The sequence below is a fragment of the Blastomyces dermatitidis genome, assembly GCF_000003525.1.
Source record: "Blastomyces dermatitidis ER-3 genomic scaffold supercont1.1, whole genome shotgun sequence".
In the NCBI taxonomy this organism is placed as follows: Eukaryota; Fungi; Ascomycota; class Eurotiomycetes; order Onygenales; family Ajellomycetaceae; genus Blastomyces; species Blastomyces dermatitidis.
Window position 1 is genome coordinate 10126839 of NW_025544774.1, and position 62987 is coordinate 10189825.

Genomic DNA, 62987 nt, shown 5'->3' on the forward strand with positions numbered 1-62987 from the left:
GAGTTCAGAGTGTTTCTCTATCATAGATATATAGAATGATGTTCTGTGAGTAATTAATAAGTTCTCTAAAACTTCTTTTACAGAAGTTATTCATGATTTATATAACTACTTCTAAGTATCTGCAGTAGAGTTTGCAGAGATTGAAGAATAGAAGTTTCTAGTTCTTTCAGTTATAATAAGTGATTACTGATTAACAGAGCTTGAAATATAAGAATAAGTGCTTATAGACAATTATTCAGATGTTTGCAGCTTGATATAATATATACTAATAACTACTAGAAGTATTTACAGTAGAAAGATAAATATATAGATTAAATGTATAATAGAATTCAAGCTGAGTTATGAATAGTATTCATGAACTTCAGTCTCTATACTTATGTGTAGTTATGAGTCACTAACTCTATTGAGTATACAAGAGATAGAAATAGAGGTAAACAATTTGTGAGAAGCGGGATTTCTTACAAAAATCTTGAAATGCTCAGTTGATATACTTCTGAAATATACTCAGAGTGATAGTCAATCTGAAAGATGTAACTACTTATTCAAAGGAATTATTTTATGTTTCAAATGCTGTAAGCTATTTATCACCTTCTATGATATAAATTTTATAAAAATCAGTGATAATATCTAGCTTTGTAAATCATTTAGCTTGTCTGATATATGGTAAAGTTTCATTAATAAGAGATAAAGAGTAATAGTCTTTCTTAATTAATTTATTCAGTTCTTGATAGTCTACACAGTATTGAAGTTCTTGATTAGATTTCTTTGCAAAGAGAATAGAAGCTGCAACAGAAGAGTTACAAATATATATAAATCTCTTATTCAACAGATTATTGACAGTCTTATAAAGAAGTAGAAGTTTATCTCAGAACATATTATAAAGAGACTTTTATAATAACTCAGAATTCTTATTATTCTTCTTTTCTAGTTTGATACTGTAATCTATCTCTAACTCTTGTAGAGAAAGTAGATTTGTAACCTTGTCTTGTTAAAAGATATCTAGATATTTGTGATATTATTAAGAGAGCTTTGTACAGAAATCTGATAATATAATATAAAATAACTTTTCTGAAGCTCTCTTAATATTAGCTAGACTAACAGAGTAGATTATTGTATAATTCTGCTATCAGTGACTTCGTCAGCAGCTTTTTCAGCGCATTTCATAAGCATTAGCAGAGATCTATACAAGCTTCATAGCTATATAAATGTGGCGGGCTGCGCCCGATCAATCATATAGACTATTCCGTTACACTCCACAGATTCCACGTACGCTCCGATCCTCGGCCATTCTCCATCGCCGATCCTCAGCCGCCACGAACGCGTACGCTCCGATTCTCGCCCATTCTCAATCGCCGATCCTCGGCTGCTACGAACGCGTGTATATTCTTCCGCCCTGAAGCTCCACCGCGTACACCACCACATACATGTATAAATATGCATCTCAATTACTGATTCTCACACTTTCTCTTTCTTTCCTTCTTTAACATTTTTATCTTTGTTATATAAGACCTATAATATTATACTGATCTATTCAGTGTAGGTCTCTTATACTATAAAAATATTCATCCTCTTCTTATTAGAAAATGATTATTCATGCATTGTCTTCTCATTAGAAATGATTATTTATTGAGAGATATCTGAATATATAATGACACATAAGAAATAGAGAAACAGTTAAACAGTTAAGTGAATACTGAGTTCTCAGATAGAAGCTGACTCATCAGTCATTCTGACTCTGCAATAAAATCTTATAAAGAGAATGTCAGTGAAAGATCTGAGAGTGCTGACACTCAGATATATAAGAATAGAATTAATTACATCTCTTCAGATTTCACAGATATCATATATCTGACAATCAATATAACTATGTCTAATGATAATATAAAACTCTTGAACATGAGTATAGACATAGTGTCACAGTGACTCTGAGCAATGTTGAAACTATAATAATAATAAATAGCTGATATGCATGCAACTCAATAACATCAATATGAAGAGATTCAATGATTATCACAATAAGAAACTCATACAATTTCAATATCTACAGAATTAAATATAAAAGCATTGAAAGAATGCTTAAGTGCTTCTGTATATTTCAATACTTCTGATCTCACTCTCTACTTATCATGAAGAATGAAAATGCTTATAAAACTGAGTGTAGATGAAGATTTCATCAGTTCATTAATCAATCAAGATTGATATATTAATGAATAATTGAAGAATCACATAAAATAGAAGTTTCATTTATAAATAAAAGCATGTAAACCAGTGTTGTGAATATCTGATAATATCATGAAATATCTTGATATTCTGTTTCAAGACACTGCTATGTAATAGAAAGTATTAGATTGATTACAGAGTCTCTGACAGAGAAATACTTCTCTTACAATATTCATCTCTGACTTCAACATCAAGATTCTAGAAGCAGATAATCAATCTTGAGAGAATTAAATAAAGATTAGCATGCTCAAGAAGACATTAACTTTCAAACTCTTACAGACTCTTATAAGTGCAGATGAAGACCAGACTTATAAAGACTTCTGTATACAGCTTCAAACAAAGAATGATTATCTTATCAATCTCAAGAATATACAGAACAGTGACAGAAGATATTATATCTGAGCAACTTGTACACTCATACTGAGAAATAACAATAATGTAGATGCTATGAATTGAATAGACTTAAAGATCTATATATAAGCAAGAATCTTCATTATCTGAACAGGCTTTCAAGTCTCTGAGATTACTTGTGAAGAAGTCACTGATCAATATCAATATGAAGTGTGTATTAACTGTAATCAATCAGAACACATTGCTTTCAACTGTCAATCAATCTATGTATCTTTATATTTAAGAGAAAGATCAGTGTCTTCTCATTTGAAGAATGAATCAGCATCTGTTCATGTCAATCACATTATATTAGAGAAAGATTCAGAGAATAACTATAAGAATGTCTCAGTGAAACAGGAAAAAGATTAGCTTCTATTTAAATTTATAAACAGAAGCTTGAAGAGATCAGACAATAATAATTTAAAGAGAAGATGATAATGAATGCAATTCTTGTATCTACTGTAGTTAATAACATGTATAATATGAAGATCATAGTAGACAGTAATCTATATCACTATGTAATAATAAAATCTTCAGTCATAAGATATTATAATCTTCAGTATATCTCTCTATCAAAACCTCAACTTCTCACAGAATTTGATAATTCAAAAGAAATTTATACCTGTTATATAATGAAGCTGATCATAGATGTAGAAGAATATCAACATGAAGATGTCTATATATATGAAGTTGATAATCTTGATTATAATCTTATATTAGAACTTGTCTGACTATCTGAACAAGGCATCTTATTAAACACTTGAAACAGAAGCTTGATATTCTCTAACAATAATAGAGTTCATGAAGATAATATTCACAAGATCATAAACCTGACACAGATCTCTGTCAATATATATAAAATACTCTGAAAAAGAAGTTATCATCAAAATCACTGATAGAGTCACTGATAGCAGAATCATGTATCAATCTATTTCATCAGTCTAGCTAATATCAAAAAGACTGTAGAAAAGTTATTCTGTGTTATAATAACAGATTCTTGTACAAAACTCTCTCAATAATATCATGAATATCTAGATATCTTTCAATAAGATAATATTATAAATATACTCTTCTTACAAGGTTCTGGAGTGAATCACAGTATTAAGTTAGAGAAAAAGAATGATAAGAACTCTGAATTATCATGAGACTCTCTTTATAACATGTTTCAAGATGAACTTCTTCTTCTTCAAAAGACACTCAATGATCTGTTGAATAAAGAATTTATATATATTAATAACTCTTTCACTGCAGCCTCTATTCTCTTTGTAAAGAAATCAGGTGAAGAACTCTGATTCTGCATGAACTACTGAGGTCTGAATAGATTGACAAAGAAAGATTAATATCTCTTATCTCTTATCAATGAAATCCTAGCACAGATCAGATAAGCTTAATAGTTTATAAAACTAGATATTATCACTGCATTTCATAAGATTCATATCATTAAAGAAGATGAATGACTTACAGTATTTCAAACACATTATAATCTCTTTGAATGAATAGTCACACTCTTTGAACTGACTAACACTCTCAGTATATTTCAGAAGTATATTAACTGAGTACTTCAAGATTTTCTTAATAAGTTTGTATCTGCTTATCTAGATGACATCCTCATCTTCATCAATGAATTCAGAAAAGAATATTAAGAATATGTATAAAAGATATTACAACAGCTACAAGAAGCAGAACTATCAATAGATATTGATAAGTATGATTTTGAAGTCAAGAGTATCAAGTATCTGAGTTTTATTATAGAAGCTGATAAGAGAATTCAAATGAATTCTGAGAAAGTCTTCATTATTCTTGAATGAGAAGCTTCATATACTGTGAAAGATGAATAAAGCTTCATTGAATTTGCTAACTTCTATCAGCAATTTATATGAAACTTCTCAGATATCATGAGATTACTTACAGATCTTACTAAGAAAGACTCAGTATTTCAATGATCAGCAGACATCAAAGCTGCATTTACACAGATGAAGAAGATGTTTATTAATATCTCTCTACTGATAATCTTTAATTCTGATTATGAGATAGTTGTTGAAGCTGATTTCTCTGACTGTATAATAGAGAAAGTGATATTATAATATGATGATGAAGATGTTCTATAATTATATACCTTCATGTCTAAGAAACTGAGTTTTATTAAATGCAATTATGAGATCTATAATAAGAAACTTCTCACAATTATACACTGTTTAGAAGAATGAGACTCTGAACTTCAAAGTATCTCTGAGTTTGAGATGATCACAGATCATAAGAATCTCAAATACTTCACAATTACTTATAAACTTATCAAATAACAGATACAATGATCTGAGTTCTTAAGTCACTTTTATTTTACAATACACTACTGTTCTGGCGGAGCATTCAAATCATCTCCTATTAAAGCAATGGAAATTGAAGCTTCAATTCCTCCTCCTGCTATTAGGTTTGAAAAGGCCTGTATGAACTATGCTCTGAGAGTTGTAAAGATGAGCTCAAATCATATAATCAGAGAAAGAGTCTCTTCTTCATTTCCATCAATTAACTCTGGAAATGAACTGGATTGAAATAGATTTCTTAATTGAAATGAAAATAATTCTTCAAAGAAAATGCCTTCTCAACTGTACAGACTATATTCTCTGATTAAAAATCAATTTTCTTCTTTAAATGTTGAAAAAGTTGATCATGAGAAGTTATCTCCCTGGAGAGAAAAGCTTGAATCTCTTATAGACTTATGAATAAGTGAACTATCAAAAGAGAAAGAATATGAACAGCATTTGAAGAGAATTTCTACAATCAATATAAAAGACTCTATTCTGATTTATTCAGATGACTCAAAAAATGAGAACTTGAATAGATTAGGCGCAGGCATTGCTTATACTGAAGATAATATCAATTTTATCTCAGATTTCTGGAATCTAGGCTCTGAATGTGAAGTCTTTGATGCTGAACTATTTGTGATAGTGAAAGCTTTCAAACTCATTGAAATAAAATCTCATAAAAGAGGAAATTGTTTGAAAGAGACATGGATATTCTCTGATAGTCAAGCTGCTTTAAAAAGACTTAGAAATAGTCAGATTCATAATGATCAAATGAATCTTGAACTGATCTTAAACTCTATTTTGAAAATTCAAAAGAGAAGAACATCAAAGCTGATAATTCATCTGCACTGAGTTCCTGCTCATATGAATATTCATGGCAATGAATTGGCTGATTCAGCTGCAAAAAAGGGTGCAGAATTAAGCAGATCTATTCAAAAAATTATGTCCTGATCTTTTATAAAGAGAAAAATAAAAGAATCTTGTTTAGACAAGTGAAATGAAAGCTGACAGAAACAAAAGAAGAGTATACATTATTCAAGATTTGAAACAAAACTCAAGTGGAAATCTTGTTCAATTAAATGTAAAAAGAAAATATTCTCATCTATAATACAGCTGAAACTAGGACATGGCTATTTCAAATCTTATATACAAAGATTTAATGATAGATTTGACTCAATAGAATGCTCATTCTGTAATACAAATGAGAATCCTGAGCATATTGTAATGCACTGTGCATTATACAATAGTCTCAGAGCCAGATTGAAAGAGAAGTATAATCTAAATCAATTAAATATGAGATTCTTATTCTCAACTGAGACAGGAATTAAATACTTAATAGACTTTCTATCAGAAACTCAAGCAGCTACAAGAAAATGGCTAAATTCAGAATTATCTGAATATGAAGAGGAGGAAATTAACCAGATATAGTCTGTTAAAACAGCTATATACTATCTTTTAATAATTTGTTTTGTTACAGTCTTTCTTTATTTTATCTTTTTCTTTCAATTTCTTTCTGTCTATCTATTTAATGTGTCTATCTTTAAGACTGTGTTCTCTTTTCCTTTGTCATGATATTGTCAAATGATTTCAAAGTATGAGATGATGTTAAAACACTGCAATTTGTAAACAGTTTTTGTATTCTGGGCTGGAATTTTCTGATTTTGCATATCTGAAATTGATGAATGTATAATAGTTAACTTTACAGATATAGGAAAAACCCTGAGAACTAAAAGTTCTCAGGTAGATGTCATAGTCTCTGACTGCATACATCTATAATTGAAGAATAATAATAATAATAATAACTACTGTTCTGGCAGTCAGAACTTGATGACAGATACCCTCTCATAACAAGAGTAAGATATATCATTCAATGTAACAGATACTCACTGAATGAATCAAGAGCACCAGCTCTTGAATCTGAAGATACTAGTTAATCAAGATGAAACAGCTCACAGCACTATATATACTTCTTCAATTAGAACTATCACTGATATCTTAACTTCTTTCAAACCTACATTAGATGAGCTATAACATACAGCAGCTCAAATCAATGAACTTCTTCAAGTACTCACTGAAGCAGTATAATAAGAAGCATCTCAATTTTCTTCAGAATTATAAGTAAGAATCAACATCTCAGAATATTCAATCAATAATAATAACACTCTATAATTTCATAAACAACACTGAGTCTCTCACTCTGAATCCTTACACACTTGAATAATACAAGAGATGCATGATTTGTATATAACTGATTATTCAGGTCATGAATAACTGTATAGAATAATCTTCAAAGAGTTCTATTAATCTGAGATATTAAATAGTATCAGACACTTCATTTAAAACTATAATCACTGTTCTTTCATTATCTTATGTAAGAACTGTAGAAAAGATCTACTGAAATCACTTAATATTTCTGATAGAATCTGATGAGATATAGTAATTGACTTTGCTGTCAATCTATCTGAGAGTAAGAATTGTAGAAACATTCTAATCATTATGAATCAATTGAGTAAAGAGGTAATATTGAAATCTTATAATAAGATGAATACTGAATAAGTCACTGAACTCTTTCTACAGAGTCTGTTCTATCAGATATATGAATTACTGAGATTCATATTATCAGATCAGAGCTGTCAATTTATAAGCACTCTCTGAACTAGAATCTGTCAAGTTCTCAAGATTATATATTATCTGTCAACTGTCTATCATTCTGAGACTGATGATGTATCAGAACAGATAATTCAGATTATAAAGAATTATCTTTATAAGTTCTGCAATTACTTATAAGATGATTGACATGATCTTCTTCTACATACAGAGATTGCTATTAATGATTGAGATGTTATTTCAACAGATATAAGTCTGTTCTTTCTTATACACAGATATCACATGAAAGTGTTGAATCTTCTAGAGATTACACAGTTCATATCAAACTCTCACAGTTCAATTCAGATTGCTGATAATATAGTAATAAAGCTTTGAGATATCTGTGATTAAGCAGAGGTCTTCATGACAACTGTGAAACAAGATTAAGAGAATTAAATCAATGTTTATCAAGACTCTGCTGAACTATATAAGATAGAAGATCTGATATAATTAAATCTTAAGAATATACAAATTTCATATTCATTCTGTACACTAGATTATCATCATGTCAGATATAAAGTAATAGAAGTTCTAGATAGTCACAACTACTATCTTGACATATTATCAGAGATTTATAATATATTTCACACAAGCTTATTTCACTGCACTATTATCAATTCATTCTCTTCTCAACTGACTTCTGACTGACAATCACCAGAGATCATAGAAGAAGATAATAAACTTGAGTAAGAGATTGAAGAAATTCTCAATAAGAGATCACACAGTCACAGCTGATAATATCTTATGAAATGAGTCAGCTATAATCAACTGATCTGAACTCTGAGTTTCACATTATTCAAAACAGCAGCTCTTGATCAATGACAACTGCTTCTGAAAAGAGGGAATTAATGTGGCAGGCTGTGCCTGATCAATTATATAGACTATTTCATTACACTTCACAGATTTCATGTACACTTCAATTCTCAGTCATTCTCAATCATCAATTCTTAGCTGCTATGAACATATACACTCTGATTCTCAGTCATTCTCAATCACCGATTCTCAGCTGCTATGAACGCGTGTATATTCTTCCGCCCCGAAGCTCCACTGCGTACACTATCATATACACATATAAATATCCATCTCAATCACTGATTCTTGTACTTTCTCTTTCTTTCCATCTTTAACATTTTTATCTTTGTTATATAAGACCTATAATATTATACCAATCTATTCGGCGTAGGCCTCTTACAATAAACATCATTCTCATGAACTTGATCATTATTAGAGAATACTAAACTTCAGTTTCAGATATTTAATAAGATGTCTTATTTAGATAGTCAGATGAGTTCTAGCATAAGATTTTAGTCAAGATTATTGACTTTATATACATAAGTATGTTCATGTTAATGTTCTCGAACATTGATATCTAGTTTTATCAGGTAATGAGTGCAGACATCTCTTGAGTTATTAAATTCTATGAGAAGTCAGAGCTTCAGTAAGAGAATACACTCAAGATTATAATGTCTTATGACTGAAGATTTAATCATTGCATAGTAACATAGACTGCTGTGTATCATGGCATATGTATTATATGTATTATATATCACAGTAGATAAAAAAATCACATTCTTTATTATTTTCTCTTTAAATTGTTATTATTTGACTTCTTTAAGCTTCTGATTATGAATTTGAGCAGAAGCTAATCTTTTCTCTGTTTCATCAGAGTATTCTCATATCTAATATCTGAATCTTTCTCTAATGTAATATGATTGACATGAACTGTCAGCACTGATCTTTTCTTCAGATAAGAAGATATATAGACTGATCAGTAGTTGAAAGTAATATATTCTGATTAATTACAGTTAATATATATTTCTTGTTAATATTGATCAGCTGCTTCTTTAGAGGTGATCTCAGAGACTTTGAAGTCTGTTCAGACAGCAGAGACTCTTGCTTATATATAGATATTAAAGTTTACTTAATTCATAGAATCTGCATTATTCTTTAATACAGATATATAAGTGACTGAGATGTAATATCTCTTACTGTCATTCTGTATACTCTTAAGCTTGATAAAATGATTATTTAATATTTGAACTTATATACAGAAGACTTTATAAGTTGAAGCTTTATCAATACTTATAAGAACTTATAACAGTTTAAAAGTCAGTATCTTCTTCAGCATGCTAATCTTCATTCAATTCTCTCAAGATTAATCACCTGCTTCTAGAATCTTGATGTTGAAGTTTGGAATAAATGTTGTAAGAGAAGTATTTCTCTGTCAGATAGTCTGTAATTAATCTAATATCTTTTACTGTATAGCAGTATCTCTGAACAGAATATCAATATATTTAATAATGATATTAATTGTATATAACACTGATGCACATGCTTTTATTTATAAGTGAAACTTCTGCTTTACACAATTTTTCAATCAGCTGTAGATATATTAACTCTGATTAGTTAATAAATCAATAACATCTGTGTCTACACTTAGTTTCATCAGCATGTTCAATCTTCATAATAAGTAGAGAGTGAGATTAAAAGCAGTAAAAGATGCAGAGACATCTAGATATTTCTTTAGTATTTATATTATTTCTAATTCAGTTAATGTTGAAATCATCTGTAAAGAGGTTTCTTATTATGTTAATTATTGAATTTCTTCATACTGATATTACTGATTTATATACATATCAGCTATCTGCTACTGCTGTAATTTCAACATTATTAAGAGTTACTGTATCATTGTGTCTATACTTATATTCAAAAGTTCTCTTATATTATCAGTAGATATTGCTATATTATTCATTGAATGTGCAGTATTTGTGTTTGAGAATTCTTCAGAATTGAAAGAAGTATATATATAAATATTTCATATATCTAAGATGTCAAAACTCTCAGATCTTTTACTGACACTTTCTTCATAAGATTCTGTTACAGAGTCAGAGTGACTGATGAGTAGGCTTCTATCTATCTAGTCAGAACTCATTGTTTGCTTAGCTAGTTATTTTCTTCTTATTATCATGTATTGTTATGTGTTCAAATATCTTTTTAATAAGTAATTGTTTCTAATAAGAAGATGATGAATGATTTCTAAGTATAATAAGCCTCTGCTGAAAAGATCAGCATTAGATATACAACTTACATAATAAAAATAGTAAACGGTAGAGAAGGAAAAGAGAGAAGATATAAGAGTATCTCAATAGAAGTAGATATTTATACACATACAAGATAAAAAGCTGAGACAGAAGTATAAAAGCTCTGACATGAGTTTTCAGCTGAGAATTGAAGTCTTCGGCAGGAATTTATGAAGTGGCAGCTGACAATCAGATCATTTAGCAGGAATTCATGAAGTGTAGTGAAATAATCTATCAATCAAGCGTAGCCCGCTATTATTATTATTATTATTATTCAATTATAGATGTATGCAGTCAGAGACTATGACATCTACCTGAGAACTTTTAGTTCTCAGAGTTGTTCCTATATCTATAAAGTCAACTATTATACATTTATCAATTTCAGATATGCAAAATCAGGAAATTCCAGCCCAGAATACAAAAACTGTTTATAAATTGCAGTATTTTATCACCTTCTGATACATTGAAACTATTTGACAATGTCATGACAAAAGAAAAGAGAACACAGTCTTAAAGATAGACATATTAAATAGATAGATAGAACAGAATAGAAAGAAAAAAGTAAAGTAAAGAGAGACTTTAACAAAACAAATTATTAAAAGATAGTATATAGCTGTTTTGACAGACTATATCTGATCAATTTTCTTCTCTTCATATTTAGATATTTCTGAATTTAGTCATTTTCTTATAGCTGCTTGAGTTTCTAATAGAAAGTCTCTTAAGTATTTAATTCCTCTCTCAGTTGAGAATAAGAATCTCATATTTAATTAATTTAGATCATACTTCATTTTCAATCTGACTCTGAGACTATTGTATAATACACAGTGTATTATAATATACTCAGCATTTTATTTTGCATTGCAGAATGAGTATTCTATTGAATTAAATCTAGCATCAAATCTTTGTATATAAGATTTGAAGTAGTTATATCCTAGTTTCAGCTGAATTATAGATGAGAATATTTTCTTTTTATATTTAATTGAACAAGATTTTCAGTTGAGTTTTATTTGAAGTCTTGAATAATGTATACTCTTCTTTTCTTTCTATCAGCTTTTATTTTACTTCTCTAAATAAAATTCTTTCATCTTTCTCTTTATAAAAGATTAGAACACTATTTTTTAAATAGATCTGATTAATTCTGAACTCTTCTTTACAGCTGAATCAGCTAATTCATTGTTATGAATATTCATATAAGTAGAAACTCAGTACAGATAAATCATCTGTTTTAATATTCTTCTCTATTGAATTTTCAAAACAGAGTGTAAAATCAGTTCAAGATTCATTTGATCATTACAAATTTCACTATTTCTAAGTCTTTTTAAAGCAGCTTGATTATCAGAGAATATTCATATCTCTTTTAAACTATTTTCTCTTTTATAAGATTTTAATTCAATGAGTTTGAAAGCTTTCACTATTATAAATAGTTCAGCATTAAAGACTTCAGATTCACAGCCTAAATTTCAGAAATGTACATTAAAATTGATGTTATCTTGAGTATAAGCAATATCTGTATCTAATCTATTCAAATTCTCATTTTTTAAGTTATCTGAGTAAATCAGAATAGAGTATTTTATATTAATTATAACAATTCTCTTCAAATTCTGTTCATATTCACTCTCTTTACATAGTTGACTCATTTGTAAGTTTATAAGAGATTCAAGCTTTTTTCTTCAGAGAGATATGTTCTCATGATCAACTTTTTCAATATTTAATGAAGAAAATTGATTTTTAATCAGTGAGTACAGTCTGTGTAGTTGAGAGAGCATTTTCTTTGAAGAATTATTGTCAATTCACTCAAGAAATCTATTTCAATTCAGTTCATTTTCACAGTTAATTAATAAAAATGAAGAAGAGACTCTTTCTCTGATTATATAATTTAAGCTCATCTTTATAATTTTCAGAGTATAGTTTATACAGATCTTTTCAAATCTAATAGTAGAAGAAAGAATTGAAGATTCAATTGTCATTACTTTAATAGAAGATAATTTGAATACTTTTAGAATTCTTCTCAAAGATCTGTTTTACAGACTTTGAAAGAGTTCAGTGAAATTTCCTTAATTATGTTATCAAACTTAAACTTTATAATCAGCTACTGAGGTGATACAGGTAATATATAACTGTCTTATAGTGTGGAAGAATAGATCTCTCTCTGTATTTAATAGTCTGATTATGCTATTTAATAGTCATTCTGTCTTAATAGTTCTTTGTTGAATATGATATTTAAAATTCAACTTGAACTTTAATCATACTTCTAATCATTTAACATTCAAACTGGGTTTGATCTCTCTATTTAAAACAGTTAGATATAGTTTTTTCTCATTAAATTTAGAAAAGAAGTGAATTAACTTAGTTTTATTTATATTAAAGTAAATTTAATTAATATCTACTCTATTAAATATTTTCTTTACTGCTTTTTCAATCACTTCTAAATTCTCTTTGATTATTTTTGAACAGTAGACTAGATCAATATCATTCATATAACTTGAAGATCTCACTATTTTCATATCTCTATTCTTGAATAGATATGAAGTGTATATTGCAAATAATATGAGTGAGATTGAAGATTCTTACAGTACTTCTATTTTTATCTCAGTCTTATCTTATTTCATTCTATTAAAGAATAGTTGTATGATTCTTTTAAATATAAAATAGTTAACTCATTTTATTAGAGAAAGTGACATTTTTAATATCTTCAAAGTCTGAATTAATTTTGAGTTTGAAACATCATTAAATGTATCTTTTATATCAATACAAACTGCAGTTGAGACCAGATCTGCATACTTTACTATTTGAATATTATAAAAAACTGTGAGAACAGTGTCAATTGTAGAGCATTGTTTTCTATGTCTCATTTATTCATTAAATAGAAAAGAATCATTAATAGAGTTTATAAAAGATTCTTGAGTATCTATTATCTTTTCTAAAAGCTTTTCTAGACAGTTCAATATATATATTACTCTATATAACTTAGAAATTGAAGCTTTTCTATGAGATTTTACAAGAATGACTTCAGTCACTTCTCTTCAGTATTCAGAATGATACTCATTTTTCAAGAGATTTAAAAAGAGCTCAAAATATTCATTCTTCAAGTAGAAATATATATTTTGAATAATCAAGTGATTGATTGAATCAGAGTCTGCAGCAGTTTTAATTGAACTTCAGAAGATATCTGACTCTAATTCATCTTATATAAGTTCAGATCATGCTTAGTTATTTTCATCAATATAGTTATAAAGTGATATATTCTCTTTCTTTGAATCTGAATCTGATGAGTTTTGAAAGAGAATTCTTATAAAAGCTTGACATTTGTTCTCAAAAGAATTTACTGTATATAATTCATTCTGAAACTTATATTGTAATGCTTGTAAACAGTTTTTATATTCTGGGCTGGAATTTTCTGATTTTGCATATCTGAAATTGATAAATGTATAATAGTTGACTTTATAGATATAGGAAAAACTCTGAGAACTAAAGATTCTCAGGTAGATGTTATAGTCTCTGACTGCATACATCTATAATTGAAGAATAATAATAATAAATAATATTCATATTCTAATGCTGGAAGTTTTGCTACACTTCTTGTTTTAGTATAGTTGAAAGCTTTAAAAACTTTCTTTTCTTATATTTCTTCAAGAAATTTGTTTTAGCAGTCTGTTTTAGCTCTTTTAATATCTGAAAAATATTCGTTTCTGACAGCTTTGAACTCTTTATCGGATATTACATCATTCATTCAATCTGTTCTAGTAGTAGCTAATTGTTTTCTTTTAGATGTAATATTCTCATTTTATCAAGATTTGAAATACTCAGAAGACTTTTTCTTTGAAATATTTTCTCTAACACTTGTTAGAATAATAGATGTAATTAGACTGGCTAGCAGAATCATGAATTTCACATTTGATCTCATTTGATCTGGTCTTATACATTTCTTAATGTGAGTTTCACCAGAACCAAGCATTAAAAAAATCTGAAAATGAACTATTTCTGAGAGAAATGATATGAAAAATGATCAGATTTAATGTAAGAGCAGTGAAATGAGAGTAATTTCTCAGAATAAACTGTGAAAGATGATTATTCTTTCAAAATCAGAATGAGACTGAGACTGAAGATTAAATTCAGTTCTATTTAATTCATTCAGTGATTGCTTATATAATCAGAATTTGGTAATAATTATTGATAACACTTATAAAACAACTAAATACATTCTTGTGTAAGTTTATTCTTCACTTTCTCATAAAAACTACACTTCTCTGATATACTGTGATCAGAGGTATTAAACTATCTGATAATTTTATATTTTATAATCATGAGTTTCTTGATTGTTTCTTCTTATAATTGTCTCTGATAATAGTGATAAATATCTCAGCTTGAGTTAAACTTTCACTTCATTCACATCTCTATCAATGAAATTGTCAGAATATCATGTATCATCAGTGTAATAATTGAATATATACTCTCAACAATTTTTCATAACTCTAGAATTGATTTAATGTTTAAATTTATCAGATTATCTTGAAGATAGTGATCAAATTCAGTTTTATAAGCATGTAGTTTTGCCTGATTTTCAGTTATAATCAATATATGCAAGTTCTGTTTCAAAGTTAGTATTATAATTCTATGTGATGTGAAGTATTATCAAAGATTATTACTTACTAGAAAATTGTATTTCACTGTCTTCACATCTGTAACATCTGCTTATTCAAATCTCTGATAGTTGACATTGTAGTAGTCTCAGACTAATTTAATATATAAGTCTCATTTCTTCTCTATTCAATCTTGAGAAGTGTAGATATTAACTCAACAGAAGAGATCTAGTAGAGCTGCTATAGTATAGTACTCTGCAAAAAATTATTCAGTTTTGCTGTAATAATATATCAGTTTATCTCTTACAGTAATAATAGTCTGTGCTATAGTATTATCTCAGACTAAATTTCTTTTTGAGTGATTCAACTGCTTCTCAAGATAAATAAATAAACTTTTATACACTTATCAGACTGACTGCAGCATTGATGTATAAGTGATTGAGACTGTTTTTATTATCTTATAAAACTGAAACAGTAAATTAGTGATATATTTTAACTGAGTTCACTTTATATCAGAAAGTTTGAATGTCTGAATCTTTTCTCAATCAGAGTATTACACTCAATGATTAATTATCTGATACAATTGAAGAGTCTGAACAGTTATCTTATATATTAAACTTCACTATATTCTAACATTCTGTATTATATTCAGTGATGTGACTGATTTATTTATTTATTAAATATCATGAAATTGTTATTATTGTTTAGAGAAGATATAAATTATATTAGTAGAAGCTGGTGTACACCTGTAATCATACACTGACTCAAGCAACCTTTGAATCACATCTGATAGCATGTCTAAAAATCAGTGAGAAGTGCAGGCTTCTTCAGAGCATGATAATTCCATCTACAAAGCAATTCATAGTTATCATGTCAGTGTGATTCTAGAACATCTTAAAAAATAGTGTATGAAGAGCAGTGAGCAGAAGAGTATCTGATTGATACTGCTTCACTTGTTAAGAGAAAACTCCACACTCAGGTGAATGCCATGTATAAGACACAAATGAATGAGATGTGAGAAAGGAAATGAGAGCAGTAAATCAGATTCAAAGAAGTTCACTCTCTACTCAAAAGAAGAATAAAAAGAAGAAGGTGATCATGATCAGAGTCATATAATGATAACAGAAATCATATAATGATATAGTGATAATGATACAGTGATATAACAATAGACATTATACAATTAATAAGAAATCACTGAAATGAATATCTTTTCTAGTTAATATAAACAACATTCTTCTCTGCTATCTGAATCAGAAGATATGCAGAACCTCTCAGAGAGTTTACTTAAAGCAGTAAGAAAAGTGACTGAAACTGCTGAACTGAAATTGAAGCTCTGTACATATATGAGAATTCTAAATGAGATTAAGGCCTTGCATACACAGTGACAGGCTAAGACAGAAGTCAAACAATAATTGACATTCACTGTGAATCAAGCATTCACTATAAAGAGCTTCATCAATACAATCATCATCATTAATAAGAATAGAGAAAATCAGATCTTAGGTCTGCAGCAGAAGATCAAATGTTTATACAGATAAGTAACTATACTAAATCTGAAGATCTTATCATAATTATTCATGATCTCTTTAGAAGTGTATACATTATCAGAGACTGCTGTGTAGAATGAGAATCTGAGTATGAAATATATCAAGTCAGAAGATCTGTCAGAGTCATCAAGCTTCAATGATGACTGAAAAAATAATGCTGTAATCAGCTGACTAAGTCAGATGCAATCATATTATCAGATTAGCCCCGGTGGCCGAATGGTTAATGCGGCCACCTGGTAGCACCTTGGCGTGGGAAACCAAGGTGTGTGGGTTCGAAACCCGCAGGGGATACATTAAATCCGGAACTCAAGCACCTCAGGTTCCTAATAAATACAGAGGTGTACAAATCGCTTCAATAAAATCGCTCTATATTCCTGGGCTGGGAAGTTATTATCGCATGTATCTAATTGTCACTCCTTTGTATTTCCTATGTTCTTGTTATCTTGGCGTGGTCTCAACACCTGTATTTCCTCCTGTATAATCAACACTTAGCCTGTATTTAACATCACGCAAGGACTCATCATAAGCTCCGCTTGCATATAAGTATAATGGAAGAATAATAATAATAATAATAATATTATTATTATCAGATTGAATGTGAACTTACAGATAGATAGTCAATGAAATTTTAACAAGTCTTAAGATCTGCTATGTTTCTATATGAAAAAGTAAAGTCATTATAAATGACTGATGAAAAGATGAATGTTACAGACTCAGAGTGATATTCATTCTTATAAATATGAAATGAGTTTTTCAAATAAATCTTATATAACTTTGAGAAAGTGACTATATGAGATAAGCATTATAAATACTTCACTGAGTGTAGATAAGTGAGTGATCTTATATCATACTTCATATACTTCAGTTTATACTATCTTGTATTAAATGAAGAGCTTTTAACATCTTTCTATTTACAGATCTTTATTCATGATCTTACACTCAAGTTGAGAGCAGAATGAAAATGCTTAACCTTATAATCAGATATAATGAAAGAAGTATACAACATTCTCATTGTATAAGAATAAGTGAGTTAATTACAATAGAAAATACTGCAATTGAGTATATCTCAGTGAAGAATGAATAATCAGACTTCTATGACACAAGTCACACACTCAGATGTAATAAATCTAGATCTGAATACTATTACTAAAGCACTGAATCTTCTGAAAAAGAAATTCTCTGAGTGAAAATCTTGATATTATGAGTATTAAGCTTGCTTCAACTGCAGATGCTAAAATTATAATATAAAAGATTACACTCAGTATATACAGTCAAGAGAAGCAAGAGAGTCAAAAAACTAGCAGAATTAGTAAGCTTATAGACACTTGCTGATATTCTATAAAAAGTCTTCAAAGTGAAAGAGATGCTCATATTAGATGATTCTCTGAATTCTGTGAATGCAAAGAAGAAGCAGACTTCTCAATGAGATGTAGATGAGAATGATGAAGTGAACATTCATCTCAATATCTTGAGACTCAAAATGTTAATGTATAAGAGACACTTGAGTATAAATCAAGAGATGACTGTAAAAGTGTTAGCAGATACAGAAGCTTCTACACACTATATTAATGATTATATAATCTGAAGATTGAAAGAGATCTGCTGAGTGAAGAATTCCTGACATATAAGATTATCTAATAACTGATATTTGATATCACCTGTAAGAGTAAGAGTTCTCTTACACTTTGAAGAATAATCTTGTTATATTTGAGTGTGAGAGCTGCAGAACATGAAATACAATCTTATTCTCAGACTCAATTGATTTTAAAGATTCAATCTGCAGATTCAATGGCATATATGTCATATACAGTTGACTGATAGGAAGAAAATGATTCATACAATTCTATCAACTGATATAAGAAGGACATTTCACATCTCTGATATAGAAGGATTAAATCTGCTTACATATCAACAAGTAAAGAGAACAATTCACAAGATCTTATCTGAAAGTATCCTGTATGTTATACAGGACTCAGAAGTGAAGAAAATCAAGATAAAAGATATACAGAAGGACAAGCATATGAAGAAGCTTCTGAAGAAGTATGAAAAGATCTTTCAAACAGATCTTTCACTGGAATTACTGCTGGATCAAGGATTTGTACATGAGATTGATACAGAGGATGTAAAATCAGTCAATCAGAATGCATACTCTCTGTCACAAACACATCTTGAAGAACAGAAGTGTCAGATCATCAGCCTTCTAGAATATAATCTTATACAACTCTTGTCAAGTGTGTGAGACTTTTCAGTTCTATTCATGAAAAAAACAGATGAAGAGTGACAGATGTGTATCAATTATCAAGCACTTAATAAGCTTACAATCAAGAATGAATATTCACTATCACAGATTCAATAATAGTTGAATACAGTCAGAAACATCTGATATCTATTGAAGATCAATCTTCTCTCAGAATACTGACAGATCTGTATAAATGAACTGTCAGTTTCATGAACTGCATTTAATATATAATGAGAGAAGTTTGAATTCCTGATAATATTATTCAGTCTGATAAATGTATCTGTTATCTTTTAAATGATGATGAATACAATTCTTCATAAACAAAATGAAATCTCATATCTTATATATCTCAATGACATTCTAGTCTTTTCAAACTCATACAACAAATATCTGAAGCATCTCAATGAAATACTTATAACTCTGATAGAGTATAAGCTCTATATTAAATCAATCAAGTATGTGTTTGAAACAGAAGAGTTGAACTTTGTAGAATATATAGTAAGTGATGACTGTATACACCTCATTTCAGAGAAATTGAATGTTATAGCAAATTGATCACAGCTGAGAAATATACACCATGTATAACAGTTTCTTGAATTAGTCTCATATTATTACAGATTTATCAAGGATTTTACACAAACATCTGCATCACTCTCAGATCTCTTAAGAGAAACAGATACAAATCTGTGAAAGAAGAAGTTTTATTCAATTATCTGAAATACTGTATGTGAAGAGGCTTTTCTCACACTGAGAGAATATGTAATAATATTCTCAGTGCTTATTCAATCAGATCATAATAAATCTTTCTACATTGAGACAGATGCATCTGAATAAGCTATCAGAGACACTCTTCTACAGATGAGTAAGAACAGCAAGCTGCACTCAGTGATATATGATGATAGAAAACTATCAGACACTGAGCTTAATTACTCAGTGCATAAAAAGAAATTGCTGATGATCAAGCACACACTGATGTTATGAAATACATATATTAACAACAGATATATAACAACAGTGATCACAGATTATAAAAGTCTCATCTATCTATAATCAATGATAAAACCTTTCAAACACTTAGCATATTGAATCTCAGAGTTTCAAGTGTACAATCTTCATATTAAACACTGAAAGAGATTGAATGCTGTGATATCTGATATAATCAGTCACAGACCTGATTTCATGAATGAGAATCCTGCAAATCAGGCACAAGAGATGTTCATGTTAAACACACTGAGAGAATGCAAGGAATCAGAATAAGTGAACATCATAATCTCTCACTTAGAGAATGATAAGATGTCAGATAACAAGTATCTTGTGAAAGTAATAGAAGAGATGCTTTCAAACTTCAAGCTAAGAAAATTGAAAAACAACATTGTGCTTTATCACAATCTAGAATATGTAGAAGCTCTCTATCTAGAATCTTCATTTAGACATGACTTAATGACTCACATGCACAAGAAATTCAGTCACTTAGAAAGCTCTGAACTTATGAATGTACTTGAATCAAGAGTATACTGATCAAGCATGACTGAGAACATTCAGATATACACTTACAAGTGCCTGAATTGTCAGGTTGTAAAAGAATCTAAGAAAGGATTAGAATATGAGAAACTACAATATCAGATGAAGTGTATAATACAATTATTTAAATAATGAGAGATAAACCTCATAGATATATTGTCATGAACATCAAATGAAAATCAATGAATAATCACTGCTATAGATTACACTACTGACTGATCAGTTGCAAAAGCAGTTTCAGAGGCAATAGAGAAGGTGATGACAAAGTTCCTACATGATGAGATCTATATCAACTATGAGATGCTGTGCAAGATTCTAACTGATAATAATGTGAATCTCATAGAAGAAGTAGTGAGGCATTTCATAGACCAGTTACAGACAAGATATTATAGAACAACATCATATCATCTGTAGACAAACAGGAAGATGAAACACTTGAATGAAATCTTGAATAATATGCTGACAAAATATCTAGTGAGCAAGCCTATGAGACTATGAGATAAATATCTCAGACAGGCACTATTGATCATGCAGATTCAATAGCATGCAGTCTCTAAGTGTTCATCATTCTATCTGTTGTATGAATTGCATCCGCGCATCTCAGAGAATGCTTCAGAAAAGATGAGAAAGGGAACAGCAGTTGCAGATGCAGTAGAAACAGCAGTTGCAGACACAGCAGGAATAGCAGTTGCAGATGCAACAGTTGCAGATGCAGAATCAAGATTGAAAGAGATCAGCCACACACACATAAAAGCTAATGAGTTACTTCTGAATCAAGCAATTCAATGAAAAAGAATACAAGACTCACTAGTTAAGAAATCAAGTCTCAAGATGAGAATATGAGTTCTTGTATACAATAAGAGTTCTGAGAAGTTTCAATCTAGATAATTTAAGTTATATAAAATACTCAAATTACATTCTCTGAGAATGTATACATTGAAAGAATCAGAGAGACAGATCTTACACAACTTAATAAATAATTCATGACTTATAAAAGTAAAGATGCAAGACTCAAGCAGATTATGATTATTCACAGCACTATCATCAGTGTTGAAAAAGAAGAGACTTACAATTGAAAAGTCTCACAAAGTAAGAGAAATCATAGACACTTACAAATCAGATGATCTCACTTATTCTGATCTTTTCATAATTATAGGAAGAGAATGAGAAGAAATGAAGAAATCAGATGAATATTATACTTCAATAAGTGATGAGACTATAGTCAGTTGTACAATAATGAACTGCAGACAGTGAATGCAACATAGCAAAGAGCAGTCTCAAAGTGACAGACTTATATATGAGTCAGGTCACAGAAGAAAAAGAAATTCAGAGTTAAATTCAACTGTTTATATCAGTTCAATTGCAGAGATTACAGAGAATGAACTATCTGAAACATCTGTGAATGTGTGAGATCAAGTTATCTCAACCTCTAAGAACACTCAGAGATCAGATGAGATTAGTTTCAATGAGCTGTTCACTGTAGTAATCTGAGTGAGTGAAGAGAGACAGTATAATGCATGAGACAGAATCATAAAAGATGAAAGCTGTCAAATCTAGTCACTGAATGCTGTATTATATAGAGATCATATAAGAGTAGTGACTAGCAGATAAAGAAAAAGTGTAAAAAAAGAAAAGAGATAATGAATTGATCATCAACTGTAAGAGTCAGTTATAAAAGACAAATGTTATTATACACATCTCATTCATTTTCATATATCACATGTTTAATCTATTTTCAATGCCATATCATCTGAAAAATGTCAAAAATAAAGAAAATCTCAAAACTCAAGATCTGCAAGAGATTTAAGAGCTGCAAGCTGCTCTTTCAATAACACTGTATATATCTCTGATTTCTCTATCACTCTGCATACAACATTAATGTCATTTATTGCAAGATTGACTGGAATGCCAATATAGAAATGTGTATGTGTATGTATAGAGAAATTGAAGAAGAGCATGAGACTTTCAGAACTAGAAGCCAGGACAGAGAGAGCAGAGGCAGAAGAAACAGAAGAAGAAGAAGATGCAGAATCAGATGAACAATGATGAGAGTCACTCAGAATCAAACACTTATGATCTGATATGCACACAACCTTCTTCACAGAGAAGGGAGAGAAAGCAATAGAAGAAGCTTGAGAGTGAAAGAGAATAGTCTCAGCAGCATTGTCATCTTCAATCAGAATGACCTCTGACATCAGAGCAACTAAGAATCATTATTAGCATATGAAAATCACAAAATCAGAGATGGAAATAGTTATCAAACAAACATCTGCTGATCTTAGAGTTGTATATGCAATTACAACACACACAAGGCTTCTCAGAAAGAGAGAGAGAGACACAGAGAAATGCAGAAAGCAGAACACAGTGTGTGAACAGCTCATTCTCATAATGACATCTTAGACAAGGTGTACAAGCCTCACACCCGCGAGTGTAAAAGAGTATGATATCTGTGTTTCTGTTCCTGAAAACATGGATATTCTTCACCTGTATCACAAAGTCAGACAACAAATGTCAAAGAATAGGTCAATACAGATCAATCATTCTGAAGATATTCATCAGAGCAGATATATCTACAATATTGAATTTGACAGTCATGAAAAGTTTCTTGATATCTGTGAATGTCATGACTTCATGCACAGTAAAACCTATAATGATTTTCTCTAAGAACAGAAAAATCAGTATCAGAAAGAAAAGATGAAAAGAAAAAGACTTATAATCTTAACACTGTTGAGAAGAGAGATGATTCTCTGATATGAATGAACAATTCTCTCATCATAAATATTTAAAATGAACATAATAATCAGTGTTCACAATTAAGCTTTAGATAGTCATGTTATACACAGTCTTTATACAATAAATTATTCTAAGAGTTAGCAGGAAGAGTTTGAGCATACACACTGACAAACATGATTCATTAAGTCTACAAAACATCTCCTTGAAACAGGGAGAGCTGATAATGAAAGCAGAGACAGTAAAATCAGAGAGAGTAGAAGTAGTGAGAGTGAGGGTCACAGAAACAGAGATAGCAGAAGCGGGAGAATCAGACACAGAGGCAGATGTAGAAGATTGAGAGGCAGTGACAGAAGAAGTAGGAAGAGACACAGAAGACTCAGCCACATATGATATAAGCAATTCCTTCATTATCACATTCTTCAGGTTCTCAATCAATAATTCAACATTGAGTTCACTATCATCAGCAGATGCAGATCTGTCAACATATGAAGATTCTACATGAATAAAAAGAAATATCAGCATCTGTGTTCATATAAAATTGTGCTAGAGAACACAATCAGAAATCTGCTGAGAAGAAAACAGTTGAGAATGTATGAGAAGATGAAGAAGATATGTCATTCATGATAGTACATTCTGATGATTGTGAGAAGATAAACAAGTTCTGATCACATTTCATAATGCATTACACTTACTGCTAATAAACTGCTCAGTATGAGCACTACAAGAATGCTTATTATGAGAACAAGAGGTCATCACTAGAAATGCATACAATGTGATAGATAAATGAATAGAAGGTGTTGAACAGAAGAAGAAGCAGTAATCTGAAATGAAATGATGATAGCATTCAATGATAATGATAATGAAGAAGATGATTGAAGAATGAGAAAAGTTAGTAGAGAAGTGATATAATATAGTGAAAGTTTCTTTATGAGAGTGTATGTGAGATGCTAGCCGAATCAGAGATAGATCACATGATTGTGAAACACTAGTGGCAAGCTAATTCACATAAAGCTAGGGTGTATGACATGATCATGTGAGTGTGACTAAATCTGGTGAGGGAGAATGTGGTTTAGAAGAATGTATGACTGTCAGATAGTAACACAGCCGCTTCTGAACTATTAGCTTACAAGTGTAAAGAGGCTATAGTGGCTGCTAATTAATTTAGTGTACAATATTACAATATATAAGAAGCCGGCGTACGCCTGTAATCGTACGCTGGCTTAAGCAACCTTTGAATCACAATGCAAAATACTTACTTCATAATATTATGAATAGAAGCAGCATCTGTATTCTTCACATTCTTGTCTTTATTCTTGTTTCTATTTGTATTGAAGTTTGAAGAATGTTTCTCAGAATATTTCTTTCAACAGTTAGTCTGAATATGATTAACTTTTTAATAATAATAGCATGTTCTCACATTATTACTTCTATATTCAGGTTTGAATTCAGTGTTCTTGTTCTTATCATTGTCTTTGTTCTTGTCTTTCTTATCCTTGTCTTGAGTGTTATTTGCAGAGGTCTTTTTATCAGAGATGAGAGATTTGTCAGTAGATGACAATTATAGAAGAATATCTTGACACAATTTCATGAAATCATCTTCAAGTATTCTAGCATTCTTATTCTTCTCTATTGCATTTATTCAATTCTTTATAAAAGATGATGAATCTTTACTAATCCCTGTAAGAAGTCTGTTGAAAAACATGAAATCTTTGATATTATATCTTAATCAGATATAATCAGTTCTGATGACAATTAAATGTTTGATAAATGCATAATTAGAATTCTTTGATTTTAATATCATCTCAATCAATTCTTGAAACAGGTGAGTTCTGTGAACAGTAGGCCTCTCAGTGAAATTATTCTCTATGACAGATCATACAGAATAAGCAGATAGTTGAGACTTTATAAGTATAATAAAGTGAGATTTGATCTGCAGAGTGATCACAAACTATATGTAGTTGTAGACTGACCGTGTAACCGTGCCTGAAACCAGGATCAGATTTGTTGATAGTCTCATTATCAATTCAACTGATCTCATTACACAGTTTTAACATTAGATAGTAGTTTCATACTGTCTCAGAGAGACTTACTGTCTACTCTTATCATATTTTTTAAATGAGATCATGATTTTCACTTCTCAATTTAAATTATTTTTATTGCTTTAAAGGACTTTAAATCTTATTTAAGTATTATCAAAAAGTGTTACTTTTTAAAAAATTAAAAATAGTCTAAAAAAACCTTAAAATGTCTAAAAATATTAACTTTATGCTAAGAATGAGACTAAATGAGATCAAATGAAATCACTTTCTTATTTTTTTCAAGTCATGGTTTCATTTAAAGATCTGATATATAGTCACTTTACATGTTTTTTTAATAGCCAGTCCCAGCGGGATTCACGTCAAGAAATGTATGAAATCAGATCAAATGAAATCAAATGTAAAATTCATGGTCTCAGCGGCCAGTCTATATAGTTGTATAATCAGATATTTCATTCTGATCAAAAACATTGCATATTCATACTAGCATTCTTGTCAGAATTAATCTGCTTATCATTAAGAATGTCATCAGTTTCAGATTGCCTTGCTGCAAGCAGAATCTCTTCTTTTCATATAGAATAATTTACAGAGTCAGTGAGTATAACAGACTTCTTTATAGATCTTACTTAATCTCTGAATTTATTAAGAATCTTTATTAATACAGATGTTCTACTCTTTTATTAAAGATAGTTCATTAAATCTGCACTAAGCTCTTCATTTTTATCCCTGTCTATCTTCATTCACTCAACTTCATGCTGAAGTCTTGCAATTTCTAGTCTCATGTCATTCTTCTCACTCACAGAGCTATTGTTTTTCAGTCACTTAAGTTCTCTGCATTGTCTGACATCTAACTGATATCTTTAACTGAGTCTTTGTATTTATTGTTGAACTTGTCAGACTGTTCTTTCACAATCATATCATTCAGCTTAAATATCTCAGAAGCTGTCTTCTGATTTATTATTAATATTAGCAGTGATCTGTGATCTTATATTTACTGCTCTGATGTTTTCTCATTTCTTTATCTTAAAAACATGTATTCTTTTGTTAAGTCAGATATCTCTCTGAATCTTAAATTAATCATGAGTTCAATCACTCAATAAATCATCTAGGCATGCTTGTAATGATGTGTAAAGATATCAATTACACATTATTTTACAGCTTTTCATTGCATAGAGAGCTTTATAACCTCTTGAAGAATAATGTTATTCTGTTATGTGATAATCTAACTACGCGAGTTACACTAAATAGATTGAGATGGCACGTGACTAGAGTAGGTATAGTAATCACTAATATCAGTCACGCTCATATAATCATGTTGTACACTCTAGCTTCATGCAGATTAATGTGTTACTACTGTTCACATTCATATAATCTATCTCTGATTCAGCTAGCATTTCATGTACATTCTCACAAAGAAACTTTCACTATATTACATCACTTATTCACTAACTTTTCTTATTCTTCAATTATCTTCTTCATTATCATCATCATTGAATGCTATCATCTCATTCAAGATTTCTGTCTCTTCTTTCATTCAATATCTTCTATCTGTTATTTATCTATCATATTATACATGTTTCTGATGATGACTCTCTGTTCTCATAACAAGTATTCTCATAGTGCGCATACTGAGCAGTTTGTTAGCAGTAAATGTAATATGTTATGAAATGTGACTAGAACTTGTTTATCATCTAACAATTATCAGAATATATTATCATGAATGATATATCTTCTTCATATTCTCATACACTCTCAATCTTCTTTTTCTAGCAGACATCTGATCATGTTTTACATGAATGCAGATGCAGATGCAGATATTTTATTTTAATTTATATAGAATCTTCATATATTGACAGATCTGCATTGACTAATAATTATAATCTCAATGTTGAATCATCAGTTAAGAACTTGAGAGACATAATAATAAAGAAATTACTTATATTATATGTGACTGAGTCTTCTATATCTCTCTCTATCTTCTCTGTTTCTTTCTCTGTTACTCTCTCTCAATCTTCTACACCTGTTTCTGTGTCTGGTTCTCTCACTCTCACTATCTCTGTTTTCACAACTCTCACTCTCACTACTTCAGCTTTCTCTGCTTCTATCATCTCTGCTTTTGTTATTAGCTCTTCCTGTTTTGAGAAGATGTTGTGTAGACTTAATGAATTATATTTCTCAATACATATACTCTCACTCTTCTTATCAACTTTTAAAACAATTTATTATATAAAGACTGTGTATAACACAACTATCTGAAGCTCAGTCACAGACACTGATTATTTTATTCATTTTAAATATTTATAAATGAGATAATTATACATTTATACTGAAGAATCATCTCTTTTCTCAACAGTATCAAGATTATAAGTCTTTCTTTTTTCATCTTCTCTTTCTAACACTGATTTTTCTGTTCTTAGAGAAAATTGTTATAAGTTTTATTATATATGAAGTTATAGTATTCACAGATATCAAGAAACTTTTTATAATTATAATGTTCAATATTGCAGAGATATCTGCTCTGACAAATTTCTTCAGAATATTAAATTCATATCAGTCTATTCTCTAATGTCTGGTATTCAACTTCATGATGCAGATAAAAGATATTCATGTTTTCAGAAACAGAAACATGAATATCATACTCTTTTACACTCACAGATATGAGGCTCATATACCTTGTCTGAGATATTATTATGAGAATGAGTCATTTATATACTGCATTCTGCTTTCTGTATTTCTCTGTGTTTCTCTCTCTCTTTCTGAGAAGTCTCATACATGTTGTAATTACATAGACAATTCTAAGATCAGTGAGTATTCATTCAGTAATTATTATCTCTGTTTTTATAATTTTATATACTAATAATAGTTCTTAGTTACTTCAGTATCAGAGATCATTTTAATCAAAGATGATCACACTGCTGAGACTACTCTCTTTTATCTTCAAGCTTCTCTCATCACTTTCTCTTTCTTCTCTGCAGAAAAGATTATGTGCATATTAGATTATAAGTATTTAATCTCAGATGACTCTCACTATTGTTTATTCAGTTCTATATCTTCTTCTTCTTTCATTTCTTTCATCTCTATTCTCTCTGTCTTGACTTCTGATTCTGCAGATTCTGGACTCTTCTTCAATTTTTCTATACATATACATACATATTTCTATATTGACATTTCAGTCAATCTTGTAATAAATGATATTAATGTCATACACAGAGCAGTAGAGAAATCAGAGAAATGTACAGCATTGTTATAAGAGTAGCTTACAGCTCTCAAATCTCTTACAGATCTTGAGTCTTAAGATTTTCTTTCTTTTTGACATTTTTCAGATGACATGACATTGAAAATAGATTAAATATGTAATATATAAAAGTGAATGAAGTATGTATAATAATATTTATCTTTTACAGCTGACTCTTACAGTTGATAATCAATTCATTATCTCTTTTCTTTTCTTACACTTTTTCTTTGTCTGCTAGTTACTACTCTTATACAATCTCTATATAGTACAGTATTCAGTGACTAGATTCAGCAGCTTTCATCTTTTATAATTCTGTCTTATATATTATACTGTCTCTCTTCACCTGCTCAGACTACTACAGTAAACAGCTCATTGAAACTAATCTTATCTGATCTCTGAGTGTTCTCAGAGATTAACATGATTTGATCTCACATATCTACAGATGTTTCAAATACTTCATTCTCTGGCTTCAATTTCTTCTTCTGCTATTAGATTTGAAAAAGCCTGTATGAACTATGCTCTGAGAGTTGTAAAGATGAGCTCAAATCATATAATCAGAGAAAGAGTCTCTTCTTCATTTCCATCAATTAACTCTGGAAATGAACTGGATTGGAATAGATTTCTTGATTGGAATGAAAATAATTCTTCAAAGAAAATGCCTTCTCAACTTTACAGACTATGCTCTCTGATTAAAAATCAATTTTCTTCTTTAAATGTTGAAAAAGTTGATCATGAGAAGTTATCTCCCTGGAGAGAAAAGCTTGAATCTCTTATAGACTTACAAATAAGTGAACTATCAAAAGAGAAAGAATATGAACAGCATTTGAAGAGAATTTCTACAATCAATATAAAAGACTCTATTCTGATTTATTCAGATGACTCAAAAAATGAGAACTTGAATAGATTAGGCGCAGGCATTGCTTATACTGAAGATAATATTAATTTTATCTCAGATTTCTGGAATCTAGGCTCTGAATGTGAAGTCTTTGATGCTGAACTATTTATAATAGTGAAAGCTTTCAAACTCATTGAAATAAAATCTCATAAAAGAGGAAATTGTTTGAAAGAGGTATGAATATTCTCTAATAGTCAAGCTGCTTTAAAAAGACTTAGAAATAGTCAGATTCATAATGATCAAATGAATCTTGAACTGATCTTAAACTCTGTTTTGAAAATTCAAAAGAGAAGAATATCAAAGCTGATAATTCATCTGCACTGAGTTTCTGCTTATATGAATATTCATGACAATGAATTGGCTGATTCAGCTGCAAAAAAGAGTGCAGAATTAAGCAGATCTATTCAAAAAATTGTGTCCTGATCTTTTATAAAGAGAAAAATAAAAGAATCTTGTTTAGACAAGTGGAATGAAAGCTGGCAGAAACAAAAGAAGAGTATACATTATTCAAGATTTGAAACAAAACCCAAGTGGAAATCTTGTTCAATTAAATGTAAAAAGAAAATATTCTCATCTATAATACAGCTGAAACTAGGACATGGCTATTTCAAATCTTATATACAAAGATTTGATGATAGATTTGACTCAATAGAATGCTCATTCTGCAATACAAATGAGAATCCTGAGTATATTGTAATGCACTGTGCATTATACAATAGTCTCAGAGCCAGATTGAAAGAGAAGTATGATCTAAATCAATTAAATATGAGATTCTTATTCTCAACTGAGACAGGAATTAAATACTTAATAGACTTTCTATCAGAAACTCAAGCAGCTACAAGAAAATGGCTAAATTCAGAATTATCTGAATATGAAGAGGAGGAAATTAATCAGATATAGTCTGTTAAAACAGCTATACACTCTCTTTTAATAATTTGTTTTGTTATAGTCTCTCTTTACTTTATCTTTTTCTTTATCTTTTTCTTTCAATTTCTTTCTATCTATCTATTTAATGTGTCTATCTTTGAGACTGTGTTCTTTTTCTCTTTTCTTTTGTCATGATATTGTCAAATGGTTTCAAAGCATCAAAAGATGTTAAAACACTGCAATTTGTAAACAGTTTTTGTATTCTGAGCTGGAATTTTCTGATTTTGCATATCTGAAATTGATGAATGTATAATAGTTAACTTTACAGACATAGAAAAAACCCTGAGAACTAAAGTTCTCAGGTAGATGTCATAGTCTCTGACTGCATACATCTATAATTGAAGAATAATAATAATAATAACTTCATTCTCTGTTATATCTGTGATTGAACTGATATAAACAGTTAAATTCAACTCTGAATTTCTTTTTCTTCTGTAATCTGATTCATATATAAGTCTGCTGCTCTGAGACTGTTTTTTACTATGTTGTACTCACTGTCTGCAGAATATTATTATACAATTAGCTACAGTCTCATCACTTATTAAAGTGTGATATTTATCTGATTTCTTCATTGCTTTTCATTCTTTTCTTATAATTATGAAAAGATCAGAATAAGTGAGATTATATGATTTATAAGTATCTATGATTTCTCTTACTTCACAAGACTTTTCAATTATATGTCTCTTCTTTTTCAACACTGATAATAGTGCTGTGAATAATTATAATTCACTCAGATCTTGCATTTTTATCTTTATAAGATATGAATTATTTATTAAGTTATATAAGATCTGTCTCTCTGATTCTTTCAATATGTATATTCTCAGAGAATTTGATTTGAGTATTTTATATAACTCAAATTATCTAGATTGAAACTTCTCAGAACTCTTATTATATATAAGAACTTATATTCTCATCTTAAGACTTAATTTCTTAACTAGTAAGTCTTGTATTCTTTTTAATTGAATTGCTCAGTTCAGGAGTAACTCATTAGCTTTTATATGTATGTGACTGATCTCTTTCAATCTTGGTTTCACATCTGCAACTGTTGCATCTGTAACTGTTATTTCTGATGTATTCACAACTGCTATTCTCTCTTTCATCTTTTTTGAAGCATTCTCTGAGATATGTGAATACAATTCATACAACAGATAGAATAATGAACATCTAATGACTACATACTGCTGAATTCATGTGACTAATAGTGTCTGACTAAGATATTCATCTCATAATCACATCAGCTTACTCACTAGATATGTCATCAGTATATTACTTAAGATTCTATTCAAGTGTTTCATCTTCTCATTTATCTGCAGATGATATAACATTGTTCTACAAGATCTTATCTATAACTGACTTATGAAATGTCTTATCACTTCTTCTACAAGCTTTACACTGTTATCAGTTAGAATCTCATGCGGTATTTCATAGTTGACATAGATCTTATTATATAGAAACTTTATCATCATCTTCTCTATCATCTCTGAAACTGCTTTCATGACTGATCAGTCAGTAGCATAATTAATAGCAGTGATTATTCATTAATTTTCATTTAGTATTCATAGTAGTATGTCTATGAGATTCACTCTTCATTATTTAAACAGTTGTATTATACATTTCATCTGATATTATACTTTCTCATATTCTAATCCTTTCTTAGATTCTTTCATGACCTGGTAATTCAGACACTTGTAAGTATATATCTGAATATTCTCAGTCATGCTTAGTCAGTACACTCTTGATTTGAGTATACTTATAAGTTCAGAGCTTTCTAAGTGACTGAATTCCTGGTGTATGTGAGTCAACAAGTTATATCTAAATAAATATTCTAGATAGAGAGCTTCTGCATATTCTAGATCACAGTCAAGCACAACATCATTTTTCAATTTTCTTAGCTTGAAGTTTGAAAGCATCTCTTCTACTACTTTTATAAGATACTTATTATTCAACATCTTATTATTCTTTAAGTAAGAGATCATTGTATTCACTCATTCTGATTTGTTATATCTTCTCAGTGTGTTTAATATGAACTTTTCTTAACCTGTGAGGTTTGCGCCGACTATGCAGCTATGCTGAGTCGCTGCTACGGTAGGTTGGCCCCGCTCCCCTCTGCAGCGGACTGAGCTTTGAATCAGCAGTAAGCTGCACCCTTGTTCTCACAGATATTTTTTTGAGATAGGGATCACAAATGTTGCTGCATCTTCCCAGAAAATTCAAATTGAAATCTATGAAGAAAAGGCGGGACCTATTCGTTGATCTCCCGATTCTCGGGGTGGTGAGTGAGTGAGTGAGTGAGTTGTCATAGAACCTTGACACTGTTGGCTCTTACGGCCGTTGCGGTTAGCGATCCCACTAGATCACGTGACCCACCACTATATTATGTTCCTGTAGATAGATCTATCAATACAACCTTCAACTATTCTACAGGTTATAGCCTGGATGGCATGTTTTTCTTTTTAGAATATTATACTAACATTTTTTAACACAGATAGTTCATCTTTTTTGAAAAGACTCTCACTCTTTATTAGAGATATTTTATTTTCCCTGAATCTGCTGATCAGTAGATTCATATATTTTATATTTTTTTTAAGAAAGTGTGTTCTTCATTGTAGAGGATATCACTTTTTTATTTTTTTTTTTACATATCTAGAAGAAGTAGAGTTATCTTGATATGAGTGATACATCTGTTACTTCAGAGTTCAGCTCAAGGCTCAGAATCACATGCTTTACTAGATGACTTATTAATAGAATAATCACTCATTATGAGAAGGCTTCTGACTTGCAAGATGAGACTGAGGTCAGTTTTCACCAGAGTATGAAATTTGATGATGATGAGACAACAGAGAAACTTCAGAATAAAGAAAAGCAGAGTTAACATTTATCTGTAGAATCTGTTCATTTCAACTCTTCAAATTCTTCACTATCTTTCACTTCTGAAATGCTGACTTTTAATGATGATCTGAATCAATCTATCTATTACACTGCAGACAATCTTATGAATCTTATGCAGATAATGCTATGAAATCAGATAACTGCAGCTGAAACAACTCAACATCTCACTACATCTGTATAAAGAGACACTATGAGAGATGAGTTGCAGAAATATCAGAAGAAAGTCAAATATACACTAGATATCAAATCAGTGATCACATTTGATAACTCTAATTATAAAGCCTGATATATTGATATATTAACTGATACAGAAGTTATTAGTGAAATCAACATTCTATTGAGAACTCAATGAGAATTCTCTTTTACACATTATATTAACTCTGAGAAGTGAGGAATTCATTTCAAGTCTCTATATAGATATATGCTATTGAGTCTTGTTGAAAACATTCAAATCACTATTAAAACCTTGAAAGCTGACAATGCTGCAGCTCTGTGAGACAAGATCAACATTGAATATGTAATATCACTGATAGAAGAATGAGTTAATGTCTTCAAGAAATTGATAAAATTATAAGTCAAGAAGAATGATTATCTTACTTTTCAAAGACATTTTCACTATCTTGTTATCTGTCACAAAGAGCTCTGTCAGAGCACTAAGAATATATATCATGATCTTTTTCTCAACAATCTACAAGATTATCAAAGATCATTTGTCAAGACATATTTAAATAAGTTTTTCTCCACTGATCAGAGACTCATTGTCAACATTGATATTGATAATTTGATGAAGCAACTGATCAATCATACATTTAAGAAGATCATCACTGAGTGAAAAAAGCAGCCTCAGACTGATTCTGTGACTGTGAAGAAGAATAAGAATAAAGATAAGAATAAAGATAAGAACAAAAGCACATCTGTATAAAAGTGCACTCACTGCAGAAGATATGAATATACTGTTGACAGGTGTTTCATCTTACACTCTGATAAAAAGAAAAAGAAGGATGATAAGAAGAATGACAAGAAGAAAGAGAAGAAGAATGACTTGATAAGTTCTCAATCAGCAGCAAATGCAGCAATTACAAAGATTGAGTTCTATTTCTCTTTCACAGTCACTGAAAAATCATTCTCTAGATCTTGATATTTGAACACATATGCAAGCCTGAATATGACAGGTGAGCTTCATTCTTTTTTAAATATCAAACCTTTTAATAATAATATCTCTGTCAATTCTGCAACTGAGGAAACTGAGTTTGTTAAGAAGATTAAAACTGTCATCTTGAAGATTGAGAATGATGATGTTAACTTACAGAATGTTCACTATATTTCTAATATTACAGTTAATCTGCTCTCATTTACAAAGCTTGAAGATCAGAGATTTCAATTTACATTATCTTTCACTATTCCCTCATTTTTCATTTGCAGAGCTCTGAACAGTGTTATTTTTCATACAGTTCAGACTGCTCAGAACAACATATATAAGATTGATAAGCAGAAGTTCAATAAGGATTTCAATCATCTGAACAGAGCAGTCAAGTACATTGCAATGATGTCTCACAAGTACAATTTTAATTAAAAAGTTGATCTTTCTGTGACTGCTGCTACTACTGTTAATAATGTTGATTCTGTGAATGTGAAAACACAGATATCAAAGATATCAAAGACTCTTTTGAATTGATATTACAATCTCAGTCATATTCATACTGATGCTATAATTACTATGGCCAAGAATCCTCATACTGAAGTTACAATTAAAGATTCTAAGACTAAGTTCTTTTATAAGAAATATGTCAAGACTGATATAATATGAGATTATTCAAAAACACTGATGTCTAGATCTATTCAACTCATTGAGAAGGTTCATATTAATCTTGCAGATGACAGACATACATTGAAAGATCTCTCTGATCATCTCTTAGAGTTTCATCAGGGAATAAAATACTGAATGCTTATCATCTGTGATGCGACTCACTACTGTTGAGTGTATTTTTTAAAGTTCAAGAATGAGGCTGTTCAATACTTTGAGTTATGGCTCAGATTCATGAGTAATCTCAGATATACAGCCTCTGCTTTTCTATGAACTGATATTGATGATGTTTTCTGATCCACATGTATGCACACAGTTATGAATTCATATGATATGAAATGAGAATCAACAGTATCATATTCATCACATTAGAATGACATTTCTGAACATGAGATCTGTACTATTATGAGACAGATTAGAGCTGCTCTTTTGAAAGATAATCTTTCTTAGAAGTTCTGAGCAGATGTTCTAGAGACAGTGATTACAATAATCAATAATACTCTCATATCTATAGTTCTTTACAACTCAAAATTTTGATCCTCTACTGCAGAGATCTCTGTGATTTCAAGTTCATATAAGATTTCTTGATGTGCACTTATGAATACCCTGCTGAATGTAAGACATTTTCATCAATTGAGTGCAGAGATTTTTATTCACTTGCATGAATCTCAGCAGCCTGCGGATAAGCTTTCTTCATATGCTAATTTCTATCATATCATTGAATTCAGTGACATATTGATAAATTGCCTATGACATTCTGAATCTGATAAGATTATTATCAGTAGTGATGTGAGGTTTCTGATCACTGAAAAACCAGTTGTCACATCTGTGACACTCATTAATAATGCTGATGAACTGAAACTGAAACTGGAACCTGATATTTATCTGATTGATGATGAAGATGCTTTCAATATTGATGATCTGAATTTCACATGATTGCAGCCCGCGAAATCGCTGGCTACTTACACTTCAAGTCTCATTACAGATAACCTTCTGAAGTTCTACAAGAATGTCACATCTCAGTTAGAAGAGATAGAAGATTATTAAAAGAAGTTCATACAATGCAAGATTACTGACCTGAAGAGATATAATACATGAAGTTTGATCTCTAGATCTGATGTCTCAAGAGATGAATCAATTGCTTCAGACTGTTAAGTGTTTCTTGAGAAAGATAGGCCTGCAGACCTGAATACTGATTCTGATAATATTCTTAAAAAATCACATTGAGTGATTTATGATAACTGACTTAAGAAGAATTCTAGAGAAGAGATCTACACTTCAGTTATCACTGATACTGTTAATTATATTCTTTTTGCAATAGCAGCACTACATGATTGAACACTCTGTCAGATAAATATAGTGATAATATATCTTTATAAGTGTCTCACTAAGAAGGTCTATATGAGACAACTCACTGAATTTGAGACAGGTTTGCTGAAAATACTTGTCTATGTGATTGAGAATAGTCTATACAGTCTGAACTCTGCAATGAAAATCTGATATGATTACTTAACAGCTCTGTTAAGTGATCTTGAATTTACAGTCAGCACTTATAATTCAGTACTCTGATATTATACATTCAGATATCATCTCTATATAATAATCTATATTGATGATCTCAACATCATATCTGAAGCTTCTGAGAATGCTGATTAACTAGTGAGTATACTTAGTAAGAAATTGAAAGTCAAGAATCTACATCAGCTAATCAAGTATTTAAGTATGAAGATCAATTATTCAAATAAGAGAATTGATTTAATATATTATCAATATATTAAATATCTTATTAAAGATTTCTATCTTGATGATGCAGCTGTTATCAGAATATTAATAAAGAATGAATTTTATATTGATGATTCTTCTATATCTGAGAAAGAGACTGATTTCACAATTCAGTGATATTAACATGATATGAATTGCTTATAATATCTCACAGTTAAAACACATTCTGATATCACTTACACTGTCTCACTACTCACTCAACAGAATGTTGATTCAACATCTCAATATTGAAAGACTCTATTACACATTATATATTATTTGAAAGAGATTATAAATCTGGGCATTTTCTACAGATGCAGTCTGTATGAGAGATCTGTTTCTTTCATTTCTTTCATTTCTATTATTTCTACTGTTTTTACTGATCTCTCTGTTATTCCTGATTTCCCTGATGATTTCTACCTACTCTTCAGCTACTCAGATTCTGATTGAGCCGGCCTCTTAAATGATGATAGGAAATTAACATCTGACTACATTTTTAAGCTCACAGACAGTCTGATTTCATAGTGTTCAGTGAAGCAATCTTATATATCTCTAAGTTTTAATGAGACTGAATATATAGCTCTTAGTGAGATGGTCTGCAAAGCAACATGAATTCAGAATCTCATAATTAAGCTCAGCTTTATTACTACATCTCTGATACAGATTCTCACTGATAATAAGAATATCATAGATCTTACAAAGATGACAGTCATTACAGTCTGAAGTAAGCATATTGACACACATTTTCATTTTTTATATTGACAGTTGAATCAGAGAATCATTGATTCAGAATATATTTTCACTGCTCAGATAGCAGTGAATGAACTTACTAAATCTCTAGACAATATGATATTTACATGATTCATGATTTTACTAGGTCTTACAGGCACAAAAGTTGGGAATGTTTAATTTTACATTTGTATTTGGTTTTGACAGACTATCTTGGTGGTTTGGGTGTTTTTGTATGTGATTCTTGTTATCTCAAGGGGGGGTGTTGGCCCTTACAGCTGTTGCGGTTAGCGATCCCACTAGATCACGTGACCCACCACTATATTATGTTCCTGTAGATAGATCTATCAATACAACCTTCAACTATCCTACAGGCACAACCTTCTGATTGCCTTCATGGACTGCCGCTGTCCTCAATTGGTCACGATTTGCACCCTCCACCCAAGAATGCACATCAACGTTACTTCCTGGAACTGAGTCGTGCACTCTGCTGAGCTTCCCTGTCGCTCTCTACCAGCCACGGAGTCATCATTCCATGGATCTTTAAGGTTTCATCAATTCCCGGAGTTTTCCTGGCGGTTGCAGCGCAATAACACGCCCGCAGGATCTGCGCATCGACAAAGCCGAAAATGCTAGAATCCCCGTCTTCACAGCACAGTCAGCCCCGGCTCCACTCTTGGCCCTGCAAGGACACCCTTGCGGGCCGAGAAACTTCAGGCAACTCACGTCCCGGCAGCCATATGGCCAGCCAGGGATCCGAGGAAGATCCAGATTTCAATCCAGCTGGTTTGACTGAGAGGGTCACTTAAAAAACTTTATTTTCTTCGAGTTGGATCAAATGCCAATAATGGGTTGATTCCGACTATCACTTTTTAACTGCCGCGCCAGACACGCTATTTTGAGAGCCTTATGCGCAGCCTTCTCAAGGGAGGGGTAACCTCTGGGCTTCGTTCGAGCTCTCCAGTTCCGGACTCTGGCCATGCACCGGGTCTGTATTTCCGCCGCTAAACCTGCAACTGTTCAAGACAATTTCCGCGCACTACTCGAACCCGCCCGCCACGACCTCGAGCGCTATGTAAGTCGACGTGGCCACGGTGGTCTCCTCTATCTAACCCATGCCGCTATCAAAAAAATAAATCAGACTCAAAAGCTAATGCCGCGTTAGCAAACAATCACAGCATATCAACCCAGCGTATTGAAATCCTCATGTTGCGGAACCGGGAAAATGACTTCCCCAGAGATTGCACTTCAACTACTGCGCTCGATGTTTTACTCCGATTAGCTGCTCTCTTCTAATGGGGGCCTCTAATGCGGCGGGATGGAGCAGTATCAGCGAAGCTCCAAACAGCAACATACGAATAAGGCTTGGAAGGTCGCAACTCGAGAAACTCAAGCTATACTAGGACCTCCTCCTGCCAGGCTACTATCCCTATTCCCTTCCCTCCCCTTACCAGCTCCTATTGCCTCCGTTTTCCATTTCGGCAGTCCGAACATTTAAAAGTCACCTCCCCCTCCCGGCATTCTGTAATCGTTCGCCATCTTCCGTCATTCACAGGCTAAGACACCACTGCAATATCAGCGGCAAAGCTTCTCAAATCACCTCATCCACACTTTAGAACAACCTCTTACCCTGTCCAACCAACTGCCACGAGCCTTCGCTGCCCCCTCCCTTTCTAATCCTCACTCAGCTACCCTACCTTTCGATCAAATTTGGACCTATTGGCTCGACACGGCTGCACCACCAGTTTTACGAAGTAATTGTCTGGAGTTGTGTTATCAACGCGGTAGCAGGCAATATGGCTTTCCTAGCGCAGCAATGGTATAATATTGTGAATAGCTATTCCCCATTTACCATCGAAGTGTTTGGTGCCGCTATGGCCCAATTGTCTCTTACCGTCCTCTTCGGTATCTACGACCTGAACGGCTCTGATCCCAAAAGACGTCGTGCGATGCTCAAGGTTCTTCCCGGTATAGGAAGGAACATTGCCACAGCGACCGTGGTCCATTCCACCGGTCTGCTTTTGATGTCTCTTTGGACAGGCAATTGCCTTTGGGAAACCTCCTTGACCCATGTGAACAAAAACATCCCTTCCGTCTGGCGATTCCTGATAGATGTGCTAAACACGGCGCTTTTGTTTGAAGTCTCATTCTACTACTTCCATGCCCTGTTCCACACGAAATTCATGTACCGACACGTTCACTCCGTACACCACCACTTCAAGGAGGAAATTGCCATTGCTGCTTTCTATAGCCACCCCCTCGAGTTCTTAGTATTGAACTTCGGACTAGTAGTGATCGCAACCTGGCTGCTCGGGTCGCATGTGCTTGGTTTGCTCTTTCATGGAGCTGTCGCAGGCACTATCGCACATTTCGTTCATACGGGTGAAGATATCCCAGGTCTTATGAGCCACGAAGGCCATCACGTCAGTCCAAACCAGAACTTGGGTGCCATTGGTGTCCTAGATCGGCTGCATGGGACGCTCTACCGAGGAACCCAGCTTAAGCGCTCGCACTAACCTCGCTCAATCATCTCATTTACGACTAGACTATGCAAGGATGGGAAGCGAATGAGTTTTGAGAGAAATGATATTGGAATTGCTTGGGCGAAGATGTCTCATGTCCATCTTGACGTATAGGGGGGTATTTCGTAACGGCCGTTCCTTTCACGCTGCTTTTTCTGGATGTCACAAACGTACCGATTTGAACCTTGTTTTCTTTATTCCTTCTTGTATGAGCGGTGTTTATGATTTTATGATTTCTGTTGAAAATCCTCTTATGAGTACCGAATCATTTTTTGACGCTTGGCATGAAATTATGAGCTCTGTGGGGACTAGGTGCGTGGTCTTAAGACTATTATGGTTTAGCCCTTACTTTCCCGATTCTGATTGATTGCATCGGTCTAATTAGTATAAAAATACATCTTTTGCTATTGATCACTCTCATCCGGTTGAAACCGAAAAAATAGTTCCAAACCCACCCCCTCTCTCCCTCCTCAGAAAGAAAAAAGAAAAACATCCAATTGATGTCGTCAATGCATGTAAGACGTTGCTAAATTGTATCTGCGCCATCAGAGCAACTGGCGGAATCCAACTAAGTTAGAGAACCCAGTCCGAAAACAGTCCCTTTTGTTGAATCAACCCAGAAACCAAGAACGCCTCAGATTCGTTAAATCTATCTCATGCATGCAAACCAATGTGAGAAACTATCAGACCCACCCGAGGCCATGGCATCTTGTCTCCACCGAATCTGCATCGGAAATTTTAAGATGTTCCCCGCAGACGGCTACGCATGAGTCCTGTCCCATGGGCTGACCTCTGGATTTCCATTGGTAACCTCCCCAGCCCTCTGCCCTCCAGCTAATGCATGCAGCTGCAGTTCAAAACTGGAATCCGTCGGTATCGCTTCCTTACTCCTGCTTTATGGTCATGCATGGGCGAACTTACCCTAAGTCCATGATGGTTCCTGTTGGAATAATCTCAAGTCATCCCACGACTTCGTTTGAGCCGTGTGATCCGTAAAACGCTCCGAGTAACTAAGGGAGGGAACGGGGTGCGGGAGGCTGTCCCGGGATCTATTTGCTTAACATCCGTGATCATCAGTATTAGAAAAAGAGATGAGAAATCTGATGAAGACTACTTACAGCACTTCATGAAATTATGACATGAATTAAGATCTGTGAAAACAGAGCTCTGAAATAAGACCCTAATAATGATATTTATAAAGAGACTAAATAAAAATATACAGAATAAGCTCATTGAACAAGACTTTAAGCTCTTAACTTTGAAGAAATTAATGACTTTCATTCATCACTTATAGATCACTGTGAGAATCACAGACTTACAGAGAGTGAATCACTGATCAGCTCTGTATAAGTCAAAATAACAGAAAACAAATTTACTGTAAAAAGATGATAAAATATAGAGAGATTTATAAATTATATCTGACTACTGAGCAGAGAGAAAGAGCTTCACAAGCTTCTATAAATAAAATATATAATAAAGAAATCAAGAAAAAGAGTCTTTGTTTCATTTATTTCAAATTAGAATATCTTTATATAAACTTTTCTGATAAACTGAAATAAAAATTTTGAAAAGTTATAGACAGAGTCAGTAACTATCTTCTTAAAAGTCTTAAAACTGATATCTGAATCTGCTACTCTCTTAATGAAAATACATATTTATAGAAAGAAATTATATCACAGTACTACTATTTTACAAGTATAAAAAGTATTAATAAACTCAGAATCTCAGATCACTATAGTATCTGTAAAACTTATAAAGTGAATAAGGTAAGTGTAAGAAGTCTACACTGAATAGATAAGTATAATATATAGATCTTATATAACAAAGTGAAAAACATTAGAAAAGAAAAGAAAAAGAAAGTGCAGAAATTGATAATCAGAGTAAATATTTATTCACATACATAATAAAGTGTTGAGATGAAAGAATAGAAATTTGATGAGTTTTTAACTGAGAATTGATAACTGAGAATCAGAGTCTTAATAGAAATCTGTGAAGTGTAATGAAATAGTCTATATAATTAATCAGATACAGTCTGTTATATTAGCTGTCTTCTTCTCTAATCATGTGTAGTTCTCATTGATCAAGAGCCGCGGTCTTAGATAATACAGAACTTGAAGTTCAGATCTGATAATTATAGCTTACTTATTTTATAAGATATTATCAGCTGCAGCTGTGAGATCTCTTATTAAGAATATTCTCAATCTCTTACTTAAGTTCATTATCTTCTTCTATAATCTCTGATAACTGTCAGTTAAAAGTTAATTAAGAAGAGAATGAGTCAGTGACAGTATGATGAAGCAAGATTGTATGAAACACATTATAAATCTCTGATAAAGTATTAAGACAGTAGTTATAGCTGTCTAGAACTTCTATCACTGTGTATGTTATATAATAATAATTCAATATACAGAATAAATGTATAATCTGTATATTTCTAAGATTTAATTATATAAGATCTTTCTATCTTATACTGCTCTGTGAGATCTTGTTAATATTAACTTAATCTTCTTAATCTTATTTAGTACTTATCATGAAGATCTCTGCTCAGTATAGATCTTTTAAAGCTTTATCACTATATATCAGTGATCTGAATTGAACTGTGAGAGTTCAGTGTGAACTGTATAATCTCTAGAAGATTTAACACTTTCATAGAATAACTATATATAAGAAAGAACAGGCTTACACCTGTTGAGACAGTATATTGACAGTTGATAGTGATCTCTGCAAGTAGAAGAAGATCATATCTGTCACGCCCCTGGCCGCGTCAAGGCCCCGCTGCGGTTCCACACGGCTCATCACTTTCATGCGCATGATTTCATTCACCTCGCAGGCTGTTCAAACCGGTTTCCAACCACTCTATGACATCATTCAGATATATCATAGAAAGATCTTATTAATGAATACAAGAACCTCACTTCTATATAAGATCAGCAGATTACTCTTTCTTAACAGTGAGATGCTGCTGAGGTATTACTTCAGCTATTCTCACTTATGAAATGAAAGAAGAGTATCTGCTCATTATCTATATAGAATAACTAGATGCTGACTTCTTATTAAAGAAGTCAGTGATTTGTTTTTTTTCTACTGAAATATATATAAGAATTACTGTGTTTCTTATACAATCTTCTTAGTATACTAAGTATTATATCTGTGATATTCTTACAATAACTCTGTAGTCTATAAACTCACTATTCAAGTAAGATAGTCAAGCTCACTTATACAGCTTCTTAAATAACTATTTTTATATAATACTGCTGACTAGCTACTGCTTCAGTTCTATTACATTATAATTAGAATTACTTAATCTGATTATAAGTTTGAATCAGTTGAGCTCTAATAAACTGATATAACCTTATGCATCTATACTGAGACTGACTTAACTTCATTCTCTGAGAAAATCTCTATATTATTTTCTAGAGTATGTATATCTCTACTCTGACAGAAATCTGAGATTTCTGAACTTATTATATACTTTAATATAAGTTCTTCAACTGTTCTATCACTGCTGCAGTCTCTACACATCTATATCTATTATAAAGATAGAGAGATTAAGATTAGAGATTCTCTGAGATATAAGAAAAACATATTATCTGAATTTCACAGCTTTATCTATACTCTTAAACAGAAATTCCATCTTAATCTAAGTCAGTATAATACTCATGAGATATAAGTAATATATACTGTTAACCTTCTTAAAGACATCTCTGTGACTACTTGAGCTATTAAGAAGAGAGAGCTTAAGTATACTGATACTGTAATAACTTAAGAAGAATTCAAGAACTTTCTACTGAATTAAATTAAAGATTACTGTAATCACAGCTTTATAGTAATACAGTGATTCAACTTATTATATTAATAAAATAATGAGAATTTTTCTGATTTCAATGTAAGATTTGAAGAATATTAAGAGAAATTAACTGATAATTTGAATTAATTAAAAACACAGCTTTATCTTACAAAGCTGACTTATAAGATGTGAATAATAATATTATAATATCAGAGTTTATTAATTAATTATACTGAGCTTATCAATCTGACTTTCTGAATCTATTTGAATAATCAATTCTCTGAGAAAAAGATTAATAAGATCTCTTCTAAGTAATTAATAATAAGATCTAAATAACACTATAACAGCTTCAGTGTAGAGAAAGTAAAGAAGAATTTTAAGTATTCTGATTCTTTACTCACTGTAAAGAAATATTAAAAAAGATTTAATAAAGATCTCTATTTCAACTGCAGAGCTGATAATTACTATATCAGTAATTATAAGAAGCTGAAGAAGAAAAGAAATTAAGAAGATATCTTCTTAAGATTAACTTCTCTTCTAACAAATGTATTCAGAGAAGATAAAGAAGAGAAAGAAATAAAGAATTAATAATTCTTATATCTCTGAGTTTATATTATGATTATAATGAATACTCTGAATAAGAAGATATCAGTGAGATATCTACTTAACTCTGAGATAAATATTAACTTCATATTCTATTTCTTTTCTTTAATAAAGAGTTGAAAGAAGATAGATCTGTCAGATTATATGAAATTTATTAATGAAATAAAGTATCACTGTTTTAACATAATTCAAGTGAAGTGTGTAATCACAGACTTAGAAGAAATCTTTAAGAAGAGTAGTCTGCTTTTTTACACTGTTAATATTTTAGATAAGAACATTATTCTAGATCTTCTATAATTGAGAGAAAACAATTCTCTCATTGACTGAGTTACTCAGATATGATAATACTGTCTTACTAATGAAGAGACAGTGATAGAGAAATCTGAAGAGTTTTATTGAAAGAATCTTGAGAAAAAGATAGAGTTAATATACTGCATAGCAGGTGATTGAAACTTGAGAATAGATGAAGAAGTTATCATTCATACTATAAGATTAGCAGCAGTATCTGTCATTGAAGATGAATATATACAATGTCTCTTTACAGATTATAAGAATATCTTTTTAAAAACAGAAAGCAGTGAAGTTTCCTGATATCAAGATATGATATAAGATTTATCTTGAAAATAATATAACAGTTCTGTACAGATCTCTTTACAACTTATCTGTAAAGAAATTGAATATTCTGTACAAATATCTTGAGAAAGTATAATTGAAAAACTGAATATACTTATCAAAGAGTTCAGCAGAGATGTCTATACTTTTTATACTTAAGAAGAATAATAGACTATATCTATACATAGACTACAGAGATCTTAATAAGATAATAATTAAGAATCACTATTCATTATTATTAATTAATGAGATAATCAATTGATTATCTGCAGTAAAGATGTTCTCAAAGATTGATATATAGAATATCTATCATAGAGTCAGAGTTAATGAAGATGACATTTAAAAAATGACTTTTTATATTAAGTATAATAATTTTGAATATCTTGTTTTATCTTTTAATCTTTGTAATGCTTCAGTTATCTTTCAGACCTATATAAATAAGACACTGTGAGGCCCTGTTAATATCTTTTATATAGTATACTTAGATAACATTTCAATCTTCTTAAAAATGAAGAAAGAATATGATACTTATATTTAAGAAGTGTTGAGTTACTTAAGACAGTATCAACTCTATATAAACACTGAAAAATGCTTATTCTACATGCAGGAGATTGATTTCTTAGATTATATTATTAAGATGAATAATATTTCAATGAACAGAAGCTGAGTCTCTATTATTAAGAACTGACTGACACTGTAGATGTACTGTAAGATGTAGATATTTTCAGAATTTGTGAATTTCTATAGATGTTATCTATGCATATTTATAAATTACTGCTTCTCTTACAGATCTGTTAAAGAGAAGTGTGAAAGATAGAAAAATAAGATTATTTATTCTTACTCAAGACACTGTGCAGGTATTTACAGAATTGAAACAAGCTTTTACAGATGTTATAATACTGAATCACTTTAATTCTGACTTACTCAGTCAGTGTGAGACTAATACATTGAAGAATGAAGTCTGTGAAGTCTTTTCACAGTTAAAACTGAAGATCTTTCAATATTAAAAGAATCAGAGAATAATCACTTCTGAGAATATAGACAATGAATTATCTGTGAAAGAAGACTTTTTTATAAAGTCTATAAGATACTGTGAATAAAGGTCAGTGATCTTCTTCATTAAAAAGTTATTACTTATACAGAGAAGATATAATACTTATAATCAGAAGATGTTAGCAATTATTAAATTCTTTAAGATCTGATGATATTATCTTCAGAGTAGTAAGTACTCAGTGTAAGTTCTCACTAATTATACAAATCTACATTACTTCTTGATAACAAAGAGCTTGATAGAATATCAAGTTAGATGAGTAAAGCTGCTTTCAGAGTATGATTTCTATATCTGATACTGTTCAGATCAGCTTAACTCTATCAACATACTGTTTAAATAGCCTGATTATAATATTATTAATGCAGAGAAGAATTCTATAAAAGAATCTCTGTCATCACTGCAGAAGAAGCTGATTACAGAGAATTAGAGTTCTCTGAAGCTTGAAAATGATGTCAGTAAGACAGCTGTGTGACTCAGTATAGAAGATGAAAGAAAACTCAGATCTCTGCAGAGAACTGACACTGAAGATTATGAGCTTCTTATATTACATCTTACAATTATTGAATTGATAAAAAATGAAATGATCTACAATCTTTCAATCTGACTACTTTTGAAATTTATTGATAAATTATAGAAGAAGAATATCTCTACTACAGCTCAAATTCAGAAGTTGAAGAAGAAAGAATCTGATTTAAACTTAAAAGAGACAGATTCTGAGTGAAACAGTGCTGCTAAGAAATCAAGTTACTGATAACTAGAAGAATATAAACTTCTACTACTGAATGATTCAGTCTTCATCTCTTATAGTAGAGTAGTGTGTCAGAAGTTATTAAGAATTTATCATAATGATTCTCATACAGAGCACTTCAGATTAGAGAAGACTGAGAAGCTTCTAAAATATAAATATATTTGAAACAAGCTCTGAATAGATATTAAAGAGTATGTTAAGACTTATAATATCTGTTAAAGAATAAAGATTCTGCAGTATAAGTAATATAATAAGTTAATATTACTGCCTGTTTCAAAGAGCTTATAACAGAATCTATTAATGAATTTCATAGTTGATCTGCTGAAGTTGATAAGAGTCAAAGAATATCACTTAATTTTGATTATTATTAACTGTTTTATGAAGATGATTAAATATATCTCTATTTATAAAAAGATTAAAGCCTCTGAATTAACTGACCTGTTTTTAGATATTATTATTTATGATCACAGTACTCTGAAATCATTGATAATAGATCAAGAATTCCTCTTCATCTGTAAGAGGCCTACGCCGAATAGATCGGTATAATATTATAGGTCTTATATACCAAAGATAAAAACATTAGAGAAGGAAAGAAAGAGAAAGTGTGAGAATCAGTGATTGAGATAGATATTTATATGTGTATGTAGTAATGTACACAGTGAAGCTTCGGGGTGAAAGAATATACGCGCGTTTATAGCAGCTGAGAATCAGCAATCAAGAATGATCAAGAATCAGAGTGTACATGTTCATAGCAGCTGAGAATCAGTGATTGAGAATGACTGAGAATGAGAGTGTATATGAAATCTGTGAAGTGTAACAGAATAGTCTATATGATTGATCAGGTACAGCTTGCTATATTAGTTCTCTCTTTTCAGAAGCAGTTCTTATCAGTCAAGAACTGCTGTTTCAGATAATACAGAACTTGAAGTTCAGATCAGTTGATTATAGCTGAGTTATTTCATAAGATATTATCAGCTGCAGCTGCAGAATCTCTTATTAAGAATATTCTCAATCTCTCACTCAAGCTCATTATCTTCTTCTATGATGTCTGATAACTGTCAGTTAAAAGTTAATTAAGAAGAGAATGAGTCAGTGACAGTATGATGAAGTAAGATTGTATGAAACACATTATAAATCTCTGATAAAGTATTAAGACAGTAGTTATAGCTGCCTAGAACTTCTATCACTTTATACTTGATATAACAGTAGTCTAGTATATAAGATAAATATATGATTCATATATTCTTGAGATTTAATTATACAAGATCTTCTATCTTATACTGCTCTGCAGAATCTTGTCAGATATTGATTTAATCTTCTTGATCTTGTTTTGTAGTTATCATGAAGATCTCTGCTCAATCACAGACATTGCAGAGCTTTGTTACTATATTATCAGTGATCTGAATCAGACTGCAGAGATTCAGTATAAACTATATGCCCCGGTGGCCGAATGGTTAATGCGGCCACCCGGTAGCGCCTTGGCGTGGGAAACCAGGGCGTGTGGGTTCGAAACCCGCAGGGGATACATTAAATCCGGAACCCAAGCACCTCAGGTTTCTAATAAATACAGAGGTGTACAAATCGCTTCAATAAAATTGCTCTATGTTCCTGGGCTGGGAAGTTATTATCGCATGTATTTAATTGTCACTTCTTTGTATTTCCTATGTTCTTGTTATCTTGGCGTGGTCTCAACAACTGTATTTCCTCCTGTATAACCAACACTTGGCCTGTATTTAACATCATGCAAGGACTCATCATAAGCTCCGCTTGCATATGAGTATAATGGAAGAATAATAATAATAATAATAGTATAAACTATATGATCTCTAGAAGATTTAACACTTCTATATAATATTTATATATAAGAAAGAATGAGCTTACATCTTATCTCAGTGGGCTCAGACCCTCTGGCTCGGTTTGAACGGGTTGCAGCATTATTATTAACTAGTTAATCCGGCATGACACTAACCTACTTTTGATACAAGTCATGTGCTCAGAGCAATCCTCGCCAGAGGGTCTGAGAAGAAATGATTCCATCTTCAATGAAGATTTCTGAGATTTACAAGGATTTTTCAGATTCTTCAACTTTGACTTTCTATTACTATATACTCACATATCTTTGAGATTTGAAAATCACCTTAGCTTATAGCTAAAGAGAAGAAGAATAGAAATATTTCTTTAATATTTCAAAAAAATCTATATTTAAGATAGATGTATACTCTTGAAAATGATCATATTTTTTAATCTCAGAATTTCTAAGAGCTTTTTTTTGTATGAGGAATTGGATCAAAATTCCTGTGTTCAAAAACACACTGGTCAACTTTGAGGTGATACTTCTATTCTAAGAACTTGAGATATGAATATAAAAATCAGATACATCGCGAGAACATTGTTATTCTAAGGTTTCAAGATGATACAGAAATGATGAATCTATGAAGTTGAGTTGAAATTCTCTTTCATACTCAGAGTACTGAGTAAATCCTTCCCATGTTACTAACAATCAGAAACCATTTCTTCTCAGACACTTCGCAAGATATCATCACTCACATGACCTGATTTTACTATTTGGGTTAGCTTATTGCTTATTTGAGGTTAGCTCATGACATAATCATTAATTCAGTGTTAAAACAGCAATAAATATCTGGAGAAGCGTCTGAGCTTGCTGAGATAACTTACATCTATTGAAATAACATCTTGACTGTTGATAGTGATCTCTGTGTGTAGAAGAAGGTCATATTAATCATCTTATAAGTGATTACAGAACTTATAGAGATAATTCTTCATAGTCTGAATTATCTGTTCTGATGTATTATTAGTCTCAGAGTGATAGATAGTTGATAGACAGTGTATAATCTTGAGAACTTGATAGATTCTTGTTCAGAGAATGCTTTCAAATTGACAGCTCTGATTCAATACTATAGATCTCAGTAATTCATACATCTGATAGAATAGACTCTGTAGAAAAGCTTTAGTGACTTGTTCAGTATTCATCTTATTACAAGATTTTAATATTACATCTTAGCTCAGTTAATTCACAATGATCAGAATGTTTCTATAACTTCTACTCTTTGATAGATTAACAGCAAAGTCAATTGCTATATCTTATCAGATTCTATCAGAGATATTAAGTGATTTTAATAGATCTTTTCTACAGTTCTTTTATGAGATAACAGAAGAATAGTAATTACAGTTTCAGACAAAGTATCTCATACTATTTAATGTCTCAGATCAGTAGAATTCTCAGAAGATTATTCTATACCATTATTCACAGTCTGAATGATCAGTTATATATAAATTATACATCTCTTGCATTATTTGAGTGTGTAAGAGTTCAGAGTGAGAGACTCAGTATTATTCATGAAATCATAGAGTGTTATTATCATCAATTGAATATTCTGAGATATCAGTTCTTATATATAGTTCTGAGAGAAATCAGAGTGCTTCTTAACATACTGCTTTAGTAAGAGTCTGAAGAAGTTTATCTATCTGAGCTGCTGTATACTACAGTTCATCTAGTATAGAAGAAGTGAAGATATCAATAACAGTTCTAACTGAAGAAGCATGTATAGTATCATGAACTATTCTATCTTGATTAACTAGTATCTTCAGATTCAAGAGCTGATACTCTCAGTTTATTCAGTGAGTATCTGTTACATTGAATGATATATCTTACTCTCATTGTGAGAGAGCATCTGTCATTGAGTTCTGACTATCAGAACAGTAGTGTATTGTAAAATAAAAGCAGCTTAAGAACTCAGATCATTGTATCTGTCATTCAGTGAGTTTATAGATAGTTGTGAAGTATTTAAGATTCTTATAATCTGTGACTATCTTAAATTCAGAGATACTTTAGAGTTCAGAGTTCTATACTTCTAAACAGTGTACAATTGTGAGAAGTTTCTTATTATAGATCTTATAATTGTATTCAGCAGAACTCAGTTTCTTAAACATGAAGATATATAATTATAGAATATCTTTATCATCATATTATAATATTACTTCTTCTATTATATAGTCAGAGAAATCAGCTTTAATAACTGTCTCATAATCAGAATCAAATACTATTAGTAGAGAGATATTAATGAATATCTTCTTCATCTATATAAATGCAGCTTCAGTATTCATTAATCATTGAAATACTGAGTCTTTCTTAGTGATATCTGTAAATAGTCTCATAATATCTAAGAAGTTTTGTATAAATCATCAATAGAAGTTAGCAAATCTAATGAAGCTTTATACACTCTTCACAGTATATAGAGCTTCTTATTCAAGAATAGCAGAGACTTTCTCAGAATTCATTCAAATTCTCTTATCAGCTTCTATAATAAAACTCAGATACTTGATACTCTTGACTTTAAAATCATACTTATCAATATCTATTAGTAGTTCTGCTTCTTGTAGTTATTGTAATACTTTTCATACATATTCTTGATATTCTTTTCTGAATTCATCAGTGAAGATGAGAATGTCATCTAGATAAGAAGATATAAACTTATTAAGAAAATCTCAGATTACTCAGTTAATATACTTTTGAAATGTACTGAGAACATTGATCAGTTTAAAGAGTGTGACTATTCATTCAAAGAGATTATAATATGTTTGAAATGCTGTAAGTCATTCATCTTCTTCAGTGATACAAATCTTATGAAACATTATAATAATATCTAGTTTTATAAACTATTGAGCTCATCTGATCTGTGCTAGAATTTCATTGATAAGAGATAAGAAATATCAATCTTTCTTTATCAATCTGTTCAGACCTCAGTAGTTCACACAGAATCAGAGCTCTTCACCTGATTTCTTTGTAAAGAGAATAGAGACTGCAGTGAAAGAGTTACTAATACATATGAATTCTTTATTCAATATTATTATTATTATTATTATTCTTCCATTATACTCATATGCAAGCGGAGCTTATGATGAGTCCTTGCGTGATGTTAAATACAGGCCAAGTGTTGATTATACAGAAGGAAATACAGGTGTTGAGACCACATCAAGATAACAAGAACATAGGAAATACAAAGGAGTGACAATTAGATACATGCGATAATAACTTCTCAGCTCAGGAACATAGAGTGATTTTTATTGAAGTGATTTGTACACCTCTGTATTTATTAGAAACCTGAGGTGCTTAAGTTCCGGATTTAATGTATCCCCTGCGGGTTTCGAACCCACACACCTTGGTTTCTCACGCCAAGGCGCTACCGGGTGGCCGCATTAACCATTCGGCCACCGGGGCTTCTTTATTCAATAGATCATTGAGTATCTTTTGAAGAAGAAGAAGTTTATCTCAGAACATGTTATAAAGAGAGCTCTATAACAGTTCAGAGTTCTTATCATTCTTTTTCTCTAATTTAATACTGTGATTCACTTCAGAATCTTGTAAGAGAGATATATTTATAATATTATCTTATTAAAAGATATCTAGATATTTATGATATTATTGAGAAAGTTTTGTATAAGAATCTGTTTTTATAACACAGAATAACTTTTCTAGAGTCTTTTTAATATCAGTCAGACTGATAGAATAAATTGATATATAATTCTACTATCAGTGAACTTATTAGTGACTCTGTCAGTGATTTTGATAATGACTTCTTTTTCAGAGTATTTCATACATGTTAGCAGAGATCTGTGTCAGATTCATGATCTTGTGAATATTATCTTCATAAACTCTATCATTATTAGAAAATATCAAGCTTCTGTTTCAAGTATTCAATAAGATATCTTATTCAGATAGTCAGATAAGTTCTAATATAAGATTGTAATCAAGATTATTAACTTTGTATATATAGACATCTTCACATTAATGTTCTTTCATATCTATGATCAGCTTCATTATATAATAAGTATAAACATCTTTCAGATCATCAAATTCTGTGAGAAGTCAGAGTTTAAATAAAGAAATACACTCAAGATTATAATATCTTACAACTGAAGATTTTATCATTGTATAGTAATATAGATCACTGTCTATCATGACTTTCATATTATACATATTATCAATCACAGTAGATATAAGAATTATATTTATTATTATCTTCTCTTTAAATTATTATTGTCTGATCTCTTCAAGCTTCTGTTTGTAAATTTGAATAGAAGCTAATCTTTTCTCTGTTTCACTAAGACATTCTTATAGTTATTCTCTGAATCTTTCTCTAATATAATGTGATTGACATGAACAGACACTGATTCATTCTTTAAACAAGAAGACACTGAACTTTCTCTTGAGTATGAAGACATATAGATTAATCAGCAGTTGAAAGCAATGTATTCTGATCAGTTACAGTTAATATATACTTCATATTAATGTTGATCAGTGACTTCTTCAGAAGTGATTTCAGAGACTCAGAAGTCTGTTCAAACAGCAGAAACTCTTGCTTATATATAGACATTTAAATCTATTCAGTTCATAATATCTGTATCATTCTTATTCTTCAGTGTAAGTGTATGAGTGACTGAGATGTAATATCTTCTATCACTGTTCTGTATACTCTTGAGCTTGATAATATGATCATTCAATGTCTGAAGCTGTGTGCAGAAGCCTTCATAAGTTGAGTCTTTATTTACACTTATAAGAGTTTGTAAGAGTTTGAAAGTTAATGTCTTCTTAAGCATGTTAATCTTCATTTAATTCTTTCAAGATTGATCATATGCTTTTAGAATCTTAATGTTGAAATCAGAGATGAATGTTGTAAGAGAAGTGTTTCTCTGTTAAACACTCTGTAATTAATCTAACACTTTCTATTATATAACAGTGTCTTGAAACAGAATATCAAGATATTTCATAATATTGTCAGGTGTTTGCAATGCTGATTCATATGCTTTCATTCATAGATAAAACTTCTATTTCATGTGATTCTTCAATCATTCATTGATATATTAATCTTGATTAGTTAATGAATCAATGAAATCTTCATCTATAGTCAGTTTCATGAGTATTTTCATTCTTCATGATAAGTAGAGAGTGAGATTGAAAGTATTAAAATATACAGAAGTATCTAAGCATTCTTTCAGCACTTTTGTATTCAATTCTATAGATGTTAGAATCATATGAATTAATTGTTAAATCTCTTCATATTGAAGTTGTTGAGTTATGTGAATATCAGTTATTTATTATTATTATAATTTCAACATTGCTCAGAGTCACTGTGACATCACATCTATACTTATATTTAAGAGTTTTATATTATCATTACACATAATTATATCAATTATCAGATATGTAATTATATTCTTATATATCTGAGTATCAGAACTCTCAGGTCTTTTGCTAACATTCTCTTGTAAAATCTTATTACAGAGTCAGAATGAATGATGAGTAAGCTTCTATTTAAGAACTCAGTCTTCACTTAACTGTTTAACTGTTTCTCTATTTCTTATATATCATTATATGTTCAGATATCTCTTGATAAATAATTATTTCTAATAAGAAGATAATTTATGAATAATTATTTTCTAATAAGAAGATGATGAATATTTTTTTAGTGTAAGAGACCTACACTGAATAGATCAGTATAATATTATAGATCTTATATAACAAAGATAAAAACATTAGAGAAGAAAAGAAAGAGAAAGTGTGAGAATCAGCAATTGAGATGAATATTTATACACATATGTGGTGGTATACATGGTGGAGCTTCAGGGCAGAAGAATATACACGTGTTCATAGCGGCCGAGGATCGGCGATCGAGAATGGCCGAGAATCGGAGCATACGCGTTCATGGCGGCCGAGGATTGGCGATGGAGAATGGCCGAGAATCGGAGCGTACGTGGAATCTGTGGAGTGTAACGGAATATTCTATATGATTGATCGGGCGCAGCCCGCCACATCATCAGTAAATACTGATTGACTTTTTACTATCATCTTATAATAAAATGTCTTCTCAGTACTGCATTTCATCTACAGACAGATAATCAGACTAAATATCAGAATCAGACACTAGAACACCATCTTTGAGTGTTCTATATATATTATCAGAATGATTGACTTAAACATCTTCTGACTGCTGAATTCATATATAATAATGCAAAGAATGCAATCTTAATGATATCTTCTTTCTATACTTGTTATAAATATAATTCTTCATTACTCAGTGATGTCATAGATGATATTTCAAGAAAGAAAATAGACAGTCAGAATATTAAACAGATACAGAGAACAGAGTATGTCTCAGTATTAGAAGTAAAAGTGAGATTGAAACTTTTGAATAAAATTCATAAGAAGATAGTGAAAAACATTCATTATATTCAGAAGTAATAGATGAAATACTATAATTGAAAACATCTTTCAATGAAGTTCTTGATAGAGAATTAAGTACTATTTTCAGCAAAGAATATTAAGATAATGAGACTGTGTAAGAAGCTCAGTAAGTAGTAGCTAGAATCTTTCTCAGTAATAAGAGTAGACTGACCGTGTGACCGTGTCTGAGACCAGGACCAGATTTTTTGATAGTCTCATTACCAATTCAACTGATCCCATTACATGGTTTTAACATTAGATAGTAGTTTCATACTGTCTCAGTGAGACTTACTGTCTACTCTTGTCACATTTTTCAAATGAGATCATGATTTCCACTTCTCAATTTAAATTATTTTTATTGCTTTAAATGACTTTAAATCTCATTTGAGTATTACCAAAAAGTGTTACTTTTTAAAAAATTAAAAATAGTCTAAAAAAAACCTTAAAATGTCTAAAAATAGTAACTTTATGTCAAGAATGAGACTAAATGAGATCAAATGAGACCAATTTCTCATTTTTTTCAAGTCATGGTTTCATTTTAAGATCTGATATATAGTCACTTTACATGTTTTTTTGATAGCCAGTCCCAGCGGGATTCACGCCAAGAAATGTATGAGACCAGACTAAATGAAATCAAATGTGAAATTCATGGTCCCGGCGGCCAGTCTAAATAAGAGTGATAAGTAAGCAGCTATATAAGTTGAAATTACTTATAGAATTAAAATCAATTCATTCTATTTTTCACATTTTCTATTTGAAGCTCTATAAGCAATGTCTCAGAGTGAAGCTGTCTCAGCTGAATAATATTGAGATTGAGAGTGATACTGAATATCTTATAAAGAAAATATTGAATAAGTGAACATATTATAACAAGCTTTAATATCTTATTAAATGAGAAGATTATTCATTATCAGAGAATTCATGAGAACTGTTTGAGCATTTGAAAAACACTGAGAAAGAGATTGCAAGCTATGAGACAGCTAGTAGAGATTACTCTATTATATATCAGAGATGTTGAATAAGAAATACTGCTTAAGACTTCTCATTTTTTCTCAAAGGATTTTTTTTAGAGATGATCTCATGATAATAAGCTGATGTCTTATAAGCTCTGTAGCACTCTTCTTCTATTTTCTCTCCAAGAGTTTTTTAGAAGTTTAATGAGACTACATAAGTGTAAAATTCCTGAAGTGATTAATAAGAAAAGAAAGAGATATTTGAAATTAATAAAAAAGATTAATATTATTAATCTGTGAACTGCTGCTATTCTAATGAGACTGCAGCTCACTGAAAAAGTAAAAAGAGAGATCAGAATCTACTTATTAATAATCACATTTTCATTAAACTTATTCTTCACTGTTAAAGTCTTCAGTATCAGTATCTTTATCTGCTGAGAAGTTAGCACTGCAGTACTGCAGAGAAGCATGCTGCAGAAGAGTATAAGAGATACTGAAAGTATCAACTTATTAACTTATAAAATATCTCAGTTATCTACTTCAACTGATATGAGATTCTCTTCAATCAGTGATTAATCTTTACAGTGTTTTTAACAGCAGTACTGACTGATTTCTTCTTAAGATCAGTTATTCTGAGATATTTTTGCATCTTAAAGATTCATACTTTCATCTTCTTTTGTAGATGAGTAAGAGAGATCTTCTCAGTCTTGATAAAATCTATTAATACTTGAAGCTCTGAGACTCTCACTCTGTACTGCTTAAGTATCTGAGCTTCTTATCAGAGCTGATATGACATCTTTCTGTGAGATAATACTTATAGAAAGACAGAAGTTATTGTTACAGATGTAATAGAAATAATGAGAGTGAGAGAAGAGATAAATATATAAAATCTCTCTCTTCTTCAGCTGCTTAGTGCAGTGTAGATAAGTAGTAATACTGATCAGAGACTGTACTGAAGCCTTCTCACAGAGAGAAGACAAAGAAACTGCAGAACTCTGTGAACTCAACTCAGTAGCATTCTGAGTAAGACTTAAGTGAGTCATAGAAGAGAAACTACAGATTAGACTTCTCAGAGTCACTGTTCTCAGAATCAAGCTCTCTTCAGAGTTCTCTCTGAATGATCACATGAGATTATATATCACTGTGTTAATTGAGAGAAGAGGCAGTGTTATAACAGTGATGAGAAGAGCAGGGAACAGACCAGACACAGACAAACCAGCTGACAGAAGAGATGACACTTCACTGCAAGACATAGCTACTATCATCATGACTGCAAGAGATGTAGAAGAAGAAGAAGATGTGACAATAAAAGCAGTGCTTTCACAGCTCATTGACACTGTGATCTTCATCTTCAATCTGACTTTCTTAACAGTGACAGAGACTGCAGCTGCATCATGAAGATGTTTATTACTCACTAGAAAATATCAGAATAAGTCTCTTATTATCTCTCAAGAATAATGCTCTCATGCACTCACTATTGCAGATGAGAGAGAGAGAGAGAAAAATGTTTTATAGAGAAGAAAGATCTTTTCAAAAAATCCTATCACTACTATTAGCTTTGTCTCTAAAACACATTACTTTTGCAGAGAATTTCATGTATAGAATGAAATATAATGAGAGATCTGTAAGTCACTGTTAACTACATTTTTCACATTTCAAATCAAGATATAAGGAACTCACTTATTACATGTTTGATTTAAATGAAGATGAGAAAAGAAAGATCTACACAGTCAGTAGAAAAACTCATCTATTTCTTTATATCATATATAGTATACACACTGTCAAATTAGTTGATAACTGTTACTATATAACAAAGAGAATTTCTAATCTGATAATCTTAAGAGCATTGAGACTATGATCTTAAAGAGAAGAATATTGTCATATCTCTGACTGTATCAAGACTATGCTACAGTTTTATACAGCTCATCACTTTCATGCAGATGATTTTATTCATCTCACAGACTGTTTAAACGAATTTTCAATCACTCTATAGCATTATTCAGATATATCATAGAAAGATCTGATTGATGAATATGAGAATCTCACTTCTATACAAGATCAGCAGATTACTCTTTCTTGATAGTAAGACACTGCTGAGGTATCACTCTGGCTATTCTCACTTGTGAAATGAGAGAAGAATATTCACTCATTGTCTATATAGAATAGCTAGATACTGGCTTCTTATTAAAGAAGTCAGTGATTCATTTTTCTTCTACTGAAATATATACAAGAGTTACTATGTTTCTCATACAATCTTCTTAGTATACTAAGTATCATATCTGTGATATTCTTACAATAACTCTGTAGTCTATGAGCTCACTATTCAAGCAAGATAGTCAAGCTCACTCATACAGCTTCTTAAACAACTACCTCTATGTAACGCCGCTGACTAGCTACCGCTTCAGTTCCGTCACGTTACAATATCAATCATCTTTTAGATCATTACAGACCTTATAAAGATAATTCTTTACAGTCTGAATTGTGTATTTTGATGCATTATCAGTCTCAGAGTAATAGACAGGTTATAAACAGTATATAATCTTGAGAACTTGACAGATTCTTGTTCAGAGAGTACTCATGAATTGATAGTCTTAATCTAATATTATAGATCTTGATAATTTATATACTTAATAGAATGAGATCTGTAGAAAAGCTTCAGTGACTTATTCAGTATTGATCTTATTACAAGATTTCAATATTACATCTTTACTCAATCAGTTCATGACAATTAGAATGTTTCTACAACTCTTACTCTCAGAGAGATTAATAGTGAAGTTAATTATTATATCTTATCAGATTCTATCAGAGATATTGAGTGATTTCAGAGGTCTTTTCTATAGTTCTTTTATAAGATGATAGAGAAACAATAGTTGCAGTTTCAGACAAAGCATCTAATACTGTTTAATATCTTTAGTCAGTAGAATTCTTGACAGATTATTCAGTACAGTTGTTTATAACCTGAATAATCAGTCATATATAAATCATACATCTCTTGCATTATTCAGATGTGTAAGAGTTTGAAGTAAGAGACTCAGTATTGTTTATGAAATTACAGAGTGTTATTGTTATTAATTAAGTACTCTGAGATGTTAATTCTTATATGCAGTTCTGAGAAACATTGAGATACTTCTTGATATACTGCTTCAGTGAGTACTTGAAGAAGTTTGTCAGTTCAGACTGTTATATATTATATTTCATTTAGTGTAGATTCAGAAGAAGTTGAGATATCTATAACAGTTCTAATTGAAGAAGTATATATTATGTCATCAGTTATTTCATCTTGATGAACTAATATCTTCAGATTTAAGAGCTTATGCTCTCAGTTTATTCAGTAAATATCTGTTAAATTGAATGATATATCTTAATCTTGTTATAAGAGAGCATCTGTCATCAAGTTTTGACTGTCAGAGTGATAGTGTATTATAAAATGAAAATGACTTAATAGCTCAGATCATTGCATCTGTTATTCAGTAAGCTTATAAGTGATAGTGAAGTATTTGAGATTCTTATAATCTGTGATTATCTCAAACTTAAAGACACTTCAAAGCTCAGAGTCTTATTCTTCTAGACAGTGTACTATTATGAGAAGTTTCTTATTATAGATCTCATAGTTGTATTTAATAAGACTCAACTTCTTAGATATGAAGATGTATGATTATAAGATATCTTTATTATTATATTGTAATATAGCTTTCTCTGTAATATAGTCAGAGAAGTCAGCTACAATAACTGTTTCACAGTCAGAGTCAAATATTATTAGTAGAGATATATTAAGAATATCTTCTTTATCAATATAAATGTAGCATCAGTGTTCACTGATCATTGAAATACTAAGTTGTTCTGAGTGAGTTCTATAAGTGATCTCATGATATCTGAGAAGTTTTATATAAATCACTGATAGAAGTTAGCAAATCTGATAAAGCTTTATACATCTTTCACAGTATATGAAGCTTCTCATTCAAGAATGGCAGAGACTTTCTCAGAATTCATTTGAATCTTCTTGCTAGCTTCTATAATAAAATCTGAATATTTTGTACTCTTAGCTTTGAAATCACACATATTAATATCTATTGATAGTTCTGCTTCTAATAATTATTATAATACTCGTTATACATATTCTTGATGTTCTTTTCTGAACTCATCAGTGAAGATGAGAATGTTATCAAGATATACAGATACAATTTTATCAAGGAAATCTCAGTGTGGCAGGCTGCGCCCGATCAATCATATAGACTATTCTGTTACACTTCACAGATTTCAACTGCTTCATTCTTGAATATATATGCTCTGATTCTCAGCCATTCTTGATTGCTGATTCTCAGCTATTATGAACATGTATAGATTCTTCCGCCCTGAAGCTGCACTGTATACATGATCATATACATGTATAAATATTCACTTTGATTGCTGATTCTCACACTTGCTCTTTCTTTTCCTTCTCTAACATTTTTCTCTTTGTTATATAAGATCTATATATTATACTGATCTATTCATTGTAGATCTCTTATACTAGAAAAACATTCTTCATCTTCTTATTAGAAATAATTATCTATGTATTATCTTCTTATTAGAAATGATTACTCACTGAGATATCTGGATGTGTAATGATGTGTAAGAAATAGAGAAATAGTTAAACAGTTAAGCAGACACTAAGTTCTCAGATAGAAGCTTGCTTATCAATCACTCTGAGTCTGTAACAAGATCTTCTGAAGAGAGTAAGATCTTATAAGAGAATATCAGTAAAAGACCTGAGAGTTCTGACACTTCAGACATATGAAATATTCATACAATTACACTTCTTTAAGATTTCACAGATATTATACACTCAATGAATGACATATCTAACAACAATATGAGAGAACTCCTGAATATGAGTATAGAAGTGATATCACAGTGACTCTGAGTAATGTTGAAATTACAACAGCAACAGATAACTGATATACATGCAACTCAATAACTTCAAGACAAACAGATTCAAGAATTAACTTAACAAAGAACTTATGTGATTTCAACATCTACAGAATTGAATACAGAAGTACTGAAAGAATGCTTAGATACTTTCACATATTTCAATACTTCTGATCTCACTCTCTACTTATCATGAAGAATGGAAATGCTCACGAAACTGAGTATAGATGAAGATGTCATTGATTTGCTAACTAATCAAGATTAATATATCAATGAATGATTGAAGAATCACATGAAACAGAAGTTTCATTCATGAATGAAAGAATATGAATCAGCATTGTGAATATCTGATAATATCATAAGATATCTTGATATTCTGTTTCAAGACACTGTCATGCAATAGAAGATATTAGATTAATTATAGAGTGTCTGACAGAGAAACACTTCTCTTACAACATTTATTCCTGACTTCAACATCAAGATCTTAGAAGCAGATGATCAATCTTGAGAGAATTGAATGAAGATTAGTATGCTCAAGAAGACATTAACTTTTGAACTCTTATAGACTCTTATAAGTGTAAATGAAGACTCAACTTATGAAGACTTCCACACACAGCTTCAAACACTAAATGACAGTCTTATCAAGCTCAAGAGTATACAGAACAGTGACAGAAGATGTTACATCTCAGTCACTTATATACCTGCACTGAAGAGAACTAACAGCAATGATACAGATGTTATGAACTGAATAGATTCAAATGTCTATGCAAAAGCAAGAGTTTCTGCCATTTGAACAGGCTTCTGAGTCTCTAAGATCACTTCTGAGAAAGTCATTGATTGACATCAACATGGAGTATGCATCAACTGTAACTGATTAAATCATATTGCTTTCAACTGCGGATTAACCTATGTGCCTTCTCACTTGAGAGAAAGATCAGTATCTTCTCATTCAAAGAATGAATCAGTGCCTGTCTGCAACAATCACATTGCAGTGAAGAAAGATTCAGAAGATAACTATGAGAATACTCTAATGAAACAGAGAAAAGATTAGCTTCTGTTTAAATTCATAAACAGAAGCTTGAAGAGGTCAGATAATAACAATTTAAAGAGAAAATGATAATGAATGCAATTCTTGTATCTACTGTGATTGATAACATGTATAATATAAAAGCCATGATAGACAGCAGTCTATGTCACTATACAATGATAAAATCTTCAGTTGTAAGATATCATAATCTTCAGCATATTCTCTTATCAAAATCTCAACTTCTCACAGAATTTGATAATATGAAGAAAAATGCATCTGTTATATAATGAAATTAAACATAGATATTGAAGAATATCAACATGAAGATGCCTATGTGAATGAAGTTAATAATCTTAATTATAATCTTGTATTAGAACTCATCTAACTATCTGAATAAGATATCTTATTGAATACTTAAAACAGAAGCTTGATATTCTCTAACAATGATAGAATTCATGAAGATAATATTCACAAGACTATGAATCTTACACAGATCTCTGTCACCACTGATAAAATGCTCTGAAAAAGAAGTTATTAAAATCACTGACAAAATCATCAACAGTAAGACTATACATCAATCTATTTCATCAGTCTGACTGATATCAAGAAAGCTCTAGAGAAGTTATTCTGTACTATAATAACAGATTCTCATACAAAACTCTCTTAATAATATCATGAATATCTAGATGTCTTCTGACAAGATAATATTACAAATTTACCCCTCTTACAAGGTTCAGAAATATATTACAGTATCAAGTTAGAGAAGTAGAATGATAAGAACTCTGAATCATCATGAGATTCTCTCTATAATATATCTCAAGATAAACTCCTTCTTCTTTGAAAGACACTTAATGATCTGTTGAATAAGAGATTCATATGTGTTAGTAACTCTTCTACTGCAGCTTCTATTCTTTTTGCAAAGAAACCAGATAAAGAACTTCAATTCTGTATGAACTATCAAGATCTGAACAGATTGACAAAGAAAGATTGTTATTT

General features: G+C 31.0%; 3 protein-coding genes and 2 pseudogenes across 5 annotated transcripts; all 5 read left to right on the forward strand.

The window, feature by feature from the left end:
• The first annotated feature begins 16971 nt into the window (after positions 1 to 16971).
• On the forward strand, positions 16972 to 17060 carry BDCG_16342 (annotated as a pseudogene). The gene has a single exon. The product of its transcript is annotated as a tRNA-OTHER (tRNA).
• A 21107-nt stretch (positions 17061 to 38167) lies between these two features.
• Positions 38168 to 38347, forward strand: BDCG_16343 (uncharacterized protein; the record flags this gene model as incomplete). The annotated part of the gene is made up of 1 exon (XM_045425591.1): positions 38168 to 38347. The coding sequence occupies one exon, from the start codon at positions 38168 to 38170 to the stop codon at positions 38345 to 38347; it is 180 nt and encodes a 59-aa protein (XP_045279558.1).
• A 170-nt stretch (positions 38348 to 38517) lies between these two features.
• BDCG_16344 (uncharacterized protein) lies at positions 38518 to 38834 on the forward strand (the record flags this gene model as incomplete). The annotated part of the gene is made up of 2 exons (XM_045425592.1): positions 38518 to 38613; positions 38730 to 38834. 2 exons carry the CDS (start codon positions 38518 to 38520, stop codon positions 38832 to 38834), a joined length of 201 nt encoding a protein of 66 aa, XP_045279559.1.
• A 500-nt stretch (positions 38835 to 39334) lies between these two features.
• Positions 39335 to 40054, forward strand: BDCG_16345 (uncharacterized protein; the record flags this gene model as incomplete). The annotated part of the gene is made up of 1 exon (XM_045425593.1): positions 39335 to 40054. One exon carries the CDS (start codon positions 39335 to 39337, stop codon positions 40052 to 40054), a length of 720 nt encoding a protein of 239 aa, XP_045279560.1.
• Positions 40055 to 48297: 8243 nt separating this feature from the next.
• On the forward strand, positions 48298 to 48386 carry BDCG_16346 (annotated as a pseudogene). The gene has a single exon. The product of its transcript is annotated as a tRNA-OTHER (tRNA).
• Positions 48387 to 62987: the final 14601 nt, after the last annotated feature.